This window comes from Centrocercus urophasianus, unplaced genomic scaffold (assembly GCF_019232065.1).
Source record: "Centrocercus urophasianus isolate 14NV4802_14NV808 unplaced genomic scaffold, USGS_Curo_1.0 seq_40, whole genome shotgun sequence".
NCBI classification, from domain to species: Eukaryota; Metazoa; Chordata; class Aves; order Galliformes; family Phasianidae; genus Centrocercus; species Centrocercus urophasianus.
Window position 1 is genome coordinate 5,384,724 of NW_024884978.1, and position 67,028 is coordinate 5,451,751.

General features: G+C 43.5%; 3 protein-coding genes across 17 annotated transcripts; all 3 read left to right on the forward strand.

Moving 5' to 3' along the window:
* The first annotated feature begins 1,860 nt into the window (after positions 1-1,860).
* LOC122168060 (melanin-concentrating hormone receptor 1-like) lies at positions 1,861-6,061 on the forward strand. Its single transcript, XM_042833118.1, has 2 exons — positions 1,861-1,918; positions 5,016-6,061. The coding sequence occupies exons 1-2, from the start codon at positions 1,861-1,863 to the stop codon at positions 6,059-6,061; spliced, it is 1,104 nt and encodes a 367-aa protein (XP_042689052.1).
* A 9,511-nt stretch (positions 6,062-15,572) lies between these two features.
* On the forward strand, positions 15,573-24,582 carry TSEN54 (tRNA splicing endonuclease subunit 54). Of its 4 annotated transcripts, XM_042833155.1 has the most exons (11): positions 15,573-15,624; positions 15,762-15,896; positions 16,615-16,678; positions 16,816-16,899; positions 18,048-18,146; positions 18,460-18,512; positions 18,859-18,957; positions 20,104-20,750; positions 21,320-21,380; positions 22,068-22,184; positions 23,271-24,582. In XM_042833155.1, the coding sequence occupies exons 1-11, from the start codon at positions 15,596-15,598 to the stop codon at positions 23,419-23,421; spliced, it is 1,539 nt and encodes a 512-aa protein (XP_042689089.1). In that variant the 5' UTR covers positions 15,573-15,595; the 3' UTR covers positions 23,422-24,582. The 4 variants fall into 4 exon arrangements, 3 of the variants coding, with proteins under 3 accessions (XP_042689089.1, XP_042689091.1, XP_042689090.1); XR_006171168.1 differs by lacking the exon at positions 23,271-24,582 and having other exon boundaries at positions 20,104-21,159; positions 22,068-22,086; XM_042833157.1 differs by lacking the exons at positions 21,320-21,380; positions 23,271-24,582.
* Positions 24,583-24,841: 259 nt separating this feature from the next.
* On the forward strand, positions 24,842-60,470 carry LLGL2 (LLGL scribble cell polarity complex component 2). 12 transcript variants are annotated; one of them, XM_042833149.1, is made up of 28 exons: positions 26,368-26,413; positions 27,499-27,568; positions 33,868-33,965; positions 34,210-34,359; positions 41,496-41,593; positions 42,752-42,833; positions 44,095-44,210; positions 44,829-44,987; positions 45,538-45,700; positions 45,896-46,028; positions 46,723-46,777; positions 46,967-47,121; positions 50,185-50,402; positions 50,907-50,974; positions 51,350-51,503; positions 51,612-51,716; positions 51,993-52,285; positions 52,513-52,663; positions 52,961-53,111; positions 53,776-53,892; positions 54,416-54,582; positions 55,342-55,606; positions 56,163-56,316; positions 56,930-56,967; positions 57,728-57,775; positions 58,320-58,362; positions 59,099-59,160; positions 59,827-60,470. In XM_042833149.1, the coding sequence occupies exons 3-28, from the start codon at positions 33,891-33,893 to the stop codon at positions 59,832-59,834; spliced, it is 3,228 nt and encodes a 1,075-aa protein (XP_042689083.1). In that variant the 5' UTR covers positions 26,368-26,413; positions 27,499-27,568; positions 33,868-33,890; the 3' UTR covers positions 59,835-60,470. The 12 variants fall into 12 exon arrangements, with proteins under 12 accessions (XP_042689085.1, XP_042689082.1, XP_042689083.1 ...); XM_042833151.1 differs by lacking the exons at positions 26,368-26,413; positions 27,499-27,568 and adding an exon at positions 24,842-24,957; XM_042833148.1 differs by lacking the exon at positions 27,499-27,568 and having other exon boundaries at positions 26,364-26,413.
* The last annotated feature ends 6,558 nt before the right edge of the window (positions 60,471-67,028 follow it).

The window sequence follows — 67,028 nt, forward strand, 5'->3', positions numbered from 1 at the left end:
TCCCATCACAAGTCTCCAGCATCAGTTGTGATTCATCCCTTATTTTACAAATGTTGTGCCTCTCCATGTCTTCTCCAACTTTCAAGGATTTCCTGGGAGACACTGTACATGAAATGTTTTAGTGGACTCAGCGTACTGGAGCTCAGAATCTCAGCTATTACAATTTTCTTCTTGCCTTTCCCTGCTCAGAATCAGATAGCAGGATTGCAATAACTGGTTATAAAACATCACCTCTGTTTTAACAGCTTTATCATAAATCCTTGTGCTTGGATTTACGGTTTCGTGCAACAGCTCTTTCCAGTGAAGTTTCTCTCATCTCTCTGACTTAAACCTCTTGGACTTTCCAATTTTATTAAATCTCAGATCTGCAATATCCACTTTCAAGTTCAACACCATCACTGTCCTCATTGAAAAGGGTAGCAGAGCAATAATTTGGGTGTTGGGCAGGCATCTAGTCTTGGTTAGTCCACCCATCATTTCATGCAGAACAGCCTCTCTCTCCTCTTGAGCACACTTATCCACAAGCTACAGATGTGAGCTCAACTTTTTGAGTTTGTTTTTTTTTTTTTCCCCCTATTCAGGCTCAGGAGTTCAAATTACAGTTGTCTCTTCCTCATGCTAATGCCTGTTTTCATAAGAAAAGCAGCAACACAATTAACACCACACCCTGCAGTTGGATTTGCCTCCCTTAGAGCTCCTGACTGTTCCTGTCTGACACTGAGTACCGCCTGCAACCTTTTAACTTCTGCAGCAGGATCTGCCTGTTTGCCGAGAGCACATCTGCTGCCCTGAGTTCCACATACTGGTCATGGACAGCCTGCAAGCCACTCTGCTTCCTCATCACAGAGCAAGTTCTGCTTGGTCCTTCCTTGCTTTTGGCTGTGCTTCCACCTCTGGAATCCTCTAACATTCAGCAGTGAAAATAAAACCACATAAAGCTGCTATCTTGGACTTTGGCTCACTCTCAGTAGCCAGAATAGGTAGAAGCTGAAGACTAAAACCTCAAGTTAGCAGTATGGGACTGGAATTAGCTATGACTGACCAGACAGCTCAGATCTTACAGCAGGAGGAGGTCTAGCCTGCAGGGAGAAGTGGTCATCAAGCTTTGGATAAAAGTCCACTTTGTGCTAATTAACTAGAAATCCAGCATGGATAACAAGAGTTTAAATAATTGCTTAGCTAATTTCTAAACTAGGATGCAAATGAGCTATGACAAAAAATACAGCAGAGAATTAATTACAAGTGAAGTATCTCAGGCTGGAACTTGAGTTAAAGGAGTCAGATGACCAAAGCAACGCCTTCCAGTGGGTGATTTGGCACCTTGATATCCCCCAGCCCCACCAGTGGGGACAGGATTGTGACTCAGGAATGAAAAGAGCATGTGAGTCAAGAGAAAAATCCATAGCAAAGGCAAGAGAGTGGAGATACATAGAAGGAAAAACATAGCCCTTATGTCCTACTGATAACAGTGAGAGAAAGTTGGCTATAATTTGAAAGGTGCAAATCCCAGCTGTCCATCAGGGGATCTGGGGAAAATGACACAAAGGGGTACTGGCTGCAACTCCACGGAGGCAGCGCCTCTCCGCTCCCTCTCTCCCAGCATCCCCTCCTACCCGATAGCGACAGAGGGATGCTTTCAGCTGAAGTGGCTGCCAGTCAGCTGCTCCTTGATGTCAGCACTCGTTTCGAGCTCGGCAGCGCTGAAGCCAGCAAGCAGAGCACAGCCAAGCCTCAGACTCCGCTGCTGCCTCCCACACCCCGCTCAACCCCGGCTGTGGGACTCACCCCATCACCGCCACGGATCTCTGGAGGCAACTTGGCCAACTTTGAGAAGAACCTCAGCCTCCGGGGCTAATTGCCATGGCCCCCATCAGCTCTTTGCACAATTTCTCCACGTTGGAGGCTCGGAACGGCTCAGGTGAGCTGGGCTGTGGGGTGTTCTGCTAGGTACTGACCAGCCGGGTGCCCAAAGGGCAGGGGCCAGGAGCAAGGGCACAGCCCCAACGCTCCCCGTGGTCTATTTGCTGTGCCTTCAGCACCTGCGAGCGGACAGCTCCGGGCCCCACCACGGGGCGCTGCCGGGAGACGCGGCGTCCGAGCACCGCCGACAGCGGGGCCCAGGGGAAGGCGGGCTACGAGGAGCAGCCACTGGGGCACTAGTACTGAGGATGGAGAAATGGGGGAGGAGAACAAGACAAAGAATGTAAAATCCCACTGGGGCAGGAAGGAGAGAGGCCCCCCAGTCTACCGCATGTTGTCAATGTTGTCAGACAAATTGTGTAGGGACAATAAGGCAATACCCTCAAGCGTTCAACAGAAGTGTTTAACAAACGATTTTTCATGCTCAACATCTTATATATTGCATAAAAGCACATTTTAGATGCTATCTTCTGAGATGCAATAAAGATTAGATTGCTGCACATGTGGGCATGATTGAAGAATACAGTCCAGGCTGGTTCTCACTGAGTTTCCAGAGAGAACTACACTGTGACTTTTCAGGAATAACAGGGCAGCCACAGATCTGCGGGCAAAGATAAATCAATGCCTAGAAGTAACTCTTTTTGTATACAAGAACAGCCACTTGTGTTCGCACAAAATCATCATTGGAAAAATCAGATTCAACCATTTCTAAAACCTCTATGTTCTTGAGATAAGGGGTAATTTTTGATAATTTGGTAGTCACACACTTCTAACTCCATTCCACAAAACACACATGAACTCCAGCTTCCAGCTAATACCACTTGTTGCTATTAGTATAAGCAGGAAGTACATCAGGCAAAATGCTACAGCACTATACAAACCACACCTCACACAAAGCCTTTGGGCTTGTGCATACTTCACTCAAAGGCCAGCTGAGTTCATTCAAAATATTACAAGGGTAACCATGAGCACTCTATTGATAACACTGCAGAAAAAGGATGTTTTGTTCCAGTTTCAGCTAAACATGCAGCTTTTACACTTCAACCATATAATCCATTTCCACTGCACTAGTAACAAAGTTTCAGGCTAAAAGAAAGGAGAGCACAGCTCATAACAGCTAGACACAGAACAACAGGACCACAGTCATTTTCCAGTCTCTAATCTTCCATCTTCCAGCATTAAGGAGATGTGAAATCTGTTTGAAAGTTCAGGAAATACACAAGCTGAATGCTGGAGACTAGTACCAGGTCTCAAGTGGGATGCTGATAACACTACTTTATTTACAGCCGCTTAAATTGAGCATTTCCTTGCATCGAAGAGGATCCAGGAAGAACTGGGACCATTAAAGCTCCTAATATGGCCTTGAGGAGGTTTACTGCCTTATCAACCAGATCAGGTTCTCTTCTGCACCTGTACTTCAGGCCCCTGGCAGTTCTGCTTTATCCCTTGCTACCTGTTTTATCATCTCACAAAAAAGCTTCCAGATAAAGTGACATAACCCCCACTTTACTAGATTCTGGCCTTTGCTTATGCCTAAGCTGACTGCATCCTACTACCAGCAAAAGAAAACAGTAACCCACACCATACTCCTGGGTGGACAGAGGTAGTACATATTGGTGACACACAACTCTCCAGCCATTGCCAGGCCAGCAACACAGCTTCAGTTATCTTGCCAGTTCAGTGAATGTTCTCAGTGACACTAAAGCAAGACTGCAGACATTGGTACTCACGAATTCCAGATGTTAGTCAGCATATACCATCTGGCAAACAGACACCACTTTGGCTGGGAATGTTTTGTGATTATCTGTCACTTAATCTCATTTACAGTATTTCTCAGTTATGCAGGAGGAGACAACATCCCTTATTCTACAGGAGTAGGCTGAGAAAACCAGTAGTAAAGAAGGTGAAAAGCATTTCCAATCAGTATCATTCTGAATAATCCACAACTCAATGAAAGACACGCACAGTCTAGGCTTAGGGGCTGTTAGGCATATCTCTGTGACAGCCAAAATACACACATAAATAAAGGTCCCATAGGAAAGGAGTAATGAGATGAAATGAGCTGAGAAGGCTGATTTGAGAGTCTACCACAGCGCACACGAAACTTGCAGAATGCCTTAGAACTTAACGTGCCCAAGAGCAGAAATTTCTGTTGTTTGGCACTACAGGCATGTGGTTTCAAAACGTGATTTAAAACTCTAGTTAGTGACAAGGAGAACATGAATTTGATTATGTTCAGGCCTCCCACTTCAAAGTATCATTGCCAGTAACCTATCAGGCAACAATTTTGCCTTGGAAATCTACCTACACCTAGGAGCCAGAGAGTAGCTTTAAGCCATACTTTTTCTCCTTCTAGGTGATAAAGGAAGGCCAATACTGAAGCACGCTCCAAACCCTGCCTCTTCCACACACTAGGATTTCTTCTACACCAAAACTACAGAAAGAGAGAGAGGCAGGGAAGGGAGATGGGAAGCAGTTGTGCTCTGTCCTGATCCCAACAGAGCTAGGACATAGCCAGGGTACAGTCACAGATTCCACAGTGTGGATAAGCATCAGTTATGTCCTAGCATGGTCAGCGAACTTTGCCTCATATTGAACAATTGATAAACTACCCAGCAGACAAGCTGAAGTTGTCAAACAACAGATTTGGTGTTAAATATATTGGGGGTTTTGGCACCAGTACATGCTTGCTCCTGATTTGCAAAGATGCCTCACCCACTCCTTAAAAAAAAAAAAAAAAAAGCTGGACACCCAATATTCCCACTATCAATTCCCTGTCAGACAATTGCAAGAGCAGAAGAATACCAGCCTGTTAGCCCCAACAAAAGCTAGAGAGTTCCAGAAAATGACAGAAGTATTTCTGGAGAGATGAAGGACACTTTCACAGCCAAAAATATTTGGGGTGGGGTGTGGGGGTGTTACACGCACTGCACAGCAGAGGAGGAGGTTTTACATTCACAGCTAAGCCCCTCCATGTGCAGCAGAGGGTGCTCCAAACCACATCTTTGGGAAGAATCCAGTTGCAAGATAGGGCAAGAACAAATACCAAGAGACTGTTTCTGGATTGCACTTAGTATTTTGGTTTGTTTTGGCAGTAGCAGAGAAGCCAGCACCATACACCAATGTGATCATGCCCAGTCTCTTCAGCATCATCTGCTTCCTGGGCATTGTGGGGAACCTCACTGTCATTTACACTATTGTCAAGAAGAAGAAGCTGAAGCGTAACCAGACCGTGCCTGACATTTTCATCTTCAACCTCTCCATCGTGGATCTCCTCTTCCTCTTGGGCATGCCTTTCCTCATCCACCAGCTCCTAGGCAATGGCTCATGGTACTTTGGAGCAACCCTGTGCACCATCATCACCACCCTGGACAACAACAGTCAGTTCACCAGCACCAACATTCTTACAGTGATGACCCTGGACCGTTACTTGGCAACTGTCTATCCTCTAAAATCCACCTATGTCCGGACCCCATGTGTCGCAGCTCTAGTTATCTGCTTAGCGTGGCTCCTCTCCTTCCTGACTGTCATTCCTGTGTGGATGTATGCAGGCCTTATGCCTCTGGCAGATGGGACTGTTCGCTGTGCTCTCTTGCTTCCCAACCCAGAGACTGACATCTACTGGTTCACTCTCTACCAGTTCATGCTGGCATTTGCCATGCCACTGATTGTTATCTGTGTAGTCTACTTCAAGATCTTGCAGCACATAACCACCACTGTGGTCCCACTGCCCCAAAGGAGTCTCCAGATTCGTACCAAGAAAGTCACCCGCATGGCAGTTGCCATCTGCTCTGCCTTTTTCATTTGCTGGGCTCCTTTCTACATTCTCCAGCTGGTTCAACTTGGTATTGATACACCATCCATGGCCTTCTTTTATGCCTACAATTTTGCCATTAGCTTGGGCTATGCCAACAGCTGCCTCAGCCCCTTTCTCTACATTGCCCTCAGCGAGACCTTCAAGCGCCAGTTCTTAGTAGCCATCCGCCCTTCAAAAGTGGCACGTCACAACAGCAGCTCTGCCAACAACAAAAGCATGACAGATGCCAGCATATGCCTAAAACTGGCTTCAGAATCCACTCAGCAGACTCTGCTTCCAGAGGACTCCCCACACTCACTGCCTGCAAATGTTGCTGTTCACTAGGTGACACTGGAGTAATCATAGCAGAAAGTCTTTTAATCTGTAAATCTACGGAGGAGCAGCAGCTTCAGCAGCTCTTTGTGAAGCTATAGACTGCTGGATCCTGCATTCAAGAGGGCAGGTGCTCAGATCTGCTGCTTGGCATTCCGTTCCAGCAACAGACACTTCCAGTGTCCTTCCCTGTTCAGCAATCAAGATATTTTCAAAAACTGGATAAATTTGATGCTAATCCTAAATATTTCAAGTAAAATCAGGCAGATAGCAGTTGTACAGCATCAAAGAACTGCAAACCATTCTCAGAAATACTGCTGCAAACACCAGATTTGTTGCTTATTGTGCCAGTGAGCCTATTTTCACTCTGCCAGTTCCTCATGCTGCTCTTGTGTCTTGCAGTCTACATGACTATTGGGAAACCCCCGCCAAAGGGCTTTAAACGTGGCTAAAAAGCATGCAGTGTGCAGAGATCTGTAAAGCATGAAGATGGGAAAAGGCAGCTCAGGAAACTGAATTGCTTACGTAACTCGTTCAAAATAACAAATGCCTTACAAAATTAAAGGAAAATTAGATGCCTATTCTGCATGCAAGGCTTAAACAGTCAGAGATTAGGAAATAAATTTACCCATTACAAAGACTAGGAAGAAGACAGCACAGATCAGCAAAAGGCAGGAGATTATACTGAGACTGTACAGGACTCCTCCCACGGGATAGCGCAGGTATTGTTAAACACTTCATCAAACACAAAGGAACAGTTCACTGTAGATTAATTTCATGTAAAGCAGCATGAAAATTATCATATAGCACAGAATTATATTACTACACTTATGGTTTCATGCTGCCAGCCACCAACAACACAACCATAACAGAAATTCACTCATTCATCTGGACTGTTACCTGCACAGAATTTTCTAACCTTACAAGTGTACTTAACATACACTCGTGACACTTGCACATATTTAAGTGCAGCTAATACTTCATTCTACATACCAGAGAGCACAGCAATTCACTCACCTCTAGTGATCATAGCAGGCTGGTGTGAAACAGCACTTTTGTCATCAGATGCAGAGAGATGATTTTTGAGTTAATGAACATTTGTTAAACAGAGCTGTGTTCTTCCATTCTAGACTGCGCACCTCAGAAGCACATCCACATCTATAACTGTGTGGTATTTTTGTTAGTTTTCCACCCTCTTTTCCTGGACTACAAAGCCAGATAGACGCATACAGAGCTTGCAAACTATGATCTTAAAAATCTTTGCCCCATCTTAAATGCCAGGAATTCTCACCTGTGCTGGTTTTCATGGGACTTCTTTGGTCAATATTCTGCCTGAAGAGAGCAAAGTTCAAGGAATGCAAGTTTGTGCAAGTGCAGACTTGCTCTTAAGACTAGCAGAACTGTTGTGTTAACTTTCTCCTATACAGAAGCCAAAGGGATGACTGAGACTTTCTTCTGTATAAGATGGTGGAGGTTGGGCATTTTTTCCCCCCCTCTTAATACCAGCCATTAGGAAAGTACGAGGGAAGGGAAAAAGGGTTTCATTGTCTAATGTGCTACTTTGAGAGCTCAAAGATGTTATCTTGTTTACAGTAAAGGTGTTTGTGATTCAACCAGTTTATTCTCACCTTAAATGAGTCAGCCTGACATGGTGTGGTCAAGCTTCATGGCCAAAATCAGTGGGACACAGTGGGCTAATCAAGAAAGGAGGCCAGGACCAGCAGGGAAGGGTCTCTGTGGGAAAGGTCTCTTCCAGACCTCATCACATGGAAGTCAAGGCACAACACACTGTTCACCTTTCTAGGGTGAAATCTTCACATAGATAAGATCTGACATGTGAGAAGCCAGGAGGATGGGGGTTTAATCACTGGGATTTTATTCACATTTATGGGGCAGGACAAAAGCTCTTCCAACTGAAGAGCCACCAGCATCCAAGTCGCTCTAATAGAGAGTCTCTACCTAGGTTGTGGGTTATGATCAAAATGTCCCAAACAGACACAAGATTCCACCATTACCATTCCCTCACATAAGGGCCACCTTTAACAGCTCAAGCCTGCCAAGCCTGGCCACATCCAGTCCCCGTTCTCCTAGCAATCTGCCTCAGAACTCAGCACCCCTGCAAGCCAGAAATTTCTCCCTGATGCCATTTTGGCATGATTGGCAGCAAATACCCTATATTTCAAAGCAAATTCTGTTAACTTGGAGTGTATCATTGTTCTGATGTGTACCCAGATTTATGCCTTTGTCCACTCTTCTGTTCATATTTGTTATGCAACACCTCTTGCCCCCATCCCAGTGACTTTGTTGCTAATTGCAGAGACAGAAAACAAAGCACTACTCTATTTAATAGAAAAAAAATCCACAGCTCCTCTTGCAGATAGGCAGTCTGAAGGGTTGCTGCAGTCTGTGTGAAAAGCATGGTGAGAAAGGGTATAGAAAAAAATGCAGTATGTTTTCCTGCACTCCCGCATCTCACATGCAGCCCTTTGTCTCCTTTGCTTGATACGAACTAAAGGAAATCCAACTAAGCAGCTAGAAGCACAAGAAAAGACCAAATCTAAATAAAACCACCTTCACAACACATGGTGGAAAAAGCCCTTTCAGACTAGTTGCTTGGTTCGAGAGCTCGCCATGCTGGATGAGATACACTTCCTTGGCTCTTTTCACCAACACTTTCCCTATGTGTTTGCTAGGTACCACATCAGACAGCAAGATGACAGATGGGTTTATTCTCCCCCACTCCTGTTCCCCTCCTCATCCTTTGAGGTGTGACTGAAACCTATGTCATAGCTATGCTCTTAATCAATTCCCATAAGGGGCATACTGCCCAGTTTATTTACTTCTACTTCCTGAGCTATCAAAAGATATAAACTTTGGTTGTGCTTGCAGGGTTCACTTCCTGGCTCAACCTCATTAGTTAACCAATTTATACTATCCTAACCTCCCCCCCCCCTTTCAAACTGTGGACATATGGCAATAAAATCTAATCCTGCCTGCTCCACTGTTGCACCCCTAAGGGAAAGCTGGAATTGAGGTCCCAAAGCCCTGCCAGTTAGCAGGTTAGTGACATTCTTCCCCAAAAACTGATCTCCACAGCTAACCCTGCCCATGACAGCTGGGTAACCATGATGGAGAGCAGGCATATACTGCCAGGTGGGGATGGATGACTCACTGGCCCTTGGGAGTCTGTTGGAATCTGGCTAATAGTGTTTTAGCAAGTAGTCTTCCCTGCTTGCTAACTGAATTTCATTCAACAAACTCACTGGTGGGAGACAAGCCACATATGTTCATATTGTTCCCAGTCCACTTGCTTCACGTTACTCCTGCCCGATGCTGGGGCCACACAGAAACACCATTTTCTGGTCGCATCCATGAGAACAGAGCAATGCATCTGTCCACTCACACTCCTCCTACAGCCTTTCTGCTGCATGGTCAGGGAGGGGACACAGTGCAGGGAAGGGGCAGCACACAGAGGAGTCGCTAACTGACGAGGGGTTCTCATCTGGAGCCTCCATTTCTAATTGGGGAGGTGGCAGTCATTTGGTGCTTCCAGGTGACATATGGCATTTGAAAGCATCTGAACAGAGATATCTGCTCCAATGAAGGGAAAACCTTTGAGAAGAAACGTAGACCTTCATTACAGGAGAATATTAGAAATGACACCTGCTATTAAACTTTGTGCTGTAATGCTGTAACACAATGGAAAACACAGCAACAATAACAGAGTAGCAAAGTCTTAGGCTGCAAGTGAGGATAAGCCCAAGTGCAGCAGGCATGGACACAGAAACAAAGGGAAAAAGCTGCTTACCTTCAGAAGGTTACCTCCACTGCCAATGGATCCTGGCTCCACCCCTTCTGATCACTCTGGTAGATTGCATGCACCTGAGCTCCTTTGGGTTGGTCCTGCCTTCCCACCAGGTTTTCAATCACTGCTTCAGGCCCTGACTTAGCATTTCCACTATGCAGGCTAAGACCTCAGTTCTGGAGTTTGAAGGAAGCTGAAGTACCTCATGAGGTTTACTGGGTTCCAGTAACCACTTAGGACCAAGCACAGCTCTCACAGCTCCAGATAAGAGGCACCTGCCAACTGCTCTTATGATACTCAGTGCCACCAGGATGATGAAGAGCAGCAGGATATGAACTACCCCCCCAAAGCAGCCAGAAGCTCTCCCCAGCTGCCTCACTGCTAGACAAGCATGCACAGCAGCCCCAAGCAGGGGAGCAGGCTATTACCTTATGTCAATATTAAATAGCAACATTATGGGAGTGGGGAGCAGTTTGGCTATTTGGAAAAAAATACAGGACAGTCCTTGAATACGTGGCAGAATCTGATGCATGCAATACTCATTGGTGCCCCAGAGCTACTGTACATATGTGAACTTTGCAACATACTTCCACAGCAAGTGCTTTAGCATCTGCTGCTGATGTTAAGCCTGGGGTGCCCAAAACAGATGAGGAAGAATCTAAAGCTTCTAACATTAATCAAAAAGTACAGTGCAGAACCTTGGTCTCTCAGTTGCTTGCCTTAAACACTATTTCTTCCCTCCCGGGCCCCAGCACAAGCCGAAGACTGTCTCTTGCCTCTGACTCCAAGGCAGTTCCTTACCAGGCAACTCCTTTTATGTAAAGCTTAGCAAAAAACTGCAGGTTTGCGAGTGCTTCTCCAGACCAAAGCCCTGGGAAGACATTTCAAAACACCAGGGAGTACAAACACCTTGCAGAGAAGTTATGAAGCTTGAACAAAAAGCATAATCTGTAGCCTTGAACTTCAAACAGCAAGTCTCTTTTACCTCAAAGCAGGAATCCTAGTGCAAGATTGACAGTCTGCTCAAGAAATCCACAGCATGCCAAGGCACACTGGGAAAATAAGAAAAGCTTCAACCACTCTTTCCAGAGGTCACCTTTTCACAGAATCACAGAATTGTAGGGGTTGAAAGGGACCCCCAGAGATCATCGACTCCAACCCCCTGCCAAAGCAGTTCCCTACAGCAGGTCACACAGGTAGGCGTCCAGGCAGGTCTTGAATATCTCCAGAGCAGGAGACTCCACCACCTCCCTGGGCAGCCTGTTCCAGCGCTCCGTCACCTCACTGTAAAGAAGTTCTTGCGCACATTGGTGCAGAACTGCCTATGCTGCAGTTTCCAGCCGTTTCCCCTTGTCCTGTCTCCACTCACCACTGAAAAGAGTCCGGCCTCGCCATTCTGCCCCCCACACCTTAGATATTTATAGACCTGGATCAGGTCCCCTCTCAGTCTTCTTTTCTCAAGGCTAAATGGACCCAGTTCACTCAGCCTTTCTTCCCAGTCTAGAACAGTGCATCACTGAGGTAAAACAAAGTCTGGATTTGGTCCATGGTTCCTTGAATTTTCAAGTATAATTAACAATGTGCAGGTTTCAGTAAGTAATTCCAAACATGTTCAGAGAACTACCAAACAGTACCTCTAGAAATTCATATAGCAGTGACTGAAAACCCAGATTCAGGCCCCTTCGTATTTAAAAGTCTTCCCAATGCTCTTCTCATACAACCTGCTGTAACACACTACTGGACAATCACAGACATCGCCAGCACCCTACAGCAGCAGGGAATTTGTCAACAGCTCTCAAGCAGACTGGTCCCACATACCCCAGGCAAGCTGCAACACCTGACCTTATTAACTTCTGTTCTCACAAGTCCAAGTACTTTAATGGCTATTTAAAGCCTGCCAAATCCTGTTTGGATTAATTGCCAAACGTTCCCTTTTTTATATTCTTAAGTAGTTCAAGTTGTCAACACAACACTCTCAAAACAAGGAGCTGAGATTTTGGTTGTAGAAGTATAATTAAGTGTAATAATTAGACAATTTTATGCTAAAAACTGCTAAATTTATACAATAACAGGAGTTTTGAACAGTGGTTGTTTGAATACCAGCTAAGAACAACCATGGTAACAACACACACAAGAATTTGTGCACTTGATGGAATTTGTAACATCCTTGTCTGCCCCCAAATCACACAGAACACCTACACACAAAGCCTCTGGGTATTAGGACATGCTCTGCAGGATGCAACAAAGTCAAAGTGGACAGGACACGTTACACATCTCAGACAGCTTTTCAAGTGTTACTATTAGCTAGTGAACAGCTAAGACTCAAGCATAAAGAGCAGAGGTGCAGATCTGAGGTGCAGTTTAATCAAAAGTTTCCAAGTACTACAGTAGGAATTGCAGGATGTGTTAAACTTGGAGATTAATGTGGGTACCTGACAGTATGACCTAGGTCAGGCATGCAATTCCCACCTCGCTGTACCTCACACATTATATGAGACTAGAAAAACAATCTCAAGTCTATGCTTTCCACCATTTTTTCAACTAAAGCATACTATGAGTCTACTTACAGCAAGCTGATCCAAGAGTTAACTATGAAGAACTCATGATTACAGCGACTATTAAGCATAATTCTGGCACATCAAATTAACAAAGAAAAGTTTTAACAGAGCTCAAAAAAACAAAAACAAAACCAGGAAAACTCAAAACCATTCCATCACACATCAGTTCTGCTCTATCCAGAACTCTAGGGTCAGCAGCAACAGGGGAGCAAGGAAGAAGCTGCCTTATTCAGAAGGCCCAAGCTCAGCCATCCCTTGTTTTCCGGTCCAATTTTTTTTCCTTTTCACCTCCCATTTCTGCCTTTATAAGATCTGTCATTTCAACTTTACGCGGGGGGGCCCCCCGGCGGGGCCAAGAAAATAAAGACAAAGCCTGAACAGCCTGTTCAGAGAGATACACTCTTGAGATACTGGGTTGGAACATTCAGCATTACATCTCTCTAAGAAAATGAAGTGTGGCTTCCTCAAGGCAAGGGTTCTGATGGAGGAGAAGCAATGAGCTTTGACATCTGCTGTTAGCCTCCTTTGCAGCTCCTCCAGAGCCTATGCACTGCTCTAACAATGAAGGTCAAATCCTGCTCTGCTCCCTCATACCACACACCCATGCTCTCCCTCCTTAGCAGCATCCAGGATCATAGTCACCTATCCATCCTTGTATTCCTCAGCTGACTATTCAGTTACAAAGTTGCTTTACCAGTACTCAGCTTTCTGAGCAGCTCTTCGACTGCTCTTTTAGCTCAAATAAGAACATCTTTCATCTGTCTGCTTTCCCTAACCCTGCCACAAAGAATAACTGCAGAGAGCCTAGGAAATTCCCCAACAGTAGCATTTTAGGTTTGCTGCCACACATAGCTACTTGATAAGAAAGTCAGCTGGGACCTAGTCAGAATAAGGAAGAAAAGCCACCTAAACTTAAAGAAACAAAAAACTTTGTACTATGAATGCTGCAGATATAGTCTCAAGACAAACACAAAGAAAGCTCACATTAAAAATCCCTGCTTGAGCACAAGAGAAAAAAACAACTAGGTTCCCCGCTCACCTATTTATAAGTGAGAAGAAAGTGCAGTTCCCACTTCCAGCTAATGGGACTCAGCCTGTTAGGGCTGATTAAGTGGTTTCAGCTGGGAAAAGATTAACTTTATCAGGGAGAAGGTGTTATTAGTGCCTCTGTGTAAAGCTAGACTCCTCTATGATAGCTAAGATCCCAGTATTGAAAAGAAATGTAAACTGAGATTAGTCTTGATGTTGCTGGGTCTTGCAATCATAGTGGGTGCAAAAAGCAAATTCTGGATTAGAGTCTTTTCCAGACCATTTCCTTTCTGTTTTAAGGAAAAACTGAATTAAACAAAGGGGTGACAGACTGGAATTTGAAAGGAAAAGTATGTGGTGTTCTTGAGTTATGCAAAAATCAAGTAGTCTGTAGGGAGAAAAAGGTGCACCTGCTGCATGTCCTGCTGCCCCTTGAGATGTACAAGAGATACATCCTTGTTCCCTGCACTGTGCTTCCACATGCTGCAGAGAGACAGTTGCAGCTAGCCAGCACTGTGTGGCCCCCCTGAAGGACTGAGGGTCAGTTCACAAGGAAGGAGAGGAATCAGTAATCAGGAAGGAAGAAAAATTAAAATAATTCACTGGAAAATAGAGCAGGATGTTTTTTGCATTTTTTTTTTTGCCTATGCTGGCATTTTGCCAAAGGGGCTATTACTGGGAAACTGCAGCAGGAAGCTGAGATGTTGGTGGGGAAAAAAGCTGTATATTTCCTATTTGACAGTAAACAAAGTCTTATGAGCTATCTCACAGCAACAAGAGAGAAACTTGAGGTGAAATCTGAGCTTTTGGTGCGTTTTCCCATCAGATCAGCTCATACCTCCTCAGCAGCAAATCCAGCTTTGTCATCAGCCAGACGGGCTTGTAATGTGCTGAGGTTTCCTGTTTTCCACTGTAACTGGGCCACAACGCACTCAGCGCTGCCCTGCACAATGGCATCTCACCAGCCTCTGCTGGAGGCACAACCAGAAGAAATAGTGATACCTGCTACAGAGAGAAATTGCCTTCCCCAGCTGCTGGGCAGGAGGAGCTGTAATTACAGCAGCTTGGCCATTGTTTCACTGTTTTTCCCCACATTGACTGAATTTTTCCTCAGAATGAGTGGTGAGCCCAAGTACTGCGGTAAGGAATGGGGCTGGGTGCCTGCCTCAGTGCTAGCAGCCCAGCTGTGGATTGTCACAAGCCCTTGGAAAATAACACGTGTGAGGAGGCTGCCCATCATGCTGCTGCTGGCCTCTCCAGGTCAAATTTCACACCTGATCCTGTCCAGTGACTGCAAATCCAGAGAATTAAAATCCCTATCAGCCACACAGACAGCAGTGAAATCCTGGGGCTTCATTGTGATTTGAAGGCTGCATCAGGGCTGCAGTCATCAGCACCTTTGTTCTGAGCCCAGCCACAACACTCCCATGCTACCAACTCCACGGCCTGGATGCTCCACACTAGACGTGCTTTGAGGCCTGCAGTTCTGCCCAGAACAGCGTCTTTTGCAGGTACCATCACTCACATATTTTTCAGAAACCCTGAGAGGATGCACAGCTCCAACAAAACCATTGTGGGCTGAGAAGATAGCACTGGGCTCTCCTCAGGACTGCTCCTGCCAGGCATAGATGATCCTAGGTCATTCTGGAAGGTTCTAGAAGTTTCTGGGCATGTCCAGAAATGGTTGGTTCCAGAGGGTTCCAGGCTGTTCCAGAGGAGTTCTGGCCAAGGTTCCAGAGCATTCCAGAGGTTTTCAACCAGTTCGGGAGGATTGCAGGCAGTTCTAGAAGGTTCTTGGTGGTCCCACAGCACCTGTGATGCCTAAGATAATGAGGTGGAGGAAGAAGGTGCTTTTTATCTTTTTTTCTCACTATCTAAGTTTCTTTTAATTGGTATGAAATTTAACTACTTTTTCGAGGTTTCGAAATAACGATTTCCCGTCTTTAACTTGATTCGTCAGCTTTTCCAACTGTTTTTCTGCTAATTTAGTGTACAGTTCCACTCACATTGCCGAACGGCTTCAGAGCCCGCACTCCGTCTGTTCCCGACTCTGACGGCCCTCCGAGCCGCTAGAGGGCGTGCTAAGCTCTCATAGTGCTCCGCCGACGCTAGGGCCCCGCGGCGGGCGGAAGGGGCGTTTCGCGGTGTGCACTGATGGAGCCGGGCTGCTCGCGCCGCTTGAGGTAGGGAGCGGCGAGGGCGGGAAAGGTCTTAAAGGTGCAGCTCCGGTGGTGGAGGGGAGGATAAAGTTGATGATTTAGTGGTGGTGGTTGTATTTGGGTTGGTGCTGCTACTCTCTAACTGTTGCTCTTCACCGCAGGCGCAATAGGGCCCCTCGGCGCTCCTGCGGCCAGAAGGAGTTCGCGCCCGACGGCTCCGACGAGCAGGCCGAACGTCTGCGGTTGTGCCTGGAGGAGCAGCGGCAGCAGCTGGCTGAGGAGCGCGTGGAACGGCCGTAAGTCTCTGGGCCTCGAGCTTGGGTCCAAGCGGCAGTGGGTGGCATAGCCGGTTTGGATGGGCCCTCGCAGCCCCTTGCTGCTATTGGGTGGGCCTGCGTTTCAGGCATTTCTTTGAGCTCCTTATGCATCAGTTCTGGTGGCTTCTGCTGTACTCTGGAACTCATAGTTTCTTGGGAGCTCTCTGCAGCTACCTGGCACTTATTCTGCAGTCACGTAGTAACAGTCTTTCTCTTATTGTTAAGTGGTAGGAAACCTTTGCGCAAAGATGCACAGGCTTTCAGAGTGGTGGCTTTCAGGCAAGGCTGAGTAGGTCGTTGTCTGCCACTGCACATCCATAAACGCGTGCCTGGAGCAGCAATGGAGGCTTTCAGGATGGGAAGGAGGTTGGAAAGGTTAAGGTTCCTTTCATATAACAGCCCCTGACACAGGGAAATTGATCTACTAAGCATATAACTGTGTTTCCAGCAGTATGCTGCAGTATGGACTGACATTTGGGTGTTGCCTGGAGGTGCTCTTAACTAGTGGGCAATGATAAAATTGTCACCTGCTATTGCTAGACGCAAAGAATGGCAGCTTTCTCAAGCTTTACACTGTGAAAGTGCTACCTGAAAGCTTGCTGTTGTTTGACCTTGTTAAATTGCTAGAACAGGAGTTGATCATGGCTGATTATAAAACAAGCTGGTAATAAAAAAACCTAATTTTTAACCTTCTCAGGGAGAATCTGGTGAAAGCCGTGTGGAAGCCAGAACACGGCATTGTGGAGCTGGAGTCCCCTGCGGTGAGTCTGCTGCAGAGTGTAGTCAGTACCATCATCTCCTGCTGGCAACTCCTTCTTTTGCTTATTGAAATGAGAGTGAGCATAGTTGTCAGCAGTGAACAGCCAAAGTCCATCATAGGTTTGTGCTTCTGTTGCAGGGGAAGTTCTGGCACACTATGGGGTTCTCAGAACGTGGCAAACAGTGTCTGCTGCCTGAGGAGGCTCTGTACTTGCTGGAGTGTGTAAGTAGGCTACCTATGTGTGGATGGGAGCATTGGGCTATTCAGGAATGACTGAAGGAGCTGTAGTAGCTGAACGTTTATTCCCCCTTTTGACTCAAGTCGAAAGTCAGTTAATGTGTGTTGGTTGTTACTGCAAATTGAGCAGTTGATAAATGTCTGGTTCTCAAAGTGTTGTCTCTTAGCCTGTTTGCTGATGGCAGTGTTGGTTTCCAGGCAGTGAGTTCATCTGTTGCATTCTAAAGCAGTCTTGGTGCTACTGATAGGATGTGTCAGTTGGATCAGTAGCCAGTTTATCAAGCTGGTATTATCTTTATCCCACTCATACATCAGATATGATGGTAGAGACTGGGAAAGTGTCTGGATTATCTGCGTTACTGTTAGTAAAGTGGTACTAACTCTGGGTTTTCTCTTCATAGATAGCTGTTACCAGTGACTTAGATGGACCAATCTAAAGGGAAGCTCTGCTGCCCTTGATCAGATTATGGGCATCTAACGATATTAAGTCTTTATTGCAGTAGCTGGGTGTTTTTTTTGCCTTTTGCAATTTGACAATAGACCTTAAAAAAAATGTGTATATATATATAAAAATCAATTGCTAAGAAGCCATCCCAGAAGCAGAGAAGACCAGTTACATGTTTTTTGTTTGCTTGTTTTTGGAAAAAGAGGCATAGCCTCTGGAGGTTAATTGTTACTGCCTAGGGATATTTACCTCTGGGATTGAGGCTGCAGTAGATGTTTAAGGAGCCACCAACTGGTAGTATCTCAGGATGCCTTTAATTCCCCTTTCTCAGCGTTCTTCATGTTGCTAGTACTAAATGTCTTGTGGTTGTGCTGTGTCCTGAATCACTGAGATACTCAAAATTAAAGGAAGTTATCTTCTAAAACAATTATATTTCAACAGTTGAGCAGATGCAGTGATATTAAGGGATAGTGCTGGGACAGGGGCTGACAGCTTTGGCTAAGAACTTCTTACCTTGCTGCTAAAACCATAGCGTTGAGGAGGGACTGTAGGTAGTAATCCAGGAAGGGCTTGGGAAGGCAAGGAGGGTGCTAGGTCCAGCTATCAGGACCCAGTGACAAGATGCTGTTATGACCTTGCATAGATTTGTTCCCTGTGATCCTCTAAACATGAGTCTTTATCCCCACAGGGCTCTCTTCAGCTCTTTAACAAAGATGTGCCCATGTCAGTTCAGGAAGCCTATGAAATTCTGCTGTCCCAGGGGGCAATGAACCTGCTACATTACCAGGTGTGTTGGGAGCTCCAGCAGAGGATGGAAGCAGGGAGCCGAGCCCAGCCTTTGCCATGTGACCTTTCCCAGGGACAAAGTAGACAGGAAGGGGAGTCGTTCTGAGTTTTCCTCCCCTACCGCCACCCCTACCCCCACTCATCTTTTTCCAGATAATCACTTCCTGTTTCCCTATCTTTGCTTTAGCTCCTAACCTGAGAGTTTTTTTTCCTCTGCCCCTGCAGTACAGTGTTTACATAGTTGCAGCAGAAGTGAGGAAAGTTCTTTGGTGATGGGGCAGACACTTAACTTTCTTGTTTTCCTTCACTCCAAGGTGTTCAGCCACTTGAAGCAGCTGGGCTATGTTGTACTGAGATTCAACCCCAGGTAATCAGCTCTTTCCATGTTGCTTTTTCCTCTCTAAAGACCTTGAGCAGCCCTGTGCCTACTCTGCAGCTCTCATGGAACAAACGAGAAGAGGACTTTAACCCTGTGTTCTGTGTCTTGGGAGGATTAAAGGCTGAAAGTGACACCCTATCCTTTCTTCCTCTTTCCTCGTGAGAAGGTTACTGCTAATATAAAATGTGATGTGAATTTATGATGACTTTAGTCATTCTTGTGGATTTCTTCTTCCTGAAAGAAAAGTTTTTTGCTGCTGTTTTCTTTGTATTGAGCAAAAGAGTATTTTCTCTACCCTGCCGTGCTCTCAGTCTCTGTTTGTGTCTCCTTTCAGCACTGTCTTGTCTCCCTGCGAGAGGCAACTAAACCTGGAAAGTCATGGCAAGAGGTGTGGGAAATGCCAACACAAAAGGAAGAGGAGTTCTAGCCCTGGGTAAGGATGTGGCCCAAAGCTGCCTTCCATGCTCTCCCAGGCCCTGCTGGCTTTGTGTGGTGACATTCGTAAGTACTGCAGTGCTATTTGTGAACCCTTTGCAGTGCTTTCTTCTGTCACATCTGTATGTCATCCAGAGCTAATATGATGCTGCTAAGCTTCCCAAACGGAGTGATGTCAGAATGGAAGGGAAGAGAGATCAGTGCAGAAGAAATATGGCAGATGTCTTCTCTCTTTTTTTTTTTTTTTTTTTTTTAAGAAGATGATGCCACCTACTGGGAATTTTCTTAATTATAATAGCAAAATTAGTCACTACGTTAGCTTCTGCTTGCATTTTTGACAACTTCTAGAGCTGATATACAAGGATCACGACTCAACTACACTCTTTGCTGTGCAATCACAACATGCAAAATGTGCAAAACAGACACTGTTGTCTCTGGTCCCTCTTGTTGTAATTTTGCTATTATAAATAAGAAATTAACAGTAGGTTGGGTCATCTTCTTTTCTTAAAAAAAAAAAAAAAACAGGGAGGAAGACACTGATCTGCAGGTTCCTTTCTGTTACTAAATAAATCGATGCCTAAAGAGCTGTGAAGTTTTTGGAACTGGGAGATAAAACTGCTTGTTTCAGAACTGTCCATGTTTTCTGTAAGCCAGGGACTGGTGCCAGGTACCAACCAGTGAGAGATACTGACAGAAATGTTTGTGCCTAGTAGTGCTGGTATCTGAGGTCTGCTCAGTTCAGCTGATGTCCATAGTGTTTGGATGGAAGTGCATGGCTCAGCATACAGGTAGTGTGGAGGCTGCAAGGTGGGTTGAGAGTGTGTGTACAAAGATTCTCTTGAATATGGAAGTCAAATCTCATGCAGGGCTGCTGAGCTGTTTATTCTACTTCTGGCATTCTCTGTTTGGTTTTGGCCTGTTTGATTGTGGGTTTTTTCTTCTGTTCAGCAAACACCTTCCTTCCAGACATAAGGTTGTAGCCAGGGGTTTGCAGACCTGTCTGGAAGGTCCTGACACCCTTGCCATCTTTCCTTCCGGTGCAGCAGAGTGTGCTTGCTATTACAATGGAGAAAGCAGGTTTTAAAGGGAATAATATATCACTACTAACCCTTGATGGTTTTTATGCTGCTGTTTCTGTCTTCAGATCGTGTGAGAAGAAACAAAAGGTATCTGAGGACCTTCCAAAAGCCAAAGGGACCTGTGAAAAAGGTGGACATGACCGTGGAGAATTCAGTTGTGTTCGCTTGGATGATAAACCATTGTCAGAGCAGCTGAAGGAATTGGATGCTGGCAATGGAGAGGAGCAATCTGTCACATCAAACTCAGTTCTTCTTGATACAGGAAAAAAGAATGTCCCAGGCCCCTCCTGGAGTTTGGGAGCTGGAGACCAGAAGGTGAACAGCACTGGCACCCATGCGCCACACTGGGATTTTACTACGATCTTCTTGCCAAATGTGGCCCCAGATCAGCCATGCATACATCTGCCCTCACCTGACAACAAGCTTCTGCCAGAAAATGTGCCAGGGAGGGAGGTTGATGCAGCATCTTGGTGCAAACGCATCAACCAAAAACAGGAGAAGTTGTTACAGAAGGAAAGGGAGCAGCAGGAAAAGGAAAGCAAGTACAAGAGCAGTATCAATTCTGACAGGGAGGTGAGATGCTGCATCAATTGGCAGGAATACAAAGCTCTTTTGAGACGGAGGAGCCAGCAGAGAGTTTGGAGACGACCACCGCATCTGTGGGGCCAAGCTGTCACACCACTTCTGCAGCCAGAGGAAGCTACCTCTTTTGGTAGGGACTATGAGAGGTTACCAAGGACGCAGATACTCTCAGCCTGCCAGTGCTCTGTGGGAGGCTTGTTTATGCAGCAGCAAAAGGGTGACCTGGAGACACTAAGTATCAGTTTAGGGGAGTAGGGCTTTGAGAAGAAAAGTCTTGTTCTGAAGGCCTAGGCAAAGCAGGCACAGATGAGCTGAGCACGGATAGGGGAGAGAGAAGAAAGCTCATCATCTCGCATTTCTGTCTCTTTCTGTAATTTTCTGTTGCCCGCTCAAATGTCAGGATGATGGCCTTGGGAGGTCTTCTAATCCATTCTCCTTATCTTGCTGTATTTCAGTTCTTCATGCTGGACTATTAAGCAATCAGGGCCAGCAAGTTGCAAAGCACTTGCAGGATGTTCAGGGCTGCATGCTGGGAGGAGGTGAGGAAGTCTTTTGAAGTATTCCCTGGTGATTCTGGTGACAGTGCTGCCAGCCATTATTGGAGGAGGAAGACTTTTGTGGGTGGGAGTGGTGGAGTGCTTAGATTGCGCTGGGACAGAAGTAGCTGGTCTGATTCTTTCCTGTTCTTCCTCCCTCCAGCTGCAGTCCGCCAGCAGATCAGTGTGCTGCAGCCCTCCCACATACTGGATGGAGCCTCCCGGTTAGTACCCAGCCAGCCTGTAGCTGGTAGGGTCTGTGGCTGGGCTGTCTTGTGACTGTCCCTGCTTGTGAGGTCTGTGAGATGCTCACAGCAGCAGCTCAGGAGCTATCTGGGGTTCTGTTGCACCTGTAGTGAGTGGCTGGCATTTCTATGAAGCACTGGGTCAGGGATAGGGCTGCAGGAACAGAGATGGGGCATTCCAGGCTGATTGTAATGTTGGGGTTGTTCTCTTTTTCTCACTTTTCCCTTTCTGCACCCCAGCCAGGTGATCTCCTCAAGAGGTTTGGTTGGGTTTTACCTGTAACTTATCTCTGGAATGTGCTGCCATCCCTGCTGCAAGGGTCATAAAGCCTAGGCTCTGGGATTTCTGGTTATGCTCCTGCCTGAACTGGCAGTGTGCTGTTCTGGTAGGATGAAGCAGTTCTTTGCTTTGTGTCTGCTGATGGTACCTTTTGCAAGGAATTGCAATGAGAGGCAAGTGGCAGCTTGCTCTGGTCTGATTACAGAACATGGAAGATCTAGAAGGTAACTACAACAACCCAGGGTTCAGTTCCTTGAGAAGAGAAGCCTTTCAAAGGGCTCAAACTAGCTAGGCTTCTAGAGCTTTTATTCATTCTTTATCTGCAGCATCTTTACCCTGCAGTGCTTCAAACCCTTAGGTATGTGCATGTTTTCCTTCTTCTGTAGGCTACAAGAGGATTTGGAGAGTATCAAGATAGACTTCAACGTGTATCAAGCAGATGCTGTGGCCAAATTTAAGAAGACAAACCCTGGGAAGCCATATGTCAGGATGTGTGTTCAAAGGTATCCATGGGTCTTATGCTGTGATTTGAAGTTTGCAGTAAGTCCTAACGATTTGTGAATGACCCAAGATTTTGTGAGCTTTATAGTTCATCAGAATTCATCCCTTAGGAGGATGATCCTACTCAAGTGTGGGTTTTTTTTTTTTTTTTTTTTTGGTTTTGTTTTTGTTTTTTGTTTTTTGTAGTGCAGTTCTTGCACTCAACCAACCCACAGTATCTGGTCATCTGTTTGTTACTTTTTGTAAGTGTTACTGGAGTCAGGAATAAGAAGACACAGGCCACAGTTATATAAGTAATGTGTGTGAAACTTGCATAGAGCTAGCTCAGTTTTCTAAGGTAGCTGAATCTTCAGCCAGTGCTGATCCTTGAGGCTTTCTATAGCAGTGCACTTCCCCAGAGCTAGCCCAGGGCTATGAGTTTAATATTTTAGTCTTTGCCATGTGTAACTTTAAAATCAGTACAAACAGAAGATAGGTGTTTCCCTTTCTTGCTGGATCCAGAATCTAATACTTAAATTCTGTAGGTAGGTACAGAGTTCTGTCCCCAATCTAGTATCTTAATTTTGGTATATTAAAACTGTCCCTTTTCCACTCCTTGCAGCTGTAGTAGACAGGAAGAAACGCAGTAGTGCAGTTTGACGAAAGACTGTCACTGGCAAGTGGGATGATCCTTGCTGCGTAAACACTTCCATTCATGAGCAAGCTCTGTAGAATTAAAAGAAGGGAGGAAAAAAAAAAAAAACAAGCTAGTCAGGTGTTGATCTGAGTAGCCTAAAGATCTTCCAAGCACAAAGGTGTTAAGATTGCATTGGGTTGGCAACTTGCCAGCGGCCCTGTGAGCTGCATCTCATAGGCACAGTGTGGAGAATTGTGCAGATGCTTTTGTTTTTGGCAAAGGATTTGACAGCTTCCAGTTCCTGACTTACAACCACCTTTTTGGGGGTTGGCAGCTTCCTGCTTTGTTTGAAAGGGATGGAGAGGCTTACTAACAACTCCGAAGACCAGAAGGAGCTGTTTTTTTCTGACCAGAACAAATTTGTTTATATATTCTTGCTGTGAGAGCAATGGGCTGTTTTTCCTCTCTACAGCTTTGATGAGCAAGTCCCATCCCTTCGGGCTTTGAAGCAGGTCACATGTCAGAGTGGGGACGTCCCGGTGGTCTTTGCTCTGGCGGACCATGGAGAAATTGCCTTCTACTCGCTAAAGGAATTCAAGCTGCCAGTTGATGCTAATTACTGAAGACACTAACTTAAATGGTGTGGGGTGAAGGAAGGATCTTCACTCAGGATTTGCTTTCTTGATTAATGAAATATTACACAAAATAGAGCCTGTAGTAACCAGATGTTACTTTGGGTGGTAGCACTGTATTTGCTGTTAGAGGTTTCACCCAAATGGAGTTGGCTCATGCATGGCACCAAAATGCACTGAAAACAATGGCTTAGCTGAGCATTTCCGGACCAGAGTACACACTGCTTTGTTCTTGAAGGTTTTGGTTCTCCAGCTTTCTGATCTTCTGGACCACTAGTTTGCCTTTCCTGTGTCATGGCTGATCTGTGGACTATTAGAAAGCACTCTACTGCTGCAAAGCCCTTGTTATGTTTTAGGAACCACCATGCTAGGCCAGCTGAGCAATCGGAGTCACTGACATCAGCCAAGGGCAGAAAAAGCTGATCAGATCGGTGGTGGTGTCCTGAGCCTCTGTCATTCAGTTGCTCCAACAGATCAGAATCGTATCCAATAGTTGAAAATGAAGCAGCCATAAAGTTCAGCCACTCTGATAAAAGTTTTCAGGCACTTGAGAGCTGGAAACTTAGTACCTTGCACACTATCTCATTACTCAGAGACTGCAGAAGGCCCCAGAACGCTGCAGATGGTGCCCAGCCTCCTCCTGTTGCAATTGGACTGAGATGTATTTTGTCTGTACAGCATTATGCCATATTAGAGTTATACCACCAGTATTGGCATGCTGGATCTGTTAGTCTTAGCATGGTTTCACTGCAGCCCCTGTTTTAACCTGATGTCCTCTTTTCTGGCTGTGGATCCTTGTCTGTGTTTATCAAGTGAGAGATCCATGAGTAGAGAAAGAAGGTTAGAAATACCTTCTGAGCCTTCCAGGCCTGTGGCTGTTGTGCTCCAAACCAAGGACATTGTTGCTTTCAAGGCCTTATGTGAGCGTTCCTCCATCATATCCAGGTACCATATTTGCTTTAGCCTCTATGCAAAAGTACCAGTGTCAGGTGCCAGAAAGTCTGCTTAGCGGGTGCTGAGCCCAGCTGTGTTCAGTATCTAGGTTCTTTACAAGTGTAATAGCAGCTGTTTTAGGTGTATCTTATGTAATAATTTTTTAGTTCCTTTTGGAGGAGGGGAGGAGTTTTAAGCAATAAAGAACCTTTTCCAACAGTGCAGGCTCCTTAGTCTGTTTCTTCACTTACCCCAAAATGTGAGTTACACAGAGAAATACTTTGGGGAAACTGCTGAGCTCCTAGTGGGTGAATGCCTGCTCATAGTCCTGTAACCATGAGGCTGTGTAACTCCTACGCCTGTGTTTGGATCCCACTTCCTTGTTCCTAGGAGGGCAGTGTGACTCAGAGCCTGGAGGAGCCTGCTTCCCCATGCAGTTCCTGTTGGCACACAACACCTTATGATCTTCCTCCTGTGCGGTTGTAAGTATTGTAGCCCAGAGTAGCAGCAATCTGCTGCAAGCACTGTGCTTGTTCCTGTGCCATTAACACACTTGTGTTACCAGATGCTGGAATTCAGCGGGACTTTGCTAAGGTAAGGGTCTGACAGCTTGTCCTCCACAAACTCCTCCTCTTCTCTGCCTGGAGGCTGTGCCTTTGCTTTAGCAGTCCTCCTTAGAAGCTGGGGCAGTTGGCAGTTCCAGACTGTGCCTTCAGCATTCACCCAGACCAGTTTGCAGATTAAAAGGTAGTGGGAAGAGAATTTCTAAGAACAGGCACAGGAGAGCTCCAGTCTGACATAGGGCTCTTGTTTGTCCTGGAATTAGGTCAAACTCATTCATGTTGATTTCAGTCAGTCCCATCTGCTTATGCCAAAGTGGAATTGCACTGAGGAACTCTACAAGAGCCATGTATTTTCAAGAGCCTAGAGTTTCACTGGGGCAAAGAGTGCCTGATTCAGCACAAAACAATTACAACTTAATAATCACTGCAGGGAGGATTGAGAAACTGTGGCTACCATGCGCAGCACCACAACAACATCTGACAGTGTCTTTACCTGGTTGGGATTACGATGCAGACTGATACCAACTGCTTCATTTTGGCCCGTGGTGTGGATTGACAGGATGCTGCAAGGTGATCATGGGAACAAATAGTTTAATTTAAAACCTTCACCTTTGGAAGCTGGGCTGAAATACTGACGGTTGGCCCTTATCAAAGGTAATTAACTTTTCATGGTTGCAGACTTCCAACTGCTATTACACTGTCACATAACTAGTCATTTGTTGCCGAGCTCCTTGTAATAGGAGACACTGTCAGCAGTAGAGCTGTGTAACAAGATAGCAGCAGTTCTGTTGCTCTATCCAGCTAAGGCTTCAAATTCCTGCTAAGTCTTCCCATTTCTTTCATTTTTGCAGCTCATTATGGGTTGGAGTCTTCCCCTGGCTTTGTCCTGTGTTGCTGCCCTGTGCAGGGTTCGCTGATAAGCAGAGCAGAGAGAAGAGGGACAGAGGCAGTGTGAAATAGGCTTTCCTGGCTCTGGCTTGTTCCTCTCTCCACACATGTCCGCACCTATCTGAGCCCACTGGGGGTACCGCTTGTGAACGGGGAGGGGAGGAGGGGGAGGAGGGGGAGGAGTAGGGACCGTCCATAGGGCAGTGTCTGCTGTCTGCAGAAGCTGCTTTCCGATTGGCTCGAAGCAGGCTGAGAGCTGAACTGGTTATTTAAACATAAGGAAAACCTTGTGATTCTATGATATTACTGGAGATGTTCTATGACAGCCATGCTCGCGGCGGATGGAAGAGGGAAGAGGCCGCAGATCCGGCGATTTGCATGCAGAGCTCCCCCTGGAGGGGCGTAACTTACAGGCGGAGCTCCGCCCCCGGGGCGCGGTTTGCACGCGAGGTCCCGCCCCGCCGCACCCCTCCCAGAGGTGCCCAGTGAGGCCGCCGCCGCGCAGAGGAGGGGGAGCGAGCGCGGAGCGAAGCGAGGCCAGGGCGGCTCGGCTCGGCTCGGCTCGGCCCAGGTCCCCCTTTCACCCTTCCACCCCGCAGGTGAGCGCGGCGGATGGGCTACCCGGGCCGGGCTTCGGCTTCCCGCGTGGGGTCCGGTTGCGGGAGGGGTCTCTCGGAGGGCTGGGCCGGTAGCAGAGCCTGTGACCGCGGCCCCACCCAGGCACCGCGGTGCCCTGCGGGCTTTGCTCCGGAACCTTTCCGGCGGGACCGGCAGGTGCTCGCGGCGTATGCGTCCCCTGCGCTGGGAGTCCCCTTTGCCCAGGACATGGGCTCAGCTCGCCCGTGAAAGTTCAGACACTAGTGGGCTGTTGGGCTTGTAGCTTTTTTTTTTTTTTTTTTTTTTCTTGCTTGTCGAGTTTGATTTATTATGTTTACTCTGGACTGAGCGTGCAGCTGGGAAATGCTACCAGAGAGACTGGGAGCTTTACATTCTGGGACTTTCTTGAGGTAGTTGCTGTGGCAGCTTACTCTGAACTTCCTGTCCTAGCCCTTACCGCGAGTGGGTTGTGGGCCAAGCAGTTGCTGATGCCTGGCCATGCCGGGAAAGCTGTCCCCTACAAAAGCTATGACCCCTTACAGTGCTCCTGGTTGGTTCCGTGCTGCTGCTGCGACCTGAGCCTCAGCCTGCAGCGAGAAGGGATGTGGCTGCAGCCCTCTTTTGTGGTACTCTTAATGCTGCAGCTCCTCTGAGGTTAAGCAACAAATTAGAATTGTCATGCATGCTTTGGGGTGTTCAATTACTACCTTTTCAATATTATATAGATTGTATTACTTTGTATTTTCTTGCTGGGTGAGGGGTTGTGCTGCTTCTAACCAGCCTGGAGCAGGTGAGACAAGGTAGTGAGACGAGATGAGTTGTTTGGCGTTGTCTCAGGTTACCTGCAGTTGTGGCAGTGGAACAAAGTGGGTGCTGACATCTTGTCTCTTGGAGGAGAGGCTTAGCCTTGGCTTTGGGGAAGGTTTTGTGTGTTTATGCATAGTGGTGTTAGTGGAGCAGAACAGTTGAAGTGGACTCAAGGGTCTGTATTTCTGCTGGGACACAGAGCTTTATGCTTAGATGAGGATAACGATGAGAACTTGTCTAGGATAATGAAAATTGTCCATTGTGTTGTTTTACTTGATAGGAAAGCTGCATTTTGTATTCCTCTGAGGCTGCTTCAGTCAACTGGAATATCTTGCTGTACCAAGTCCCAGGTGAATCTATGCTCAAAGCAGGCTGCCTACTGCTTTTACCTTTGATTTGGGAAGCTGGGACTTCTGGCAAGCAGAATGCAAAGCTGTGCTGCATCCCAAGGCTTTTCTGTGCATGCTGGCACATCGCTTGTAAAGGCAGCCAGGCTGATGGGGGGGGCAAAGGCAATCTGTATAGCTTGACATGCTCCATTCAGTTCGTGGTAAGGAAACGGGAAAAGAATTCTCAAACATTTTTGTGGGACGGTGCTCAAGAACATCATTTTTTACTTGGTTTTGTACAGATTGCATCTGCTCCAACTCCTTGCTGAAGGAAACTATTGGAGGAGTTAAATTTGTTCAGAGAAACTTGTATCTTCTGGTATAATATTGTAATTAGTATGTTAAACTATGTATGGGACTGCGGTGGGTATTTTTTCTCAAGAATGTTTTGGCTTGAGAGATGTTAGAGGATTTAAACACATGGAAGTAGTGTGGTTAGTACACGCCAGTAAGAGTGCGTGATGCTGCTAGGAACTTGATCTTCATTTAAAGTGGTTTATTGAAGGGGGAGCTGGCAGTAACTGGAAGTTTTATTTCTGTGCAGAAATTCTGTGGAAAAAACAATTGATCATCAGAAAGTTTCTTCTTGCTAGATGTTCTGTGTTGCTTTACAAAGAACTTTCGTGGCTTGCTCTACTGACCCACTATGTTTGGCATGTAAGGTGCTGTTTCAAAACTACAAGCCATCTGAATCATGCCTGTTAGTAGCAGACAGAAGAGTTTTGCATGATGTGCAATGATGTTGTCCAGTGCAAAGACTTTGTTCTTCTACAGCAGTTTCATGCTCCCATGACAAGGAGAACACAATAGGAACCATAATGACACAGGAGATATGCACAGTTAGTAAATTGATTGCAAATGGGAGTTCTCTGGTAACTGAATACAAAGCTGTGAGAGTACACGAACTTCTCTGATTTGTATGTTTGTTTCTCAGTTATTTTAGAAGGGTTATTGGAGAATCCATCCAATTCTTACTAATGTTCTCTCTGTTTTGGGAGGATGGCTACTTGCACAGTCTGTTCAGTTGTTCACTTAACTCTAGGTTCACAAAAATAAATCCTTTTTGCAGGAGGATCTTTCAGTTTACCTCTCTGCTGCCTGACGACTGTATGCAAGTTGCATCTGGTTACTCCCCTGTTTCTATAAAGCTGCAAATGCTGGGGTGCTAGCAGTTATCAGCACTTATGTTGTGCGAGGGAGGTTTGTGTATGGGTCTCAGATGTAGAAATAATGCTGTCAAAGCATCTTGGAGAAGCCTGATTCTGGGGAGAGGAGAGCGTATCTTGTGCTTCTAAGCTTTCTACCAACTGCAGCTGCTCTTTCACTTGCTTTATCTATTCTGCTTGGCTTGTGTTTTATACTTCAATATATGCTCTCTACAACCTCCTGAAGGGAGCTTGTGGTGAAGAGGGATTTCGCCTCTTCTCCCAGGCAATGAGCAGGACACGGGGTAATGGCCGCAAGTTGTATCAGAGGAGGTTTAGATTAGACATAAGGAAGAACTTTTTCTCTCAGAGAGTGGTCAGGCACTGGAATGGCTGCCCAGAGGGGTGGTGGAGTTGCCGTCCCTGGCAGTGTTCAAGAGGTGTCTGGATGAGGAGCTGCGTGATGTGGTTTAGTGCTGGTGGTGACAATGGTGATGAGGAAACGGTTGGACTAGATGATCTTGTAGGTTGTTTCCAATCATGTGATTCTATGATTCTATGTCTTGATAGTGTGTCATAGCCAAGCGAGGTTATAGAGATTAACTTCACAGTGACAGCCCAATTAAATAATAGGGATTGTTTCATTGATTTCAATCTAAAACTTTTAATTTCATAGAAATTGATGTCTGATAAGTGTAATGGCTTTCTGGAATCAATAAATTTAATGCTGATATTTAAATAATGCTGACTTTGTTAATTCTAGTACAACTGGTACTAAGGAATAGCTTTTTCCTGTGAAATTGATCCAGCCTTTGTTTTATTACTGTTTTTAACATTTCTGAGGGCAAGGAGGCGGCCAAGATGAGACAAGGCTCTGGTGGTTACTGTTTGCTTGTAGTTCAAACAAAGCTTTTTGATAAGGACTCTTATTTTAGCTGGGCTTATAAAGTATTATCAAATGTGTAGGTAGGAGTTCTCTCTTAAGGATTTGTAAGCAGGAAAGAGTGGTGGAGGAGGAAAGAAAAAAAAAGCAGGAAACCTAAGGCATGGCAAGATTCAAAAGTACTTGAGGTGTTTGATTCCGTTTAGAGAAAGATGTTGGACTGGTTCAAATTGAGTAAAGGCCATCGAGGAGGTTAACAGACAGTAATTTGCAACTCTCTCTTACCTGAACAAAGTACTTATTACAAGTATGGCTTAACTTGGGACCATATCCACCTTTAATACTGTATATGAAAAACTTCTGACCTGGGCTCCTCGTCTTGTAAGACTGGATTAGCTTGTGTGATTGGGATTTAGAGCGTCAGTTCTCTTATTCTTGTGGGTGAATCTTTCACTGTCATAATAGAATGAGAGCAAAAATTGCAAAAGACTTCTACAAAAAGTGATTCTCTCAGCCTAGTTGGCGGAGAAAATTCAGAGTGTTTCAGCAAGCTGTGCATGGGCAGCAAGACACATGGCCACATGCTGAAGCAATGAAGACAAAGCAAAATGTAGAGCTCTGAGTAGGAATGTTAACACACAGCAGCGAGTAACAGTTACTGCTTTTCCTAGGACATTTTCATTGTTGAGTATGGGTCTGCCATGGGACCTGCTATGTATACTTGCAATAAATCTCAGTGTCTGAAGTGAACTGAGCTAAGCAAAGAAGCCAGAATGAAGTCTGGTTTCGTTGTTAACTCTCAGATTGTTATTGGCATCAGGATCATCTTGCAATTTGTATTAACACTAACTCTAGCATCTCTTTTTGTTTTTCTGTGTGAATAGGGAAGAGTATTTGTTTTGTGGCTAGATCTGTGGAGATCAGTACCTCACCGCGTTTAGCCAAGCATACTAACAGAGCTGAACGAGCTCAATGTGCAGCATGCTTTGAGCTTTGCTGTTAGGTGTCTGTGTACTCAGTGTGAGCAAAACTGGGACTGACTCAGCTTTGGGCTATTGTTGCCTATAAACAGACTGACCTCGATACTTCTTAAAAGATCATGTTGCATATAGTTTCTGGTTAAGAGGCTAATTTTAAAAGCCTAAAGAATTGTTTTCCTGGAAAATAAGAACATGCAGACCTGGCATGGCTTCAGAGGCTACTGGAGAATTCCTCTCCAGCTACTGGTAGCCACAATGGCTACTGTACGACTGTAAATGCTGACTGGCAGATAACAGCAGATCAAATGGAACTGCAACTTTAAGACAAGAAAGGTGTGTGGGAGAGAAACTGGTCTGCTAATATGTAAATGTGCATCTGGAAGATAAGATTATACCAACTGTGCAATCTTTTTGTTTTTACCAAAATCAGAAGAAGTAGAAGAAGTATTTATTATATAAAAGGAAGATTCTCCTTATTGACAAGAGCCTTGTCAACCTGTGCTACAGTGCATGTATTTCTCTTAGCTGTTCCTTCCCAGCCATTGCTCAAAACTACTTTTCTTCTCATCTCCTCTCATACTGTGACGCTCAGAAGTTCTTTGGTCAGGCATGAATTCCTGATACAAGCAATGGATGCTGACTTGTAATGAACACATCATCTTGCCAGGATGACGTTTTCTCCAAGTGAGTTACTGTTTTGTTCAATGAACTACTATGCTCCTTAGCCAGTTGAGCAAGTTGTTGTGGGCTGGAGCATGTATACTGTATCTCTTGCATAAGCAAGTTAAAACAGCATGCTTCTAGATGCAGTTAATATTTCATGATAAAACATTCTACCAGAGTGTTAAATACAAAATAGTGACTCTCAAATCAAGCCCACTCTTCTTTTCATGTTGCTGCTAATTGTAAGTTCATCTGCTGTCATAGCTAAGGAGGTCTCTTTCCTAAAGTCAGAAGCATAATTAGCAGTTTCTCTGTAGGTTTGCCTAGTTTAACAGGTCTGGGACATTGATTGACAGTGGGAAAGGGTGTGTTTCTGGCACTTTCCTTGTCTGGCTAGGGGCAAGCTGTGTGTTACACATGGGTGTGATTTGCTCTCCTTGCCTAACATAGTAGCTTGCTGCTGTGCTGTAGCTTTTGCTAGCTTACAGCAAACATAGTCCTGTGTGAAGATGTCCCTCTCTCTCTGGAACATCCACCTGGCGAAAGTTCTTTACAGACGACTCATGGTCTGATACAAACCTTGAAATTTCAGTTCAGCTACCTAAATCATTGTAGGAAGATATAATTCCCAAGTAAACAACACATTTCTTCTTCTCTTTGAAAGGATTCCCTACTACAGGTGTTCCTGTGCACGTTCTTCATTCCAGCTACTGTTAATCACACTGTTCACCAAGACAGATGCCTACAGCTGCCTAGCTAAGAACCACCCTTCTCAGTGCAGAGTGGAGATGCCTGTGGAGGTGAAGTGACCCTGCTTGTTTCCTAGTGCTGATGTGATCTCCTAGTCCTCTGAAAGGGGACTGTGCATCAGTCTCCTCAGTGAGCTCTGGACAGCACCGTGCAAGTACCTGGAGATTTTAGAGAGTGGATAGGGAAGGCAAAAAAGGAATAATACAACAAAACAACATGGCTTCTAGCTTGGGGTCTTTCTGAAGGGGTATGGCTAGAGAGTGCTCTGTAATTTTTCTCCCTGTATGTTCTTCAGGGTTGGTAAGGCCTTGTTAAAAGCCATTTGAAAAAGCAATTCAAGCCCTCAGTAGTGGATGGCTGATTAAGTCATTAGCCATTAAGCTATTATTGGTAGAAATACACAGATAGCCAGGCACCTTGTTTGCCGGATTCTATGCTGACAGGCCAAGAAAGCTGGATTCTCTGTTACCCATCCAGCACCTCTGCCTGAATCAAAGGTCCAAGGCCCTGTGTTGCTCTGGTGGTACCATCAGTGATCGTGGTCCTTCTCAGCCTCTTCTGACACTAGCCTTGTACCCCTCCTCCCTGCCTTATGTGCTTGCATCTTCTCAGACGTGGCTTACTGTAGGATGTCTGTACTGATTTCTCACTGCTTCTCAAAAGTTCTGGCTCTCACCATGTACATGTTAGTTGTGTGCAGAGTAGCTGCAATATTACTGTAATTTCCTACCCAATGAATTAAAGAAATACTGACTGGAGTGTCCAGCATCTGTTTTTGTGAAAAGCTGAGCTGTCTGAGCACTGGAACTTATGAAACTGGAATAGATTGCCCAGAGAGCTGGTGGGTGCCCCATCCTGGACATAATCGAAGTCAGGCTAGGCAGGGCTCTGTGACTGAACTATAGGTGTCCCTGTCTGTTGCAGATGGGATGCAGACCAGAAGGCCTTCACAGGTCCCTTCCAACTCAAACAATTCTATGATTCTATGAAAGACGTGGGAATGGTGGTCCTACCTACCTAATAAGTTGTCAGGATGTGATTCAAACTTTTGCTCTTGACTTGGTAGAGCTTGGCACAAATGTAGAGGAGAAATGTGACAAAGGATCTCCTGAGCTGCACAGAGTATGAGGCTGTAAGCTGGTACCAACTGCATGACTGCTAGACTGCAGGTCAGTCTGCCTAATTTTCCTTGCTTCTGCAGTTGTGAGAGGTAAGGCAATGAGATGAACCAAAAGGTTTCTGCTTCTAAATGCACATTGGGCTGCAGGTGCAAGATTTCTTTCCCCTGCCCCCACCTTCAGCAGGGAAGTTAGTCTTGATACAAAAGGCAGGTTAATAATTAATGCTGCTACCTGGCAGGCAGCTCTGTGCCCTTTCTGCCATACCCATGGAGTGGGCTGAAAATGTTTCTTTTTCTTCTTAGCTCAGTAGCCAGGGGGTTACCTGGGGTGAAAACTGATTCTAGTCATTAATGCTATGAGCCTGGGAGCTGATCTTCAGATAGGTTTGTCTAAATGTTAAAGCAACTGCTGCAGTTTTGCTTGGCTCTTTGGATAAAGCTGGCTGAAGTGATCACAAAATGGCAGTATAAAATCTTCTGAAATCCCATTGGTTCATCTGTACTTCTTTCAGCTATGTGAGATTGGCATTGGGTAAGGAAGCCCTGCCTCTATAGATGAAGTTCTGCAGTGCTATCAGGTGTTAGTTACTCTATAGCTGTGTTTTCTCATCCTGCTCAGGCTGATTTGTTTTAAATGCTGAACCAAAATAACCTGCTTCTGCTTGCTTATTTTCTCAAGCTGCTTTTATTTATGTGTCTTTTATTTGTTTGCTTGTTAGGATTTTTGGTGCAAGCGGGGACAATGAGAAGGTTCTTAAGACCTGGACATGATCCAGTAAGAGAGAGGCTCAAGCGCGAACTCTTCCAGTTTAACAAGGTACAGTGCTATCCTTGAACTTCAAGAGATGTGTACAAAGCAAATTGATCCAGAGCCATTGGACAGTGTGAAGGGAGGGAAAAACTACTTGAGTGTGGGTAGGAAAGTTTAAATTTAGGAGAAGTGGTTTGTTTTAGTTTTCTGTATTGTATCTTCGTGGGTTTTTTTTCCCTCTGCTGAACCTGACTAGTTTTCTTTATGCTTATGAGTGTGTTCTCAATTCTGGCTTTTTTTTCTTTTTAAGCAGAATGATGCTGTCTTGCAGCTGAGTGGCACTTGCTGGAAGAAGAGATCTTTGCTGCAACTTTCCTTTACTCTGAGTGTTCAGCACTTTGTCCTGCTATGTGCTGTGACAGTTTACATTATAACTAGTCTTTGCAGTACCATTATAAAAGTAAATATTTTTCTTAAGGTAGACAGGTGAGACTCAGGTTGTGATGCAGCTGAAGCCACAGTTCTTTGGCTGTGATTATACTTGGGGTTATAAGTGTACTTCTTTTTTTAAATGCAAATTAAGTATTTGATAGAGATGTGGGAATACCTAGTACAGTGACCATGAATAATTAACAATAATTAACTCACTATTATCTTAGTCTGATTTTGTATTGTAATTTTTTTGCCTTCTCTTTAAGAAGAGGAACCAGCAATGGCTGTGCTGGGTATCCAGCACTGTATGCGTTCTGAGTTCTGGACAGGAACATGTAGTGCATTTAACCTTGTAAAAACTTAATATGAATTCGTTTCTAGGCTAATGGCTGCTTACAAAAACCTTTGTTGGGTATTAGAAATATATTTGTAGGCTTTGAATTTCTAAAGTTTAAATGGAGTTTTTCTGAAAACTGTAATGGATGAATGACATCAGCATATGAAATGATCTCTTTGATTCATTAAAGTGGAAATTTGGAAGCTTGGAGATAAATGTTTTAATACAATCTGGTACCAAAACATTACTTGCATGCACATTCACCTCCCACTGGATAGATAAAGGGAACTCAAGGCTGCTTCAGGCCTATTTTCTCCTTGCTTCTATGAGGAAATGCTTGTGCAGATGCAGTAGAAACTTCAGTGGATGTAACTTCAGTGTTGAGTTGTTTGCATTTAGTTGAATGCACCATCTGCTTCAGAAGACTCAGGGATCTCAGGGATAGGTCAGAACTGCTTAAAAGCATATAAAATTGTATGTAAGATGGGGGGGAAAAAAAACTTTTTTTTTAAAGATGTCTCTTCCGTAATAAGCCTTTTTCTTATGGGAATGTTTGGCTAAGCTTAACTTCCCAGAGTTAGACTAATTTGGGTGATGCAAAACAGGACATCTTTGAAAGAACAAACTTTTGCAGCAAAGGGAAAATTCCAGATATGTTTGAGCCTGGCATCAGAATTTGAGACTCCATTTGATTCAGTCCTGAAGGTAAAAATGACATCTTGTTTCTAGGGGGGTGACTACTTTGGAAACTTCCTAGTGATTTATTCATTGCAACCTTGCAATTAAAGGCTTTACAAAATGCATTTTGCACTTCTAAGCCAAGCAAACTTGCTCTTTTATGACAAGACTTGGAAGGATGGACCAATGCTTTCATATTACCTCCAGAGGCTTTTACATTATACCTTTTTCTTACATAGAGTTTTCCAAGTCTTGTGTCCCATTTCAGTATTTCCAAAGATGAAGAATCCTTTAAACATCTGCCCTTTGATACAATAAGTGTCTGCTTATAGCTGGATGGACTAAGAAAATTTGGGCAAGTCAGGTCTCAGTTCTGACCCGTTGGAGGTTGTGACTTCAAGGTGACAAAAATGTTACATTCTTGTTTAATGCGCTATAAAAGCAGTGAGCTGGTAAGCAAGTTTCATGTTAACGCTTACTATTTGAGGCCTTTGAAACACTTCTTGTTAAGAATCTGCTTGGGAAATATTTGATTGGACTGTGAAGTTGCTAATTAGAGAAACCGCATAGCATATTTACACCTCTTCAGTGTGACTGCCTGTGGTGGTAGGGACTCCATAGTTGATTTGTCCCTTAAAAGTACTAGGGATTCCTGCTCTAATTTTATTGCTTATACAGAAGTTGAATATGACCATATAATGCCATGTGTGCTGTGGACTCTGTTTGGCCATACTGACCTAGTAATGGATTTATTTATTTGGTTATTTTTAATCAGTGTTTGATGATTTTTAGGGCGGTCATGGCTTTCTTTGTTTCACTCCCTCAAGTTTTGACATCTATGATCTTTTACAGCTTTTTTCTTATATCTGTTCCATACAGGAGGTAGTTGAAATAGTTTTAAAGGACTGACTGGGTACTGGATTAGCTCTTTAAATTCTCAATAAAGTTGTGTTTGTTTCAAGAAACACCTTCCTAAGTTCTTCTAGTCACTTAGCTTTGCATATGTTTTTCTGTATGACTGAGAACTTCCCATACTTCTGTATACCTGTTGCAAGAGTCTGTTTTTAGCTTAGTGGATAGAATGAAGAATACTGTATGAATGCTTGGCAGTCTAATTCTTTAAGTTTGTCCTGCTTTTAGAAGTAGTACTTGGGTGCCTTTGGCTAAGTCCAAGCCCCACAGAACAGACACGTCTAGGCTGGCGCCATCAGGCTGGATGGTGGGTAACACAGGTGAAACAAACAGCCTATCTTACAGTTGAATGCTACCAAACTGTGAACACTGTATTTAATTTGTGGCTTTATTTTTTCCCTCTTATTTTCAGTCTTCTCAAATCTTTGCTAATGGAGGTGATGGATAGCTTACCTTAAATACTGAATTACTGTTTATGCAAAGTAGATTTAACACATACTGGCTTCACTGTTTCTTCAATGAAGAAATATTTCTTATGGCAACAAAGCTGGTGAGGGGTCTGGAGCACAGGCCTTGTGAGGAGCGGCTGAAGGAGCTGGGATTGTTCAGTCTGGAGAACAGAAGGCTCAGGGGAGACCTTACTGCTTTCTGTAACTACTTGAAGGGAGGTTCTAGAGAGCTGGGGGTCGGCCTCTTCTCTCATGTAACAAGTGATAGGACTAGAGGGAATGGCTTCAAGCTGCGCCAAGGGAGATTCAGGCTGGATGTTAGGAAATAGTACTTCTCTGAAAGAGCAATCAGGCACTGGAATGGGCTGCCCAGGGAGGTGGTGGAGTCACCACCAGGGAAGTGGTGGAGACACCGACCTTGGTGTTCAAGGAACGTTTGGATGTTGTGTTGAGGGACATTTAGTGAGAACTGTTGGTGGTGGTTGGACTGCATGACCCTATAGGTCTTTTCCAACCTTCTGTGGAAGGTTGGTGATTCTGTGATTCAAACAACATTTTAATAAATGTACGGTGCATGTATTGCCTGTAGTTGGTTTGTCTCTGTTTTGTCACAAAACAATCTGATAGAAATGAATTGAGGAAAATGGCACTGAATTTCAGTGGCACAGCTTTAGAGTGGGCTAGGAACAACTGTTAAGCTTGTCTGCGTTTTTCCTGCAGTAAATATGATGACTGACACTAGCTTTTCTGTTAGTTAATGCTGCTGACACTAGGCTTACTGAGTCTGACAAATCTATAGCTTGAGAAAAATGAAAATGAAAGCTCCTCAGAGAAACAAAGGCCCTCTTGAAAAGACGGGCATGCTTTGCCACTCTGGTTTCTCATTTCAGTTCCACTGAAAGGCTCCTTTGTAACCTCTCTGTGTTGTCCCCATATCCCCCCCACTCCCCTTGCTGAGTTCATCGTTTACCTGCTGAGCAGGTGAAAGGGTTCACTGATGAAAGCTGCATTGAGACTAGAGAATGAGGCTAGCCAAACAGTTGGCTTGATGAGATTTAGCAAAGAAAAAAACCAGATCCTGGATTTTAAATAAGTGCAAGAAAAAGGTCTGAATTAATAAGTACAGTGAATGTGAATGCCTGGCCTTTGTGGTGTCATAGACAGCCTAGAAGCCATTCTGTCTTATGGGCAGCTTGACTGAAGATTCTAGGCTACCAAAAACCATTAGTGTGGTTGCACAATTGCTTATGGAGTAAAATCATAGAATCATAGAATGGCCTGGGTTGAAAAGGCCCACAGTGATCATCCAGTTTCAACCCCCCTGCTAAGTGCAGTGTCACCAGCCACTAGACCAGGCCGCCCAGTGGCAAATCCAGCCTGGCCTCGAATGCCTCCAGGGATGGGGCATCCACAAGCTCCTTGGGCAACTTGTTCCAGTGTTACCACTCTCTGTGTGAAAAAATTCCTCCTAATATCTAACCTAAACCTCCCCTGTCTCAGTTTAAGACCATTCCCCCTTGTCCTATCACTATCCACACTCATAAACAGCCATTTTCCCTCCTGTTTATACACTACTTTCAAGTACTGGAAAGCCACAATGAGCTCTCCCTGGAGCCTTCTCTTCTCCGAGCTAAACAATCCCAGTTCCCAGCAGCTGGAATTTTGCTCTCCTAAGGCACAGAGTACTGACTGCATTTTGCCTGGCCTGCATTCTTCAGGATCGCAAACTCCATCAAGGTATGGTCACTACAGCCCAAGCTGCCTCCAATCGTAACTTCTCGAATGCTCTCCTCATTAGTGAGCGCCAGGTCCAGTAAGGCTTCACCTCGGGTTGGTCCATCTACTACCTGAGCCAGGAAGATGTCCTTGACAGACTTCCAGAATCTCCTGGACTGTCTGCCTCCCGCCGAGCCGCTATCCCAGCAAATATCCGGGTGGTTGAAATCCCCCATCAGGATGAGTGCAACATCTCCTGCAGCTGAAGCAAGAAGGCCTCATCAACAGGCTCCTCCTGATCAGGTGGCCTGTAGCAGACCCCAACCACAATATGCCCTTTACTGGACTGATTCTTGATTTTTACCAACAAGCTTTCGATCTGATCGTGGCTGTTCCTCAGACACAGCTCTTCACAATCTATTTACTTCCTAACATAGAGGGCAACTCCGCCACCCCTCCTACCCTGTCTGTGCCTTCTGAAAAGCCCAAAATAACAGGCTATGGCTGTTAGTGATCCTCTCTGTGCTCTTGCATATGGCACTTTTCTGCCGTGGCCTTGTTACTAGCACTTTTCTCCTGGGTGAAGAGTCACTGCAGCTTTTGCAAATTTGTCAACAGGCTTGGAAGGAAGGTTTCTTCAAATCTTTTAAAAGAAACTCTGGGCAAAAAATTATCATCCTATTAGTAAGACTGAATGATTGAACTGTGTAACAGAACTGTTTATAGGTCTAATATCTGAAAGTTAAAGATTATACTAATTTGTATTATGCGTTTACAAATAGCACATCAAAACCAAGATATAATTAAGCCGATACTAAGTTTAGTGTTGACAGCATCCTAACACACAGTATGGGATTGTCTGTGTCTTGGTTTTCTGTTATAAGAAGGGTTAGTAGTAATTCTCATGTTCCTGGATGAAAGTAATCTCAGACTAAATGCAATTCCTAAATTGACATTTCATTGAAAATAACACCTGGTTCTGCTGGTGGTGTGACAGCACAGTGACTATCAGGAGGTTGAAATGAAAACTAGCAGTGAAATTACACTGATCTCTCCCTACCAAATTCTTTGCTCTTTTGGGAGAGTGTGCAGTGGTGTCTGTTGTTCTGTCTTATTTGTGGTTAGAATGTTTGAATTTTCTTCAGAGACTTGTACGTGATGACTTCATACTCCAACAACTCCAACAACTTTGCCGACTTTTTTTTTCTTTTTGGAGAACTTTTCTATGTTAACTCACTAGCTGTCGTAGAACAGAGAAATTCTTTGTAAATGTTCATTTAGAAAACTGTTCTGTTTTAATTCTAAATCCATAGTTACAGTTCTGAATTTCATGAAGCCTCCACTAGGAAGTCTCATATGCAAAGATGGGCAGAGGTTGGTTAGGCACAACTTCAAGTGGGACATTAAGGAAAAATTGTCTTCTTGAAATTTGTTTTTGGTAGTACAAATTTAACACCTAAGTTGCCTTTGTGGTATATAAATAAGGCAAGAGATGAACCTGTGACAAAAGGAAATAAATTTGGCACTCTTGGTGCCAGTAGTGCTAGTGTTAATTTACAAGCTACTGCTTTGCCAAGCATTATGAGTTGGCAAGGGGAAATATAGGGAATATTCCAATCTTTCCAATTTTTTTTGCTCTAAAATAGCTTATCTTCTAATATGACCTCCAACTGGGTTAGCCTGATGATTGAAAGGAAGGAGGTCTGATTTTACGATTTAAAAATTACAACAGAATGGCCGGAATTTAAGCAGTCTGGGAGACTGGGATCAGGCTATCCTCCTACGCCGGTGTTTTTAGCAGGAACAGTTAAAGGGCATTAAACTGTTTTGTAGCAGCCTTTCAGCTGGGAGCACCTCAGGCTAATACCATGACCACAAAAATGAAACCGGCTTTATTTTTTTTTTTTAACTCCTGAAGAGGATTAAATTGGAAAATTACTATGCAGGAAATAAACTCCAGTTCTTTCCATGCAGAGTAAACCATAATGCCAAGTGATGTGGTAGCTCCATCTCAACAAAATAATGGTAATGAAGATGGGAGTGAGGCACAAGTGTCTACTTCTGTAAATAGAGGGTTCTCTGCTTATCGCTTTTTTCTATGTGTGGTTGTTGGGCTGTTTTGTAACCAGTTCCTTCCTGTAGTTGCTCAGCTTGCTTAGAAGAATTTTCTCAAAAGGTAGAATTATAAGGATAACAGTGTTTTCTAGGAATCAGCTCTGTTTATCTTCAGGCACATAAAGCCTTCTTTATGTAGCTGTACGTTGTTGAACACTTATACATGCATGATTTCTGTGGTCAATGACGAGAGCTGTACATGAATATTTCTAGAAGCCTGACTGAGAGGTCTTACAAATGACTGCAACCTGTAAGTATGGTAGAACGTTTTGCCACAGTGTATAAATGCATCACCTCTGCTAATTGTGATGTATATGGCACACTTCAAATCTCAGTCTTGGTGCGATGTAAATTACACTTTGTGGAAGTCATTACAATCAAGCAATACACTGGTGTCTTTTTTTTTTTTTTAAATTACCAAATGAATTTCTCTGAGGTAGTAGTGCAGGCTCCCGCTCTTGTTGGAGTCTGACGTTCTTTGTGGTACCCTCAGAAAATGAATATCTGTCACAGTAGTTTTCTTGACTTCCCCCAAATCTATTTAGCTTTCATAGTGAGCATAGGTGTTTATTCTGTACTTCATCATAGCTTTGCACCATTTTTTGATGTCAGTCAATAAGAGAAGGTCATGAAGACTGACTTTCTTAGAATTTAATAGGTAGAGCTGACTTTGCAGTAGGAAGTAGTTGTGTTAGGCTTTGAAATTGTGCTGAGCAGGTGGCTTACAGAGGTAAAATTGATGTGGGGTGTTAGTGTATTCTGCTGACTGAGTAAGTTGTGCTTACACAGAGTTACAAATAATATGAAGAGCTGTTTGGGTTACTGTTTTCAGAGTATTGCTTTTTAATTTCTGTATTTCAGACTGCTATGCCATATTTAACTTGTTTTTTTTTATCTGTACACAACAATGCCCATGAGGCGTGCTCTTTGATCATGATTTTTCTTTCTCTTTGCTAGACTGTTGAACATGGATTTCCCCATCAACCCAGCGCATTGGGCTATAGTCCATTTCTTCACCTTATGGCCATTGGAACGCGGTCAGGAGCCATCAAACTGTATTCTTTTGAACAATTTCAGCAAGGTTTCTCTAGCAGCATGAGAATATACAACTGTGAAGGCTTTATAATAAGTTGCTCAAAGTATAAATTTGCAAACATGGATTACAGAACATTGGAACAGTTTGTCTAGGTTTAAATTGATTTTTGGTTTGATCAGAATGCCAAGAGCTGAACTATTGCTCAAACAGAAGTTGAGTTTGATGCTGATGTTAGAAGAAGCTCTGCTTTTGTTATGTGGAAGGTCAGACTACGTTTAGCCCAAGTTTAGCAATCCTTCACATTGTAAATTCCCAGATTGTTTAAATATTTGGGGCAGGCTTTTTTTTTCTTTCTTTAAAGTGATTTTATTTCAGAGGTTTAATCTGAAGACAGAAATGCATTCAGCTTCCTGTATTTGTGACCCTATAGGCATTAGACCTAAACACTGAAAAAGGTGACTTTTTTTAACTAAAGCAGTGATGTCCATTTTGATTTTTTTTGCATATATGCAAGGCATGGAGGTGATTCCTGTGGTGCAGTGCCAGCAAGGTACGCTGTACAGCAGCCAGATTGCTCATCCCTGAAAGAAAAAGTTGGTATGCTCTCCACCTGCTTAATCATTCCTGGTGCTGTTTGCGTTCAGAGTCTGGACTCGCATGCAAGCAGTAGCCATCTGTCTCTTGGTTACAAACAAGTAGTACTGTAGTGTCTGAGAAACCATTAAACATCTCCGAGGGAGAAAAAAACAGAAGATTCAGAAAACAGGGTTCAGGCACCTCTTCTGCAAATTCTCAAAGGATTAAGTAAACTTCCATGCTCTCCTGCAGTCTCCTTTAAGCACACAAGCACATAAAATCAAAGTAGGCATGTTTTTTCACAGAATCACAGAATGGCCAGGGTTGGAAGGGACATCAAGGATCATGAATCTCCAACCCCCATGCCACATGCAGGACCACCAACCTTCACAATTACCAGACTGCACAAGGGCCCCTTCCAATCTGGCCTTGAACACCTCTAGGGACAGGGCATATTTTCTTTTTTTCCAGTCCGGACCATGACCAGTACAACATGGTTTCAAACTGATCTCTCTTCATCTTGCTAGCTAGCATGCTTCTTATCAGGTAACTGCAGATCTGGATATTCTTAAATACTTTAGAACCTCAACAAAGCCTTCAGATATGGTGCTCCTGGGGTGGAATTCGTGGGTTTACATGAAGAAAACAATACTGTAATGCAGATTCACTTTATACCTGACCAGGTGAGTGTATTTCCAGTGCCCCTGTGACTTTTGTAGGCTTTTATTAAATATGTGTTGAGTTTATTCCTGGTAACTGAACTCCTGTAATTGAGTTTATTCAGCTGCTGGTGGTCTGTAACACTTATTTCAGTATTCTGTGCTCTCAGCAGTACTTGTTGCTGTGGAGAAGCTTGGTAAAACTTAAGAGTAGCTTTATTATTTGTAATTTAGTTGTTTATCTTAAGTAGAGCTGGTAAGAATGGTAGTAAGTCCAGAGTAGTTCAGGTTATCTGCTGCAGAGATGAAAACTGTTCCTTTTGCAGCCCCTGTAATTTTAGTAGGACTGAGTGGTATTTTGCAGAACAGAACTGCTGCTGATCTAAGTCTTTTCAGCAGTTCAGCTGAGTACTGCTGATCTAGCCAGCTATTAAGCTTGCTGCCTGTATGTGTTTCTGATTTTTCAATCTTGCCTTTGGAGACTGCTTTACAGTTATTGACATAAACTAAAATTAGCAAAGGCAGAGTTTTCCAAATGGCTGCTGGTTGACTAACCACTTCCCCTTCCCTTGACTGTCAGACTGGTGTCTTGGCGATGTGTTTTATTGTCTGATGTCCCCAGTGTAGCTCAAGTAGTCTGTTCTGAGAGGGATCTAATTCTTGAAGTGGTTTTGGGTGTCTGTTTGCTTAACTAATGGTACATCCTGAAACTCTCCTGGGGAGTTGTACCAGGTGTGGCTTCAACAGGCAAAATGTTCAATTTGGACACAAAGCCAGCAGGGCAGGGCCCATGAAAGGACTCTGACACAGCTCTCCAGAATGAAGTTGAACATGAAAAATGCAAGGAGTGCGGTGTAGTAAACTGTATCAGCCCCACCCAACGCTGGGATGTGTTGCTGCAAACCATGCTGAGCAAGATGGTGAACTAACACTTGGAGTTGCCTTACTGAGCTTTTCATCCTAGGCTGGTCTTTTTCCAAAAATCTAACTTCTCCCTTAGTGATAACCTGTGCCATTGTTGTCCTATAGATGAAGGTTTTCAACCTTTAGACTAATTCTTGTCTTCCTCCAAATGCCTTGCTGTTAACTTCCTGAGCTGCTGCAGTGCAACTGAATGTAGCCCTATGCGTGTGTATGTATACCCACCACACATATATATGCCCACCTGCAAGCCCTGATCCTGCTTTAGCAGAGGGAATTATTTACAGCAGCAACTTAATCATTAGATTTTCTGTATTGTATTTGATGTTGTGATTCTGAAAAAAGGTAATGTGTGGTATTTTAGTGCCAGCTGGTGACATTACTAGATGATAACAGCTTGCACCTCTGGAGCCTGAAGCAGCGCAGTGGAGCATCTGAGCTGTGGGAAGATCATCGCTTCACACTGAAAGGGCCACCTGGGTAATCTTCAGGAGTGGTTTTGAACTATGTGTGGTTTAGCAAGGAAGAAAACTGTTATTATTTTAGCTAGGGTTTGTCTTGATCTTACAGACTCTATGATTCCTGTGAGCTCATTAGAGAGGCACATTTAGAAACCAGCAAGAGTTGTTTAGGGCTCAGGAGACCACCTTTTAAGATTGTACCAATGTCAAGTGTGAGTTTTTGGGTAAAAATTCTGTTTTTAAATTTGATGTCCTATATCTACTTCTTTGTGTACGGGCACTGTAAATCTTAAGGTGAAGCACATCTATACATCTGTTAAATCAGACTTAAATACCAGTATGACTTTATTTAATCTTGCCAATTTTGAGGAAGCTATTTTTAGCTCCTTTGGAGGCATCTTTATAAGAGAGACCACTGTAAAAGGGTATCTGACTCTTTGTTCACATGCTTGTCAAAAGTTGTTTGACGTAATTTACATTAACACTAGAATTTGCCTTCAAAAAAGTATGCCTGTCTCAAAATCTCTGTCCATAAAACAAATTGCACTCGTAAGCATCCAGTTGAGTTGTTGGTTCTCTCAAGTTTGGTAAACGTAACCATCTTGCATGTAGCTAACTAGATATTTTACATCTCCAGCTCTCCGCCAAGTGCCACGCAGATAACAGCTGTCCTTCCCCACTCCTCACGGGAAGTCCTTTACCTTGGCACAGAGAGTGGCAACATCTTCGTGGTGGAACTGCCATCCTTTGGAGTCCTGGAGGACAGGACCATAACCTCTGAGGCTGTGCTGCAGTGGTGAGCGAGCAGATAGGCGCTCCTGTGTGGAAGTGGAATCCCATGAGCAGGCATCCTTTGTTCAGATGTCACCCCCAATTAAATACTGGGGCCTTGCTGTTATATTATTCATTTTCCAAATCTGCAGGACTTCTGTGAAAGTAATTTTTGGTCCTGATGTGTGTTAAGTATTGATTTCAGTCCTGGTCTGTGCCTAGTGCTGTCACTGTGGGAGTGCTGAACATGAGCAGACTATACAGTGCATACTGGGAGTTAATCTGCAAACCTTGTGCACTGTTAGTTGTATGCATTACAATCTTCAGATCCAGTCCCAAAACTCACTGTAAGCTTTGAGTGAAGGGAGAGAGATGCTGGATACAGGCAGGCTGATTCGGCAGGCCTGGTTATAGGCCTTATGTAAGGTTTTTCTGCTTCTTGAAGGATTTACAAAAATATTACACTTATTCTCCACTGACTGCTTTTTATTGCTTAATTTCTTTCTTATACTTCAACTGTTATTACACTTGTACTGAGTTATACCAGAAATAAACCTCTGTTTTCTCTTTTGCAGGATACCTGAAGATTACTGTAACAGACGATCATGTGAATTGGTAGAAGCCCTTCAGGAGCATCCTAAAAACCCTGACCAGATCCTGATTGGGTACAGCAGAGGCTTGATTGTTCTCTGGGACCGGCGGGATAACAAAGTGACACACCATTTCCTGGGCAGCCAGGTATTAACCCAATCCAAAGGTAGTTCTTACGGGAGGAAGAGCGCTCTCCTCTCACGGCACTCTTGAAGATAAGTGGATGTAGGAAGAGCCTGGCAAAGCTTATTTCCCCTTTTCCCCTCCTGTTTCCCCCCTTCCCTCTCTCCCTCCTTTTCTTACTCTTAACTTGAGAGTACATCATTGTCTATTTCTTTTCAGCAACTGGAGAACCTTTCCTGGCAGAGGGATGGCAGTAAATTCATTAGTTGTCATTATGATGGAAGTTACACCCAGTGGCCAGTATCTAATGATGACAGGCAGTCTCTGCCTCTGGAAAACCTTGTGCCTTATGGTCAGTAAGTGAGATTTAGTTGTTGCACATTCATTCGGGCTCACTTAGAGTCTACGTGGGATATTCACGATGGGCTGTCCCTAGTGTTTTATCCTGATGGCAAAAGGCAGAACTACCATTTTAATGGGTTGTGAGCCTGGACTAATTGATTTCAGTCCAGCTGTTTCTTGGATTTTTAAACTCCTTTGCATTGCTGAGTCAGTCTTGAACATGAAGAGCAAATGTGTTGAAGAATGTTCTTCCTTTATGAACAAGGTGTTGGTGATTCAGCTCATTGTTTTAGTTCAAGTGTCCTGTTCGACAGGAGTTGATCTTCTGGTTTGCAAAAAACACATAAAATAGGGATGACCTCATTTTTTAAGTGTGTAGAAGCTTTAGAAGCTCTCTATCATCTTTAACTTAATTTCCAGAATGTCTGTGTTTTCAACATTAATCAGCTTCTGTACTCTGTTAGCCATCGGCAACGTAGTTCAAAACTTTCCCTGAATCTAAGTGTTGTTTTCCTGAGGAGTAACTGTGATCCGCATGTTCCAGCAGACTTGTCTGATGTGGCTTGGTCTGGGGAAGTTTTGTTTACTAGTTCAGGTGACTCTCCTTCTCTCGGTCACTGAACTGACCTAAATAAAGCAGAATAAAGGACATCTGAAGTGAGGATGCACTTCTTCAATTATGGTAACTAGCTCTGTTCTCATAGGTCCTTTTCCGTGCAAGGCCATTTCTAAGATCTACTGGCAGACAACAAGGAATGGGTAAGGTTGTGTTATATTCCTTTGTCCTTAGCTTTGGAAAGAAGTACTTAAAGGATATAGTGTATGTTACCATAAGAGCACTTCAGAGGAGCTTTTTAAGATGTAGGGGTTTTTTTTGTCAAAGTTTGACTTTGTCTTTGAAGTTGTGCTTGCTTCTTACTTCAGCATATGCTGTATCTTTCTCTTAAGGCTTCCTTACATTATATTCCAAGGGGGGATGCCCCGGGCTAGTTATGGTGACCGGCACAGTATCTCTGTTATTCATGGCAGCCAGCAAATAGCCTTTGACTTCACATCGCGAGTGATAGACTTCTTTATCATCTTCAGTTCAGAGCCTACTGCAGGTATGTGGTTGCACGTCATTGATGAATAGCTAGAATACCTGTGTACTCATCTAGAAACCTGGTGTAAGTAGCTTATGAATTGTGAAGAAGTTGAATCTCAAGAAGCCCTCAGACAGTTTGAAGTGAGAGATTTTGTCCTTTAAAACTGAAGTGTGAAATACTGACAGAATGAATGGGCCGATTACATTCATTAAATTATTATCTACTTCATTAGTGAGAAAAGATCTCTTAAGTTCATGTCTGCATAAGCAGGACACTGGACATAACCAGGTAGTAAAATCAGGATCTGAATATTGCTGCTTGAAAACAGCATTTCAGAGAAGGCAATAGTTAAAAATAGAATTTACTCCCACTGAGAAACTGTTTCTTTTAATTACTACATGGATTTATGACTAGGCCTCTGGGTAATAAATCAGCAGAGGGAGCAGAACCCAGGATTAGTATGTAGGAAACTTAATTTACTTACTGCTGGTGAACCTGAATGTAAATAGCAAAATACCAAATAGCACTCATTCTGCAACATGTTTTAGTTTGTCAGATTTTTACTTCTGCTGAAGGACTTCTTTGCCTTTTCTTCCACTATACCATGGAAGTGTCAGGAGTTTTTCCCAAATGCTGATGTAGTTCTTGTTTCTGGTTAACTTGAAGAAACTGAAAGTAAAATTGCTATTTCAAGCTCCACAAATGTGCAGTATTGGAAGTTGCATCTAGACTTGTGCAGTTTGGTCTGATCCCTTTCAGTGGCTTGTAAGCAAATCTGCATTGCTGAATCTTCCCAGGTTTTCTGGTTTGCCTATTTGTCTTGCGTAGTGTGAGTGGTGATGGTGACAGCTCTCAGCATGTGCTGTGCTGTAGCAGGCATTCAAGCGTGTGTGTGTGTGTGTGTGTGTGTGTGTGTAGGTTGGCTCCCTTTGGCTTACTGCATAAAACAGATTACAAATCTGGTGAAGGAATGTTGCTCCCTACTGGACTTCTTAAGCAGACCTTCTTAAATCATGAAATAGGTAGGGTGTTACTGAGGTGAACTGCCTGTATATGTTTGTTATTCTAGTCTTTACCTACACAGGGATGCTTTTTATAAACATCTTCCAATTGTGCTGAACCATTAGTTTTGAAGCACTGTTTAGCTTTTTACCATTAAAGAAACCAGTCACTTTCTATGAAGAAATAATATGCAGGAATTGAATTTTAAGTCCCTTTAGGATTAAGTAACTGAGATTAAGAGACTTTATATTTTTACATCCCAAGGATTAAAGTATCCAGTTAAGCTATCTTCTAGTGACTACAGACCGAAGCTTCTACAGGGAGCTGAAGTTGTTGCACTTTAATAAATAAATAAATAAATAAATAAATACATTTTTACAATAAAATGAGGTTTCTGTTCTTGACGAGCTTTCTTGTGGCTGATTGCCTGAGCTTAGTTGGATGTGCGTAGCTTGCCTTGTTTCCCCTTAGGCAGTCTTCCCTGCAATGGCAAAATGAAGGTATTAATTGTAGACAAAACCCACATAGTTTAATAAGCACAAAGTTCACGTGTTGCAGCATGGTGGTTGGCAGTGACATTCCTCTATCCTAAATATACTGTGAAATCAATTTTGAAAAAACACTAATACTGTTTTCGTTTACTTTTCATGGATGGGTGTATGTCAGTCATGGTGGAAAACAAAACAAACTAGTATGCTTGCTACTTCAGAAGCTTAAAATAGGTGTTTGCCATAAGCAGTGAGCTCAGATATGTGCCTTTGTAGGGAAAATAATACTTTTAAAATAGTACATAAGTTTAATATTGGCAATAGTAGTTATAGTGCAGGGCTGATCATGAATGATGCTATAGGTAATATCATATCTGTCCTTTATTTAGAAGTTCACTGGGAACTGTGAATGAACGCATAATAAAGCATCTAAAACTGAATGTAATTTTTTTTTTTTTCATGAAGAAACTGAACTGATTAGTGCTGTATTATGGCTGTTGCCAGTCAGATGAAACTTGGGGTGTCTAACTAATTGTGATGCCAAATACTAATTACTTGGAGTTAATTCTACTGAATGACAGCCTTGGTATGTGCTTGCTTATAAGCATGCATTCTTGTAAGTATATTCTGGGGGAAGTGAAAGCACAGGATAGTAGGGGTTGTCAGCAAAGAGCTGCAATTGGCTTTTGGCTCACACTGATTACCACCCCCAAACCCTTGCTGCGACAACACATTTAGAGCTATGCATTGACTTAAATTTCCTCTAGGTATGTTGTTACTGGATCTGTGTTTTTGGTTTTTCCCACCATTTAGTATAGTGGCTATCATACACGTGCTACCATAATACAGTGCTTGCAGGGTGTTTTTTCCACTTGGTTTAATTATTAGTTACGAAAAAAAATCTTCTTGATTGTGTCAGATGTCACCTATAAGATTCTAATAATAGATTTCTTTTTGAATTTTGTCTTATATACATATAAACATACATTGTATGATGTGCACACTCTTTAAAAAGTGCAGAAAATGTGGCACAATACTTTAGAATCGGGGAAAACTGAGGAGTAAGATAGCTGAATTGGAAACTCTGGTCAGCTCAGGCAGAGGAACATTCTGCAGAACCCGAAGCATTACTGTGTTTAAGCAGCTTACCTTAGATGGACTGTGGTTCTGACAGCACTAAGTGGGACGCTGCTGGGCTGTATGCGTTTCTGTTCACCATATGCTGTTAATTAGCTGTAGGTAAGTGTAGAGTTCTGGCTGTGTATATCTGTTGTGGTGTGTTTGAACTTGTGATGTGTAGTCATGGATGTTGCTAACATTTCATTTTATTCTGCAATGTAATCCATACAGTCACTCTGATGGTCCCAGCAGTGAGATAAAAAAAAACCATAATCTTTAGTATCTTGAGATTTATTAATATTAGTGCCTTAATAGGCCCAGTAAAAACAGAAACATTTAGTGGTGTTGCCAACAAAAACATGTTTCTGTAGAGCTTCATAGTTGCAGTTTTAGTATGAGACTTACCAGAAGCTTGTTTATGTTAATCTTGGGTAGTAATTTTTGTCAACATCAATGAATCTTGTTTCTGCAGAGTTTGATGACCCTTCTGCTATGGTGGTGCTGGCAGAAGAAGAGCTGATAGTTATAGACTTAAAATCTGCAGGCTGGCCAGCAGTCCATCCTCCATACTTGGCTTCTCTCCACTGCTCAGCCATCACTTGCTCACACCATGTCTCCAACATCCCACTGAAACTCTGGGAGAGGATTATTAGTGCTGGGAGCAAGCAGAATGTTCACTACTCAAATATGGTATGGCAGCTTTAAAGGTACACATGTTCCCATATATTTAAGAAGAGCTTGACTGCTCATTATGTGGGTGATCTGCACTGTTGACTGCATGTGGACGGATGAGTCATCAGCAGACATCCTGCTGCTTAATAGAGTTGAGAATGTTTTTTTTTTTTTTTTTCCAGAGCACTACCAACAGTTACTCATGCTGGGGTATTAAAATACGTTATTTTTGTCAGGCTTTAACAAGCTAGAAAGGAAATCTTAGCGTTCTCAGCTGTCAGTTATAACAAACTTCTCATTTAGAAGCATGGAGCTTTTGGCACAGCTTCTTGAGGAAATGTGTAGAGTGTCTTACGCTGAAAAGCACAGCCGGTGTCAGAACATCTAATCCTAACAAAAGCTATAGCAGCAAGAACTATTTCACTTCTGTTTGCACTGAAGTTCATGCTCTCCTCCTGGCTGATATTCTCTCCACACTGTCACTGCCTAGGAAGTCACTGTCTTCTCTTAATGTGTTTGTAGCCATGGCCAATTGATGGTGGCACCAACATAGCTCCTGATCCTCCTCAGAGGGACTTGCTTCTCACAGGGTATGTACTTATTAAAAAAATGAATAAAAAGTCACAGAGCCATTTTCAGTTGCTTTTTGTCCTTTGAACTGAGGCTTTCATGTAAGATTAATGTCTGCTTATTTGGTAGAGAGAAGGCTGCAACTTCACAAATCTCCAAGCTCGGTTTGTTAGCTTTATAATGCTAAAATCTTCTGCTTCTGAGCAAACAGGATGTGGCATCCGCAGATTATCCTATAATGTTGTTTTATTTGTGATCCTGAAGAGTTAGTTACCCATTCTGCCTCACAAACACCAGTGTAGATGTGCAGGCGGTAATCCAGACTGGTTCAAAGGGAGCAATGTAAATACAGAACTTAGTCATGCAGGTTATAAAGCCTTTTTTTCTTCATACAGACATGAAGATGGCACTGTGCGGTTTTGGGATGCATCTGGTGTCTGCTTACATCTCCTTTATAAGCTAAGCACAGTACGAGTATTTCTCACAGATGCTGATCCCAATGATAACATGAACACAATAGGTGAGGATGAATGGCCTCCTCTTCGCAAGGTAAGATAGCTGTTGCATGTGGAAGCTTTCTGAAAAACTGAGCGGTTCTGATTTTTGGCATCATTAATGCATCTGCAAAGTCTACCTGTTGTATATTCTCTCATCTAGGTTGGTACCTTTGACCCTTATAGCGATGATCCTAGACTTGGGATCCAGAAGATCTACCTGTGTAAATACAGTGGATACTTGGCTGTAGCTGGTACAGCAGGGCAGGTACTGAAATAAAGCTTATTTTTAGTGCAGATTGTCTCAGTGCAACTTGAAGATACGTTAAAGTTGGAAATGTCTATTTCTGTAGCGGCAAATTGGTTCAGTTGCTGGAAGTGTTTTTTATAGTTCTCTACTTTCTCAGATCTGTCCTTCAGATTTTATTTAACTCCTTATGAGCTCTGAGAAGTGTTCTGGTTTTTCAACTGCTTAGAGGGCCTGCAGCTCGGAGGACTGCTTGAACAATAGAAGCTGTAGCAGAACTTGTCCTCTTTCTTTCAGGTACTGGTAATGGAACTGAATGATGAAGGTGCAGAACATGTTGTTGATCATGTTGAAGCAGATCTGCTGCAGGACCAAGAGGGCTATCGATGGAAAGGTCATGAGAAACTGAAGACTCGAGATGGACCTGTTCGATTTGAAGCTGGTTTTCAGCCATTTGTCCTTGTCCAATGTCAACCACCAGCTGTCGTCACCTCATTGGCCCTTCACTCTGAATGGAAGCTTGTGGCCTTTGGTACTAGTCATGGCTTTGGACTTTTTGATCACCAGCAGAGACGACTGGTTTTTGTCAAGTAAGTATCTTACTTTCTGAGTAATCCCCTATTCATGGTGATGTGAAATTGCTAACTGAGAAGAGGTATCTTAAGAGCAATCAGTATAACAAGCCCTGTCTCAATTGTCCTTGAGGATCTTCAAGAACGTAGACATGTTCTTGTTCAGCCATTTGTGTATGTCCTGTTAGACTCTTGGGAGTGTTTGTCACCCAGTAGAAACTGACGGTGTGTCTCCCTCCTTTCAGATGTACACTTCATCCCAGTGATCAGTTGGCTTTAGAAGGCCCGCTGTCTCGGGTGAAGTCCTTGAAAAAGTCCCTCCGTCAGTCATTCAGGCGGATTAGAAGAAGCCGAGTGTCCAGGAAGCGACGAGGAGTTGGTGGAAATACCTCAGAGGTGAGGGGTTCGCTTTTTTGCGTTCCATTTGCTCACAACATGGAACACGTAGGCTTCCAATTTAGACTGCCTAGAGCAGGAGATCATTTACATACTGTTATCTATTGGTATGTAAGGGCAAAAATGACTTGCAGTGCTACTGCCTATTAAATAAAAATAGGATTTTAGTGAAAATATACTCTTCTCAAGTTGAACCTATGATTCAGAATATATCTGATCACTGTTATGAAGGTGCTTTCCCTTCTACTGCTGTTCTTACTATTTCACTCTCATCCCTATGTCTCCTCATCTTTGAAGACACATGAAGCAAATGGCAAATTTGATCAGGGCATGTTACAGGAAATGGAACTGGCTCCAGTCCAACGGAAGATTGAAGCCCGATCTGCAGAAGACTCTTTCACTGGCTTTGTGCGCACCTTATATTTTGCTGATACCTTCTTGAGAGACAGTGAGTAGAAAAGGCATCTCCTTTCTTCTGGATAGTTTTTTCCTCCTTTTGCCAAGGAATGCATTAGGATCTACTGCCAGGAAATTTCAGTGCCTTCTGTATCCTACTTTGTGTTATAGCAAAAAACTAATATAGAACAAGAGCATCTGTTAACATGCAAAATTGTTGTCTACCCATTCTGTCTGCTGGCTAATCCAAGGCAAGTAATAGTTCATCTTTGGATGCAGTCTATATGTATGGTTTTCAAAGGTGACAGAATGACTTCTGGCTTGTGAGTATAAGCTTTTCCTTATCTCATTGCTTTGAAGTTCATCCTTGCCCCAGCAGAGAATTTAATTTTGCTGAGAGTGATTGATACTGTGCATCAGAGCCCAAGCTGATACCGTGCCCAGCTTTTCCTTGCTTGTCTCTGATACAAATGTGAAAAATGGATGCAGTAATTGTTGTGAGTGATGGAAGCACCATTCCATTCCTTTTGCTCACATGTTATGTTCACACTTAAAGCTTCTGAGAGAGGCATATTGGAAAGAGAAGTGCTAAGAACCTGTAGTTTCCCTGGCAAGCCTGCCCAATGTAAGACTATTTAGGATGCAAACAAAGGGAGGATGTAAATAACTTGTGTGTGTCCAAGGTGGCTAGCTTACAAGCTCTCTTGTTGCTGTAGGCTCCCACCACTGCCCATCCTTGTGGGCAGGCACCAATGGAGGTACAGTCTATGCCTTCTGTTTGCGTGTTCCACCAGCAGAGAGAAGGATGGATGAACCTGTCAGGGCAGAGCAGGGTAAGTATGCTTTGTGAAAGCTAGTGTCCTTGTAGATCTGACCTATCGCTTGTGTAAGTATGAGTTGCATGTCTTGAACCACAAAAACAGGAAGGCAAGGTAGCTCAATTACTACTGTTTGAGAGTGGAGGTAAATGAAGCAGCATCTGAGTTAGATGATACTATGGTAACTGAATTGCAGAGTAAGTGAACTGCAGTACTGTTTGATGTACTTTAGCTTTATTTCCCACTAACTTCAGAAATCTAAACTTACATCAGCTGCCACTGAAGTTTAATATCAAGCCACAGTGCACATACCTTATTTTGACAGTACTACCTGTTATCTTTATGGTTACTAATAATGTTTACTGTTTAACAAGAACCATTTATGTTCAAATATCCTTCAACTCCTAAATCTTTTTAGTCAGTGTTTCTATGGAAATGTTATATAGGTCTCCACCTCTAAGAGGAAGTGAGTGAGGTTTTTAACAATGTCTCTGACTACACTCCTGTTATCTTTTTGTTTTTCATCTTGCTTTGTTAGCCAAAGAAATTCAGCTGATGCACAGGGCACCTGTTGTGAGTATACTTGTCTTGGATGGGCGCAACATACCTCTCCCAGAACCTCTGGAAGTAGCACATGACCTTTCTAAGAGCCCTGATATGCAAGGCAGCCATCAACTACTGGTGGTATCTGAAGAGCAATTTAAGGTGACTATCATTCAGGAGGTTTGTGTGGACTCTTGCCTAAAACCTGCTAGAGTCCTGCACAGTGTTCAGTGGCAGGAGAACTCTTGGGAGTGCTTATTCATCAGTACTGTTATAACACCCCTGGGGTGACATTTTTGTTTGGTACAGTCCATGAATTAGGTGTATGGTGATGAATTGGATGTTCTGCATAACGATGTGCATGGTGTACATATACATTTTATTCCAATATTTTTAATACTCTTCAGGTGAGGTACCTTTTGCTTTTGGGAAACAGCTTTAACTGTGATTAGTTAGTTGGTTGCAATGCTACACAGAAGCAACAGTTGGTAGGTGTTTCTATGAAGCAACCAAGAAGTTTCTTGTTTTGGTATGCTAGCCAGTGAGTGTAGAGAAGGCTTTAAGTAGCTTGCTGTAGGCTTTTAAATACAGAAGATTGCACATTGTAAACCCCTTTTTTCTGTAAAAATTTGTAGCCAAATATGAAAGGATCTTGAAATAATTAGTAGAGAAATGCAATTTGCAGCCTGAAGAGTAAAACCCCCTGTTATCAGAACAAGCAGATTCAGAACAGAAACAGATTGTAACGCTGACTGTGGCAGGTTACTTGTCCCATGAATGGGAAGCCAGATTGACTCAGATTACACTTGAGTGTATTCACTGTGAATGAAAACACTGTTAAAGGAACAAGCAGCGCATGTCTTGGGGTGCAGCCGTACCTTTGTTCAGGAAGAAGAATCAATGTCTTGTTTCTGTTGACAGGTCTTTACACTGCCCAAGGTTAGCTCAAAACTGAAGCTCAAACTGACAGCACTGGAAGGCTGTAGAGTAAGAAAAGTGATGGTTGCTAACTTTGGCAGCTGCAAGACTGATGATTACAATGAAAATGACCTCACTGTCCTGACTAACCTGGGAGACATTCAGATCATCTCACTGCCCTTCCTGAAGTTACAGATTCGCTACCCTTGCATTCGTAAAGAGGATGTGAGTGGCATTGCATCCTGCGTTTTCACTAAATATGGCCAAGGTAAGGCATGCTTCTCCCAGAATATCTGACCCTACTGCATGTTTGAAACAATGGAATAGTGAGTGTAGGGCTTAATGTTTAGAACTAGCTGTTCTGGCTGTCATCCAGGTGTCTGGAGATATGAGAGAGGCTCTCTGAGCAGCAGGAACGGTAAAAATAGCTGCATTGTGTCTTCTGTTACCTGTGGCTTAACGCTCAGGAATGTAAAAATTGGCATCCAACATTTTATGTCTGTGGAAGACTCGTCTCTTCTTTGTAGTTCAGTTTTTACATCTTTTTCTGCTGCTTTTCAGGAATGTGAGTACTGCAAGGTAGTTATCTTTCAACATAATATTGCTCAGTCTCTAGGCTAACCAATCCTTGGGAAACTGAGGTAATGTCTTCCTCAACGATTCTACCTTATTTAAAGAGGAGAAAATGTAAGCTCTTTCTGCCAGAGAGTACCCTTAGAATATAGGATGGTTTTCTTTTATTTGTTTTTTTTTTTTTTTTTTTTTTGGCTAATCTCTGTTTTCCTGGGTTTGAGAATTGCTTGTATATTTGCAATCCTCTATAGGCTTCTATCTCATCTCACCATCAGAGTTTGAGAGGTTTTCCCTTTCTACCAAATGGTTAGTGGAGCCCCGGTGTGTTGTGGATGTGCCAGAAGTTTCAAGCAACAATCACGCGCACAGTAGGTCTGTCATGGAGAATGCTTCAAGAAAATCCAGGTAAAGACTGTAAAACTCGGCATACTGATTGCATCTGAACATTGGGATCTGCTCCTGTGTTGCAGTTGATACAAGCAAGCATTATTATGAGTTCTTTTGTCTCCCTTTCCATGTTGGTGGAAGCTTTTCAATGACAACATTCCTAGATGTATTGAAATGAGGAAATGTAACTTTCTCCGTGCTGGTTTTCCTGCTTCTGTACAGCTGCTGGGACAAAGCAGGGAAGCACTGGGAGTTGTGTCCCTAAACTAGAGTCATCAACTCTAAGCTCTAGCTTGTGTTACTTGTTCTCTAACATTATCAGACTGACACCTGATTCTTGGAGACCTGGGGGGCTATTCATTGCTGAAGAAATTAAATTATTGCTCTGAGAGAAAATCTAGTGTTCCTCCTCTCAGAACTTCAGCACATAATGGTAGACTATTTAGGTTCTCTTGGGTCCATAGAATTATTTATCGCCAACAAATAATCAAGCCCTTACTACATTCTTAATTAACAAGCCGTTTAGTTAACGTGTAGTGGAATTTCTTGTAGCTGCCAAGAAGATTTGTGAATTCTCTGCATCTACTCTCTCAGAGTCAGTGTTTGTTTTCTGTCACCTTTCCTTTCCCAGGTGTTCAGGAAGAAGTTCAGGTGACTATGGAGAAGATGGTAAGCAGAAATAGGAAATATGTTATTTGCTGCCTAAGAAAAGGGAAAGTAAGAAGAGAAACTAGGGAAAGATTCCGACCTGCCTGGACACAGCAGTTACTAAGGTAGATAGGGTGTGGCAAAGCTGCCTAGACAGAGTAGAACGCAGCTTTTGCTGGAAGAGACTGTAAGAAGATATGTCCGATATTACAGATTGTATGTTTTGTTAGCTGAATAGTCTTGCTGGAAAAATACCATCTCCGTATGTGAGAGGCATTAAGAATTAGTTGTGAAGCATTCATTGTAGTCAACAGTTAGTTAATGAGGAAAAAAATCAAAACAGTTCTATTGTGGGAATGTAAGTATGAGTAGTGGCAGATATAACTGCTTTAAGCCACTTTCAGATCACCCAAGAAAGGTAGCAGTCATAATCCCCTCTGAGGATGAAGGCTCACCAAGTATCCCAAAGGAGGTGATCTCTGAGTAGCTATCCTTCCTTTGAGGCTGCCAGCCTTTAAATGAGCTTAGGGAGAGCAGACTCAGGGTCACCCTTTCTGGTCCTCCAGGTAAATTTTCCATCTGGCTGGCTGGCAGGGGCTGGTTATGCCCCTTCACCAGGTGCTCAATCACTGGGTCAGGCTGTGACCTGACGGTTTCCATACGGGAAAGGATAAATGTTTTTAGATCAAAGCTTTTTTTCAACTTTTTTGGATTTCTATTTTTTTAATTTTTATTTTACTTTTTTTTTTTTTTCTTTTTTCTTTTTTCTTTTTTTTTTAAGAAAGGAATTCTGGAAGGCTGATGGATCATGCCTTACTCAATGATGAAAGTGAGTAAGATGAAATCGTGCTAAAATCAGGGCATCTGCCTTTCTTGATGGGGAAAGAAGAAAGTTGCTGGGGATTTTGAGTTCCAGCCTTCAATCCTAAGTAATCTGAAGTTCTGCGAGACTGGTGGAAATACTGTGTTTGTTTTCCCACGAGTTAGAAGAAATAAGGGATTGGGCTGATAGTCGTGCCCTAAGGCGGGAGTTCTTACACTTAGCTGCATTCACCACAGTGTTAAGAGAAGAACCTTTACTTTCCAGTAAGGCTTGTGTGAAATGTCATCTGGAATCAACTGTTTATTTTAGTTCTCATGTACACCATTGCTGGCAACACTTCATCTAGCACGTGACTGCTTCCATCCTTTATGCCAGCCTATTCAGTAAAAGCCAGTACTACTGAAAGGGAATGATATTATAAGGTTTGACTTCCCTTGGAAGGAAGCAAGTTTAAAGGCTTCTCTACTAGGGGGTGGAATGCAGCTCGTCTGCTGCCTTGAAAGCAGATCTCTGCTGTCTTAGCTCATTGTTTTAACTCTCTGCTTTCCAGAAGTCCTGAAGGAGATCCAGAGTACTCTGGAGGGGGGAAGAGGGTGAGTATCTACCAACTTGTGTTTCTAAGGGTGGGGGTGACAAAGGAGGGCATTTCTAGTGACAGTAGGGCAGTGCCCAACAAAAGGTGGTAGAGCTCCTTGTGCTAGAGCCAGTTGACGAACTGTCAAAGGGAAGAAGAGTATGAGAGATGCTGATTCTTTTTCACGTGTTGTCCCTAATATATATATATATATATATTTTTTTTTAATGAATAATGCTTTGTCTCTTTCTCTCCGAAAAGCAGGAGAGATCACATTCCCACATCCCAAAGGAACAGGACTCTGACTATTCGCATACAGGTTTATATTTGTGTCAACCCATACTGATCTAAGGTCAGGCCACATGGGCTTAGTTGGCCGAGGATGGGACTCTGGAATTTTAATCCTGGCTTGACAGTTGTCACTTGGACATATTCAGTATCTCTGCTCCCATTCTGTCTGTACAGTCGAGCTAAGCTACCACCATGGGTGCGGGGCTTTATCTTGTATCCTTAGAATACTGATGTTCAGGTGCCAGGGGTTACAGAAATGTAGACAAAGGACTACTATTTGCAGTGGATGCAGGAAGCTTGGTGGAATTGGTAACTGCTGGTGCATAAGGATAAGTGACTGCCTGACATGCTCTGCTCTGTGCACTTGCTCTGGACACTACTTAATCCTGGTTTTCTGCCAGCAGCTGGGAGAGAATGTCTTTGTATTGCATCACAGTAACAAAACTTATCTTGTGTCGTTGCAGGAGCTTTGCAGAAAGAAATTTGGCAAGAAGTCCAGTAGGACACAGACTAAGTAATGGAGGAGGTAGGTGAGGCAAAAGTTATTTCAGGCCAACTGAAGTAGAAAAGGAAAAACACAAAATTATAAACATTCAGCTGATATAAGTGGTTTGCAGTAGTGCAGAACTCCAGTCTGAATTTTCAGGCTGGGAATCTGCTGGCTGTGTGTTGTAGTACCACTGTTCAGCACATTATGTGCCACACAAGTAAATATGCTGGATCAGTTTTAAATGAATAAAAAGAAGTCCTTTGAAGGCTCCTTCATGACTCTTAATGGGAAACAAGCATGAAAGGCAGCCAGAGCTCGCAGCTATAACCTGTTGAAACTTAGGACTGTCAAATAAATGGATGCCCTTACTAAGCAGAACAGAATGCACGGGATGCTCTTCTTCCCTTTACGTTTGAAAAAAAGGTTTGAATAGTGACAACAGCAACATGAGTCTGTGTTAATTATGAACACCCATGGGCAGAAGATAGAGGCAGGGAGAAGGAGAGTTATTATGCAGGACATTGTACTTCAGAATAATCTCACATCCATCATAGAAGTGTGTGTGCGAAGATGCATATTTGTAGAGTCTTTGGGCCCAGCGTGAATTCTTGTAGTGACACACTGATGCACATCATACAAGTTTCTTTCATTAACTTTAAAATTCTGTTTTCTAAATGGCTTTTACTTTGTTATATCCCACAGCAGACTGACCAGAATTCATCAAGGACTTTTCTGGGATTGGATTGCGTGCCATAATACTACTGATTGGGCAAACCGTCCCTGGGGAGAGCACAGCAGTGTTCCCTGTATCACAGGCTACTGAGTTGCAACTTTCATGCATATGCATGTCTGCCCTGGCCTCCCCTTTTAGTGCCTCATTAGACATCTCTTGGCGCCTGCCTTACATTAGGACAGAAGTGGATTGCCAGGTCTAATGCACCACAAGCTTCTGAGTACATCTAACTTTTAAATGTTTGCACATTTCTCTTTTCTACTGGGCTGGGTTTTAAATTATGAATACTACTGCGTTGGTGCAGGATTTTAATGAATGCGCACTGTTACCTCCAACTGGTATAAAATTATTTTTTGTACCATTTTTAAAAATCATATGGGTATTTCAGCCTTAATGAACATTTTATAAATTTACCTAACAAAAAGACAAAACATGAAATAATATATGCTAGATTCCTGTGACTGTTATGTGGTATCTGAATGAGTAACTTTGGTATTTGTTTGCTGTGGTACTGCTAACTGGCTTCATGGATTTTAGTAGAATCTATTTTTGTAGCCATTCAAATCAAAGGAAAACTAATTGAACCTGATTTTTTTTTTTTTTTTTTTTTTTTTTTTCAACACAATGTTGATCTTTTTGGAAATAAAACTCTGAATTCCATTTTGTGATCCTTGTCTGCTTTCATATCCATTCTTTGCATTAGCAACTCCTTTCATACAGGTAACAGGCTCATGCCTGTTTTACCCCTTGAGGAATGCAAGGAATTTTTTGAGCAGCAGAGACAATGAACACTCTTGCAGATTCAGCGGCCTCATTAAGAAAGATGATTGCTTAGAGAAGATGCGTGTGGCAAGCAAGTTGATTGTATCAATGTCCTGCAATCTGTGCCTTATGTTGCCAGGAGAGAGCGCTGGTTCAGATGGCAACCAGTGCCTGGAACGTCATCTGCTGGTTTGTCCTGAAATAACTTCAGTGATGACATGCAGAAGGGAGGAAAAGTTGATCTGACAGTGTTTCTGTAATAGTCAGTCAAGGGATTATGAATTGATGCTGTTGAAAGTCTGTAGAGCAGCACTTCATTACGCTTAAAAATTTGATTTAAAAACACTGATTTGTTCCTTGTGCCTGACCTCTAATGCTGCTTGCTTTCTTTTCCAGAGAAGAAAAAGAATTATTTTCCTGTATATTTTGTGTAACTTGCTTATTGTTGCTCATTTTCTCACTGACTTCAGAAAGAAGGCTAAAACTTCCCAGACTGGATGCTGAGTTGTTGTTCTTTGCATAGTTTAGAAACCTGCCTTGGGAAGCCCTCTTACTTTAGGCTCTCTTATCTTCCTGAGCAAGATGGGGTGATCTTTTATTTCTTGGGGATAACACAGTGACACTCATCTATTCTGCAAGAGAATATGGTTGAAGAGTTCAGATGAGGTTTGGAGCACCCTTACTTCTAGAAGTATTAGTATCTCCTTTGAGACCTAATTTATCTCTCATGAAGTTTTGGAGAGCCTGCTTTCAGACTGAGTGGGATATGATATGTTAGTTTCCATTTCCTTTTTTCTCCTAGCCTTATTTCCTTGTTTCTACATCTTCAGAGTTGAGACTAACAGGAAGGTGGCCTGCTGTACTCTGTCTCTTGTGCCAGACATCGATACTGCAAATTTACAGAAAATTATGTTTTAATTATCACTTTCTGAGTTGGTGTGACCATGTGCATCATTGTGGTGCATCTGGCTGCTTCTTTCTGCTCCTCACAGATGGACAGCTTCTAATGCAGTTTCTGAGTATTTCATTTATTGGCAGGCTTGGGTTAAGTGACGTAGCAGTCCTGCTCAGGGCAGAAGTGGTTAATATAATCTCTCCTCTTTTGGCCTATATAGCTTGAAAAATTCATTAACCCCCATTCCTCCCAAATAAGTTAAATCTCAAAAATGCTACCATAATTTATATACCCCTAAATGAATTTGTTCTTAAAAATAAAATGGACTTTACATATCCAAGCTTCTTATATTCTTAAAAACAGAAGGCAGACTATTAATGGGATTGCAGCTAAGTTCTGTATTGAAATATGGCAGATTCTTACTAGCAGTGCTTGTTTGAAACCTACAGCTGAAGGACTCACTGGAATAAACTGCTTGATTTATAGTTGTGAGAAGTGGCATTAACAATTCTTTCTTAGAAATACTATGTTTAAAATACAGGAGAAAGAGGAGCAAAGCAGGAGGAAGACTAGAACTCACACTGACCTTTCAATTAAATTCTGAGCTGATCAGGAGCGGATGGAAGGACTCCCGCATGACTTTGAAAACTAGTCTGTATTTACACTAACAGAAAATTCCTACCACGTAAGATCAATAATGGAATGTTCATGAAGGATGCATTCTTGAATCAATATCTAAACAGCTTGTGAACATGGAGAGGAAAAAACATCCCTCTGTATCTCTCCCTGTAATGGGAACTGTAAGGTTGTAGCCTGAACCAGTGATTGAGCAGCTGCTGGAGGGGCATAGCCAACCCTGCAAGCACAGGTGGAAACAATTCACCTGTGGGACCAGACAGGATGGACCCTTGCTCAACTCCTCCCTAACCTCATTTAAGGTCTGGCAGCGGCAATGGAAGCATCTCTACTTGGATACTGCCTCCTTTGGAGTGTTCAGCAGGCCCTGACCCTCAGAAAGGGGTCAGGGTTCCTTCTTTATTTTTTAATTGTGATCTCTACCTTTCTTGGGTGATCTAAAAGTGGTTTAAAGCAGCTATATCTGCTGCCGCCTATCCTTACATCCACCTTCAAGAACTGCCTTTTAAGTCTTGCTGTTAGCATTAATCTGCCTCTCAGATGACAGTAATAATAACAGCTTGTTTCTGATCAGAGGCTTCAGCTGCTGCCAAAGTCCTTAAGTTTTGTGCCTACTTCTATTTCTCATTTGAATTGCTTGTCTGGGATCTCTTAGTGACTTGCTGTTTCCAAGAGCTAATTCTTAATGCTTGGAAGCATCTAAAGGGCTCACTGGCTGTTATTACTTTATTGCCAGTAAGGGTCTGGCCAATGTTCTCTCTCTGTTGTGCTCTCTACAATCTTTGGGGTCTGGCATCATAGTGCCCTTTCACTGCAGGAGCTGATCTGCTGTTAACACTGGCTTCCAGTGCTTGAAAAAAGTCCCCAGTAGCTATGCTGGCAGCATGTCTCCTAGCCATTGCAGGCCTGTTTCTTTTCAGAGGGGAAAGTCTTGAATCTAAAAATAGAGTCAAAGCTTTCCACATTTGAATGCACAAATTTGTACCTGTTACAGGATTCTATTTTATAGTAGCCTGAGCTTGAGGTTGTATACCTTCTTGAAACATGAGTTCCTTCATCGAGTTTGCATATTTCATGCCAAAATTCGCTAGTTGTAGAAAGGGTCTGATAGTTTTACAGACAAGTACATCGTGCTATTTTAACACAGGTACAAGCAGATAAATGTATGCTGGTAAATGAAGGAATTTTTTCTGTATCTGAACCAGTGCCTTATGATCTTGCCATATAGTCTGGAGTAAGGGGAAGCAGCAAAATTAGCTGCAGGCTGGTGGGTCTGTCCTGCACATTTAGGAGGAAGCTCACCATCAGCTCAGCTTACATGTAAGGTGAATTTTCACCAGGATGGCAAACAGAACTTGTGCAAAGTTGTATGTATGCAAAAGATGATGATGCCTTACAATGGGATACAAACACTATGGAGCAATAGCAGATTAAAATAAAATAATTAAAAAACTGGCTCACTCCTTCTGCCAACCAGCGATAGTTCAAGACTACAATCTCTACCTAGAGAGATGCTGCTCCCTCAGCTCCTAACTCATAAATGAGGATGAGGAGGGGTGGATCCTGCCTCTATTCCTCCTGCTCGCTCAGGTGCGGTGCATGCACTTGAGCTCCTGGGTTAGCCACGCCTCCTCATCTGGTGCTCAGCCATTGGTTCAGGCCATGACCTGGCAATTCCACTACAAAAGGAAACAGGTGAGGAGTAGAGATCACACTAAAAGAAGGCAGTGGCCTCTTTGAAGTGACAGTCATAAAGTCAATTTAGCTATAATATGAAACATCACCTTCTCTGCTCGATTCTTTCTACCTTAATCTTTGCAAGTTTATTAGCTTCTGTGGGGATTATCAAATATCTGGATATAATCATTTCTATCTGGACAATGTAACTTTACACAGTGACGCTCGTTCCAAGGTCTCTGCTGCCAGCACGTGGCTAAAGCGCGGAACTACAACAAAAACAGGCGGGGGAAGGCTGTGTGAGTTCGAAACTGGCGCATGCGTAGTGCGGGCTCGAGACTACCGTATGCGCCGTAATATACGGACGAGGAGAATGCACAATAATAGCTAAAGGCAAGTGCATGCGTCATAACAGCTGAAGACTGGTGCATGAGAAGTGCTGTTCTGAAACACAGCGCAAGAGCAGTGCTATTTTTTTACTAGCGCATGCATACCATTGTCTCGAGAAACGCACATGGTGTAGACTCAAGAAAGCCGCATGCGTAGTGCTTTTCTAATACTAGCACATGCACAGTGCGCTTTATCCAATGGCAGATGCGCAGAACGTTTTCTACATTAACACAGGCACAGTGCGTTCACGAGACGAGCGAATGCGCACCGTATCGAGAATGACGCATGCGTACTGCATACTCGAGATGGCGCATGCGTAGTGCAGTTAAAAACAAATGCGCGGCGCTGTTCTAAACTCACGCATGCGCAGTGCTTTTTTTTTTAAATGACACATGCGTAGTGGTGTCTCTTGATTAACGCATGCGTAGTGCATAATCGATAATGGCACATGCGTACTGTAATCTGGAGACTGACGCATGCCTAGTGCGTTCTCAAGTTTGGCGCATGCGTGCTACTGTTCTCAAACCAGCGCAAGCATTGTGCTGTTCAGAAACTGGTGCACGCGCAGTTCTTTTTTTTTTTTTTTTTTTTTTTTTTGCAAGGGTGCGTGCGTAGTCTGGTACAAACACAGGAGCATGCATAGTGCATTTTCTAGGTTAGCGCATGCAGAGTGCTGTCACTAGATTGAGGCATGTGTATTGTGATGTCAATACAAGCGCATGCGCATTGTAATCTCGAGACAGAAGCATGCGTAATGCGTTTTCGAGATTGCCACATGCATAGTGTGAATCTCCAGACGGCGCATGCATAGTAGTGTTCTGAAACTCGCTCATGCGTAGTGCTGTAATCGGACATGCACATGCACAGAGCGTTCTCAGAGTGGCGCATGCACAGTGCCGTTATCCAAGCGGCGTATGCGTATTACAATTGTGAACCCGGCACATGCGTAGGCTGCTCTGAGACAAGCGCATGCGTACTACGGTTCTCAAAACAGCACATGCCTAGTAGCATTCTGTAACTGTAGCATTCGTAATGCGTTCTCGGACAGGCGCAAGTGTACTGTTGTTTGCAGGAATGTGCATGCATAGTGTTGTCTCCTGACTGGCACATGCACAATGCTTTCAGCAGACTGACGCATGTGTAGTGCGTTTTAAAGATTGGCGCATGCGTAGTACTATTCTGGAACTGGTGCATGCATAGTGCGTCCTCCATATTGCCACATGCATAGTGCGGTTCTCAAACCGGCGCATGCGTAATGCAGTTCTGAACCTGGTGCATACTCATGTCTTCTTTGTAAAGGCGCATGCGTAGTCCAGTACTAACACTGGTGCATGTGTAGAGCTGTCTCCAGACTGGCACATGCATAGTGCATTTTATAAATTGGTGCATGCGTATTGCTGTTTTCAAACTGGCGCATGCGTAGTGCATTTTCTAGATTGGCGCATGCGTTTTGCAGGTCTCAAACCGGTGCATGCGTAGTGCGTCTCCTAGATTGGCATATGCTGTTTTGACACACGCATGCATAGTGCTGTCTGCAGAACGACGCATGCGTAGTGAATACTCGATATTGGCGCATGCGTACTGCAACTCTCAAGATGGCGCATGCGTTGTTCGGTATTAACACTGGCTCATGCACAATCCTCACTTCAGTCAGACACATGCGTACTTCATTATCAGACTAGCGCATGCGTACTATTTTCTGGAGCGTTACGCATGCGTAGTATTGTCTCCACACTGGTGCATGCGTAGTGTTTTTCTTAAAGTGGCGCATGTGGAATGCATTCTCGATACTCGCACATGCGTAGTGCTGTTCTCAAATTGGCTCACGCGTAGTGATTTTCTGAAACGGGTGCATGCGTACTGCATTCTTGGACAGGCGCATGCGTACTGTTGTCCCCATGCTGGTGCATGCGTATTGTTGTCTCAAGAGACGTTCAGGCGTAGTGACAGCTTCTGGCTTATGGATCTCAGCAGTAACTCCTTTCGTTCCCATCTCCCTGGCCTTGCCAGCATGTAAGAGGGAGTATGAAGGTGCCAACTTATATCTTTTCTTCACCTACGACCAAGTTCAGCTTTCTCTACAAAACATGACTTTTGCAGCTACAGCCACAAATATCAATTCTCTTAAAACTGTCAGGATACTTTGTTCCATCCCAAGATAATTCTTCACTTGGGGGCTTTTAGATCACTGTCACAGTCAAGGCTAAAATTAAGGCTACATCCCAGACACTCAGGTCCCCCCACTTCCATTTGTTTCTGTGCTCTGGGGAGGAATATCACTGATCCGGTGGTCCACGAACTGATGGCTCACCCAGACCCAGACCTGAAGTAGTTGGTAGAAACAGTTGCTATTCTTAAGTGGTCGGGCGCATGCCCGCTATTACCTGGAGGACTAATCACAATAGAGAGCAGAAGATTCGGTGCACAGAGCGGTTAAAATGCTACTTCCGCATATCTGTGCACATGCGTTGTACTACCTGCATGTCACGGAGTTGACTAGATCAATCTATGTCCGTGACAGGGGCGGCAGGCCTCTGCCCTCCCCCCCCACCCCAGTCCCACAAAAAATGGGAAGGAAGGAAGGGAGGAAAGGAGCAGCGGCAACAATCTATGGAGGAAAACTTATTTTACTATAATATTGGAATACAAAATAACACAATATATATACAATTTAATTGAAATTGAGATTAATAAATCAAACAAGATGAGAGAGAGAGAGAGAGAGTTCCCGGGACCGATTCAAACCTGAAAAGCTTGGAACGGCCAGGAAAGTACCCTCCAGCACCCACTGCAAGGCAGCAAGAGAGCGCT

Bases quoted from the DNA above. Each gene is read 5' to 3' on its own strand.
- LOC122168060 (XM_042833118.1), top strand. From the start codon at position 1,861: ATGGCCCCCATCAGCTCTTTGCACAATTTCTCCACGTTGGAGGCTCGG. The intron at 1,919-5,015 runs GTGAGCTGGGCT...TTGTTTTGGCAG, and splicing joins GGAGGCTCGGAACGGCTCAG to TAGCAGAGAAGCCAGCACCA.
- TSEN54 (XM_042833155.1), top strand. From the start codon at position 15,596: ATGGAGCCGGGCTGCTCGCGCCGCTTGAG. The intron at 15,897-16,614 runs GTAAGTCTCTGG...TAACCTTCTCAG, and splicing joins GAGGAGCGCGTGGAACGGCC to GGAGAATCTGGTGAAAGCCG. The intron at 18,513-18,858 runs GTAATCAGCTCT...GTCTCCTTTCAG, and splicing joins GTACTGAGATTCAACCCCAG to CACTGTCTTGTCTCCCTGCG.
- LLGL2 (XM_042833143.1), top strand. From the start codon at position 33,505: ATGAGCCTGGGAGCTGATCTTCAGATAG. The intron at 53,893-54,415 runs GTAAGTATGCTT...TTGCTTTGTTAG, and splicing joins ACCTGTCAGGGCAGAGCAGG to CCAAAGAAATTCAGCTGATG. The intron at 57,776-58,319 runs GTGAGTAAGATG...TCTGCTTTCCAG, and splicing joins TGCCTTACTCAATGATGAAA to AAGTCCTGAAGGAGATCCAG.